The following is a 55,796-nucleotide window of genomic DNA, read 5'->3' on the forward strand; positions in this document are numbered from 1 at the left end:
TGAGTCAAGATATCTGCTCTCAACATCCTATTCGACATTATACTGGAGGTCCTAGTCAGTATGAAAAGATAAAAAAAAAAAAAAGTAAGGATTGGAACAAGGGAAATAAAACTTCCAAACTACTTAGATGATACGAGTATATACATAGGAAATTAAAAGAATCAACAAATGAATTATTAGAATTAATGCGTGGTTAGCAACACGAGTAGCATGTACCCTCCATTCTTTTATCCCCTTTTGCTTGGCAAAATCACTCTTAAAAACAATTTTTTTTTTTAACATGTATTCATTTCTGAGAGACAGAGAGGGACAGAGCACAAGCGGGGGAGGGGCAGAGAGAGAGGGAGACGCAGAATCCGAAGCAGGCTCCAGGCCGTCAGCACAGAGCCCGAGGTGGTCTTCAAACCCACAAACTGCGAGATCATGACCTGAGCTGAGGCCGGAAGCTTAACCGACTGAGCCACCCAGGCGCCCCCAAATCACAACTTTTGAAATGATATACTAGAAATTTCTGTATTCAAATCTTAAAATTCTAAAGTTAGTCAACATCTTTATCTTCCTCCCAAATTACATAAAGACACTGTAACTCTTATGACTCCATTCTTTATATGTTATTATTAACCAGTATTTTTGTTTTATCTTTTTAAAAGAACTATAAATTAGATCTTAGTATTGTTTTAAAATTTTTTTTAATGTTTATTTATTTTTGAGACAAAGAGAGACAGAGCATGAATGGGGGAGGGGCAGAGAGAGAGGGAGACACAGAATCCGAAGCGGGCTCCAAGCCATCAGCCCAGAGCCCTACGCGGGGCTCAAACTCACAGACCACGAGATCGTGAGATCCTGACCTGAGTTGAAGTCGGACGCTTAACCGACTGAGCCTCCCAGGCGCCCCTGATCTTAGTATTGCTTTAAATGGTCAATGATTTTTAGATTTATTTACATACCTTATCATTTCTTTGTTTAACATTCCTTCTTATATCTTAGACCTCCCATTCTGGGATCATTTTTCTTTTCTCTAAAGTAGATATTTAAAATTTGCCTTAGCGAGGGTCTGTTGGCAGGAAACTCTCTCAGCTTTTGTATGTTCTTGAAGAATAGTTTGGCTGGGAATAGAATTCAAAGCTGACTGTGATTCCCTCTCAACATACGGAACGTGTTATTGTGCTGTCTTCTGGCTTCCTCTGCAACTGCTGAGAAATCACACAACAGTCAAAATATTGTCCTTTTAGGGGTGATCTCACATTTCCCTCTGGCTACCTGCAAAGGGCAGAGTCCTCGCCCTCAGCCAGGAGACCAAGTGCACCCTGGAGAGTGCGGGGACCAGCCGAGGGGCGTGTGGGAAGATGGGAGGAGGGGACAAACACATCACCTGAGCAGAACTACGCGCTTGGGTGTGTGTGATCTCTGCTTCTGCACCCTTTGCAGGAAAACTCAGAAACCAGATTCGGCAAGAGGAGAGGAAATTGGAACTTCTTTACCACCCCTGGTGACCAAAACGCTAGGGGGCACCCAGATTTGAACTGGGGACCTCTTGATCTGCAGTCAAATGCTCTACCCCTGAGCTATACCCCCCACTATACCAGTGAGGCCCAATTAACACCCTTTGCCTCCACAGCCACACCCAGGGCTTAGGCTCCGGGTGCCTCTTCAGCACGGTTGGCTGAGTGGCCAGACCTGCTTTACCGCTCACTCCTCTCCCTGCCTGCGAAGCAGCAGCTTTCACTCACAACTCCGTCCCGGGCGAGGGCAGCAACTTGGGCAGCATTCCCCGACAGCCGACAGCCGGGAGGATCTCTCGGAACATCCGTCTTGTGGGTTTTGTGCTGAGCACCTGCAAACCGAGAATCAAAATGCCCAGTGGCTGGCCAAGCACGAACACCCTGAAAAAGGGAGAAGACACGCTGACTGGAGAAGGGGTCAGAGCTCTACCCTCGGACGCAGGCTCAGGCCCCTCTGCTGGCCTCGGATCTCCACGTATTCAACCCTTTTAACCGCCTGAAGAAATGATTGGGGAAATGATGGCCCCTCAGTTCCAAGTCCCCCTTTCTGCGCCCCGCTCTGCGATGCTGGCTCCGGGACTCTGTAAACCACGCTTATCCTTTGCCAGGGGGCTTCCTGATTGTTCCCCTGAAGGGCTCTTCGGGGGAGCCCGGAGGGTGGGAGAAGGAAGAAGCCCGTGTTCTGCCCGCTGGGGCTCCTGTCGGTGTCACCGGGCAGCGACAGTCCGTCCCAGGAGCGTCCGGGATTGCCACCTGCGGTTTGGCGTTCACGGGACCAGCCTTGCCCCGACTCTTCAGGGCCACCAGTGCCTCCTTAGAGATCTGAGTCGGGGGCCCACCGAGATCCTCCCCAAGCCTGTGAGATTTAACAAGTTCCTCCTTTTCTGTTTGCTCCCCCAGCCCTAGAGTGATAGCGGCCTCTTGTCTTCGAGTTCTCGGAGTTCTGGTGGTTGTGGGTTGAATTGTGTCCTCCCGAGGAGACATGTCACCGCGGCGGTGTGTCCCCAAGCCAAGGAACTCGAAGAACTGCCACCGGACACGGAAAGCTAGAAGACACGAGGGAGGACCGTCCTCTTCAGAGAGGACACAGCCCTGCCCACACCTTGATTTCAGACTCCGGGCCCCCAGGGCTGTGAGACAATACATTTCTGTTGTTCTAAGCTTCCCAGCTCGTGGTCTTTGGCTGCAGCAGCTTTTGGACTCTGATGCACTGGTTAACGATTATTATTTTTTTTTTAATTTTTAAAATTTTATTTATTTATTTATTTATTTATTTTTAAATTTACATCCAAATTAGTTAGCATCTAGTGCAACAATGATTTCAGCAGTAGATTCCTTAATGCCCCTTACCCACTTAGCCCATTGCCCCTTCTAGTAAACCCTCTGTTTGTTCTTCATATTTAAGAGTCTCTTATGTTTTGTCCCCCTCCCTGTTTTTGTATTATTTTGGTTTCTCTTCCCTTAAATTGATCTGTTTTGTCTCTTAAAGTCCTCATATGAGTGAAGTCGTACGATATCTGTCTTTCTCTGAGTGACTAATTTCACTTAGCATCATCCCCTCCAGTTCCATCCTCGTAGTTGCAAATGGCAAGATTTCATTCTTTTTGACTGCCGAGTAATACTCCATCGTATGTATAGACCACACCTCCTTTATCCATCCATCCATCAGTGGACATTTGGCCTCTTTCCATACTTTGGCTCTTGTCGATAGTGCTGCTAGAAACATGGGGGTGCATGTGTCCCTTCGAAACAGCACACCTGTATCCCGTGGATAAATGCCTAGTAGTGCAATTGCTGGGTCGTAGGTAGTTCTATGTTTAGTTTTTTGAGGAACCTCCATACTGTTTTCTAGAGTGGCCGCACCAGCTTACATTCCTATGATTATTTCTATTAAATACTCTGCTCAAATAATGGAGGCAGCTTTTGTTTCTGGACTGGACCCTGGATGCTACTGAAATTGGTACCATTGTGGTCCTGGGGGAAACAGACCCTCAGAGAGGGCACTGGGGATAGATTCGGTCTTGTCCTTGGTCTTCAAGGTGGTGCTGAGAGGCTGACTGGCCCCTGCATCTATGACGTGGCCATAAATGTGCTGGCTCGTAGACTCTACCAGCCTCGTCCTGTGAAGGGAACTAGAGTTTGGTGTCCATACAACTTGGTTTCGTCCTTTCAGTTCAAGGAGGAAAAAAGCATGCTCTCAAAGGGGGCACCTGGATTTGAACCAGGGACCTCTTGATCTGCAGTCAAATGCTCTACCACTGAGCTATACCCCCACCTGCTAGAGGAGCTGTGTAATTAATAAACTTCTTACGCTTCCACACGCAAGCTGCTCATTCAGACTCAGAGAATTGCTAGTTCTGTGCAACGATAAATGCACTGTCTGGTGCCATAACTGTCCTCCTTTTCACGAAAGACACCATCCCTTCTTGGCATCAGCTTGGAAGATCACTGAAGGTTCCATCTGAGACAACGGAGTCTGTGCCTGGCTTGGTATTTGGGCAGAAGGTGAAGCCCAGAGGTAAGCTGCTGTTTATTGAACAGTGACTAGAATGTTCATTGCCAGCTTTTCAATTTTTGTCATATGAAGGTTTAAATTTCGATATGGTCAAGTTGATCCTTTATAGTTTTTCATTTGGGGGCTGCATTTGAGTGCCCAGATGGCTCAGTTGTTTGAGCGTCTGACTTTGGCCCAGATCATGGTCTCATGGTCCGTGGGTTTGAGCCCCACGTTGGGCTCTATGCTGACAGCTCGGGGCCTGGAGCCTGCTTCGGATTCTGTGTCCCCCTTCTCTGTCTGCCCCTCCCCTGCTGGTGCTCTGTCTCTCAGAAAGAAATATTGACTTTTTTAAAAAAAAGAAAATATCCTTCCTTGGGTCAGGATGGCATCCCTGTCCTCCTTTCGGGCTTGCGTGTTCAATACAGCTGTGACGCACCTGCTGATTTCTGGTGGAAACAGAGGCTGACGCCCACTGCTGGCTCGTGCCAGTGGGTGTGACGGTTTCTTCCTCATGCTGGTTCTGCAGCTTGCTTTGGGGCACTGCTCCTAGAAGTTTAACTTGGAGACTCAGTTTCTACCACTCTTCCCTAGTGAGATATATATTCATAATGAACTTTAAAGACCCAACCTAGCTTCTGTTGCCGGTACCTGAGGGCCCTGACTGCCGCGGCGAGCCAAATCCCCAAGTGCCTTCTGTTCCACACGGCCAACAAACGCGTCTCCAAGGGGGAGGAAGTGAAGCAAAGCCTTCCCAACTTTCTGCAGTGAAGGCTCAGCTTTATTTTTATTTTCTTAAAATCTGTCATGGCTCAATACCAGTGCAACAGACTTGGCTTTGAGACCCTCCCTCCAGCCCCACACGACGCCAGAGCTGGCTGCCATCGGATCATTGTAGAATTTATAAGCATTGACACCGAGTTCACGGACAACACGTTGAGTGGCACCAGTCCCAAGGACATGTTGACCGTGAACTTCTCCGGAACAGAGGGATGGCTTCACTGCTCTGTTAGGATAGTTATGGGACCCCTCTGTAGAACCACCTTTTCCAACGGGTCGAAGATTCACACTCCACCGGTTAGGAACTGTGTTCAGCTGCTGGTAACTGACTAGAAATGAGAGTGCTGTTGTGCTAAGGGGTGCACACTCACTATGGTACCGTGCATTCCTAGCACGAAAGAAAGGAAGTTCCTGGGGGGGACTTATAGGCAAGGAAGCTGCCAAATGCACATGGCCCCTGAGCTCTCTTTATTCCACAGAGGGGTGGGTGTGGACCAGGTAGAGTTGGGTGCATCCGGGAACGTGCACGCGTAGAAGGACCTTTCCTTGGGCTGCTCTATATTGTCATGGGGGAGCTAGGAAGGCCTCGGGAACACCTGCTTGCCCATAACGATGGGAGTTTCCTGGTCAAGAAAGTGACCGTGTTAGAAAAGCCTCCTTCTCATGACTAATTCGGACCAACTGAGCTAGGGACTTGATATGTTGTTGATGGGGAAAGGGCACGAGCCTTCAGAGTCATCTTGATTTGTGGTGTAAACAAGCTAGACATATACACCTTTCTTTTGGAAACCCGACGGGTGTGGGGTGGGCAGACCAGGACTGGCATGGCCACTCTGGGGTGTCTTTAGGGACACAGGCTCCTTTTAGCTCTCTGGGCAGCCTTTCTTGAAATGTGGATCCCATCCTCAAGGTTGACCCATGGTGCAAGTTGGCAGCTGGTGCTCCAGCCGTCACATCTATGCTCCAAGTGGGAAGCAGGAGTAAAGGCCAAAAAAAGGGACATGTTGTGTTTGTCTATCTCTTAAGCTTTCCCAGAAGTCTTGTCCAATGATTGCTTCTTCTCCCTTATTTCCTCCCGTAGCCAAAGAGAGGCCAGGAAATGTGGTCTTGTAGGAGGGACATAACTGCTGGGTAAAAAAATCAGGGGTCTGTTACTAAGGAAGAGGGGAGAATGTATATTAGGTAGTTAACTGACGAGCTTTGCCCCTTCCACACACACATGTATCTGTGTGCACACACATGCACGTGCGTGTAGCACAGTTTCTACTTTTTTTTTTTTTTTTTTTTTTGGCAAAGGGGGTAAAATGTAGCCAGTATCTAGGGTCACCCCGTTGCATGACCGCAGGGTGCTATGTAATTGGTGGAATCTTATAATGCACACCCTGTGTATCTCTACGTGGCTGCCCTATCTGTAACCAGTTCGGAGCCCGGAGCCCGCTTCGGATTCTGTGTCTCCCTCTCTCTCTGCCCCTCCCCTGCTCACACTCTGTCTCTCTCTCTCTTACAAATAAATAAACGTTACATTTTTTTTTTTTAGTTGTGGTAAAAGACCCCGGACATAAAACGAGTTACTGTAACCACGCTTAAGCGCACGGTTCAGGGGCATTAAGTACACGCACACTGTCGTGTACACAGCACCCCAAACATTTCCTGAACTTCTCCATCTTCCCCAACTGAAAGCCTGTCCCCATTCAGCAATAACTCCCCGCCCCTCGCCCCCAGTCCCCGACAGCTACCCTTCCACTTTGTCGCCATGATTTTCACCGCCTCGTGTAAGTCAGCCCTTTTCATACTCGTTTGAGTGGCTGGATTTTTCTCATATCTTTTATTGCAAGCTGCCTCGGATTCGATTTTTTTTTTTTTTTTTTGAAGCAAGCTTGGGCTAAACAAATAAAATCTGGATGGTAATAATTAGGCACGAGGGAAACACCCAGAAAGCCTGGGGCAGACTTCCTCTATCCCTTTGGGAAATGAGCGTGGCTGAGGATGTAAACATGAAACACAAGAGAAATGCCACAGGGGGAACATTCGAGTCTTTTACTACGTGTTGGAAATCTAGGTTCCAGGAGGCTGGGCCTACCGGGGAGCAAGGAGCTGCCCTTCCCCTGGAGTGAAAGGCCCGTGATACAGAGTCACTTGGATTTGAACCAAGCACCTGTTGGTCTGCAGCAAGGAAAAGCCCAGGGGTGGGCGCAGTGGGAGGGCCCGGGACTGGGCACGGGATGCTTGCTCTCAGCCCCAGCTGGACGGCAATATATTTTTCTAGTACTGAGCCATCATCGTGTTTCTGTTTGACTCTTTCCTGGTTATGTTGTCCTATACTATTGGACAGGATTTTCTATTATTTTTTCTAAGTGTATTTATTTACTTTGAGAGAAAGAGAGAGAGCACGGGGGGGCAGAGAGAGGGGGAGAAAGAGAGAATCCCAAGCAGGCTCTGCACCGTCAGCACAGAACCCGACATGGGGCTTGAACTCACGAACCATGAAATCATGACCTGAGCCAAAACCAGGAGTCAGGTGCTCAATCGACTGAGCCACCCGGGCACCCCGGGATTTTTCTGTTATTGTATTTGAATGTCTCTGAAGTGAGATTGGCCTTCCCCGGTCCAGAAGGACAGTTCGTTGCTCAACAGCGTCCGAGTAGCTGCGGTCCATACTAGAACCTCCCCACAAGCTCTCAAGGTCCCCGTGTAGGAGGATGGAGGCTAGTCAAGCTCCCAAGACGCCAGACATATCCAAATGAGGTGTATATGTGGCACTTTCCCTTTATTCAAAAAAAAAAAAAAGAAGAGTCAAGAGTGTTGGTAAGTGGGTGACTTCTTTCCCACGGTTATCAACAAGGCTTCGATGAACGTGAACATAACCCGTTGCCCGCTTCTCGAGGTTTCCCGAGGACTGGTTCCTAAAAGGGGCACGTCAGGCTCCAAGGACGTGGCTCACGGCGGCGCTTCTCAGCAAGCGCGGCCGGTGGCTGTCCTGTGCTCTCCGCTTCTCGTCCCTCCCCTGTGGTCCTGCCGGGTTTCCACGCCGACTCTGCCCCTTCCAGAGGGTCCGCCGTCGGCCCCGAAACAGGTGTCCAGAAATCCTGAACTGGCAGAACTTCAGTGTGGTATGGCGCTTGGCTCCCAGACGTGCATACCAGACCCCTGAATTTATAGATGAGACCTGATTTGACCTGGCCCTCAAGACCCCCCTAATTAGACTCTCCAAGACAGACACCGGATGAGCCAGAATGCCCTCCAGGTTACCCGGGAAACCAGATTAGCTCTCAGAAGGTTGCTCAGTGAAGATATGCAGTCAGAGCAAGTGGAATCGAATGTTCCTGAGGGTTTTTTTCCCTCAGGCCATGGAACATTTTCACGACTTATTTCACGGTTCCAAAGTACTGTCCCTTCTCTAGACGCCACATCCTCCAAAGTGGGAATCTCGGTGCGTCCTCAGTGACTTGTACTAGGTCGCTGCGTCCTGTCACCCCCTCTCCTGACCACACACACCCCCCCCCCTTCTCCGTCTAGTCTCTCAACTCTGTGACCTGCTTCTGAATCAATCTTGTGATCTCTGTGTATCAACCTGGGTCCACAAATCGAGGGCTAGAGGATCCATGACTTCATTTTTCCGTGAAGCAACTCGATCTCTCTTTTGTGTCCCGTCCTGTTGAATGACAGAAATTTAGTCACCCAACACTGGGGCCCCGCACAACTTCCCCTGTGCTGCACTTAAGTGCCGCTGCCTGGAGAAGTCACTTTGAATGATCTTCCCATAAACACGACTCTCTGGGTCATTTCCGCTGATGGCCAGTCCTATCCATTTTTTTGCCGATTCTAGTTTTACTCCCACGGGCCAATATTATCTTCAAGTTTCAGGGGTATCACCATCCCAAATATAAACAAAAGTGGGAGGGGGTCCCGGGAGTTGGAGGGAAGCACTTTCCCCTAATCTCTGGGCGAGATGAGTCATTTACCCAATCCCCGAGGCGGGGCCCCAGCTGGGGCGGGGGGCACAGAGTAGCCAAGGCTCATGAACGTGCCCTGTACACTTGTCACCTCGCCCTCTGTCGCTAGCGATGCTCCTGATGTTAAAGGAGCCCAAAACCATAGCGACTGGTTCTATGAGCGGGCGTCTTTTTTTCTCCCTGCTTGTCAGCGAAGTTCCTTTTGAGAAGTCGGCCTATCTCCCTGGCGCTAAGAGGAATAAAGAACATTGTCCCCCTCACACGCCAACGCACGGCTTATTAATGTCAGATACAAACCCTAACCGGAACCAGAAAATGAAAAATTGTATTGTTTTTTTCATTGGGGGGGGGCATCATTTCCTTCTGTTATATTCAAAAACGCTTATCCATGGGCAAGGAATTTTTAAATTTTTATTCTGGAACATCTCAAGTATATACAAACGTAGTGGCATCCATCATCCCGTGTCTGGGCCAGGGTTCTCCACAGAGACAGAAACAGAAACGAGAATGAATGGATTCTTAAATGCACATTTTATGTGTTTCAATCAGTTATGCTCGTTTTTCTTTTGGGTCCTCCAATTGTCCCACCTTTGGCTCTGTCCACGTGACACGCTTCTATCGGTCTTGGGGAATTTCCTTGTTTCCCGTGGGGGTGAGTGTGAGGGTGTGTGTTTGCGTGCGTCTGCGCGAGCAAACCGAGACTGCCAGGCTGGGCGGGCCGCCTTTAAGGAGGCATCGAGCCCCATCACAGAGGCTGACTTGTGTTTGCAAGGTGGAGGGGGGTGGCCCCCACTGGACAAGCGTCGGCTGGAACTTGCCAGGCTGGGAAGGACAGGTTCGGGTTGTGGAGGAGCTTGACTCCCAAGAGAACACGGAGTCTTTGGAGAGGACTCCTGGAGACCCTCGAAGGACCAGGGCTCAGGCCCGATGGAGGGGAGTCCCACAGAAGCTTCTTGCCTGGAAATGGCTGGGGCCGACCTGGCTGAGGAGTGGGCCTCAGTACAGACTTTCCACGCTGGAGATTCTGGCAAAACACGGAACAGAGCAGGACATTCAAACGGACCTATGCTGGGTTCCCCTCCAATCTTGGTGGGTGAGACCTCATTTGTTTGAAAACTGTAAATTATAGTGGGGGCACCTGTGTGGCTCAGGTGGCTAAGCGGCCGAATCTTGATTTCAGCTCAGGTCATGATGTCGCAGCTCGTGAGATGGAGCCCCGCGTCAGGCTCTGCGCTGCCGGCGGAGGGCCTGTTCGGGATTCTCCCTCCCTCCCTTTCTCTCTGCCCCTCACCCGCTAGCTCTCTCTCTCAAAATAAACAGTAAAAAAATAAAACTGTAAATTGTATTTTTGATAATTTTTGATAATACAATTTTTGATAAAGGTAAATACTGAAGTCACAGGATTCACATGACACGATGTACAAAAGGCACAAAAAAGTATGCGTGGAAAGGCACTGTCCCACGTGCCCAGGTCACGAAATGTCAGTGCCGAGACGAAATGAGCTAACAAGCCACGGAAAGATGTGGAGAAAGCTTCGACGCCTAGTACTAACCGAAGAAGCCAATCTGGAAAGGGTACATCCCGTACGGCTTTCCAGAAAAGGCAAAGCTATGGAGATGGTAAAAAGTTCAGCGGTTGCCAGGGGGGTCAGGGATGAGGAGAGAGATTAATCAGGCAGAGCACAGAGGATTTTTTCCAGGGGTGGGCGGGGGTGTGTGTGAAAGTACTCCGTGTGATCTTGTAGTAATGGATACATGTCGTGGTACATTTGTCCAAACCCGTGGACGACAGCCAGACTGAACCCTCGGGTCCACCGTGCCCTTGGGTGATTGTGTTGTGTCCCTGTGTGCTCATCCCGGTACCAGATGCCCCACTCCGGTGCGGGATGTTGACAGTGGGGAGGCTGTGTGCTGGTGGGGGGTGGGGAGGCGGGGGTATATGGGAAATTTCTGCCCCTTCCTCTCAATTTTGCTGTGATCCTGAAACTAAAAAAAAAAAATAAGATCTTAAAAATAAATAGATTTAAAGAATAAAATGAGAAAAAAGGCACGCGGTGAAAATTCTCCCTCGTACTCATCTGACAAGCCTCCCGCTCCTGGTGCTTGGAGGAAAGCCATGCTAGCAGTTTCTTTTACAGTCTTCCCCGGTCTGTACATGTAATTAGCCCATAGGCTCTCTCGGATTTTTTTGATAAACACAAATGGTGGTGTGACCGACGCACTGTATCGCCCTTACTTTTCTCACGTAATTTAGTTTTATATAAATAATGGCATTCCTTGCCGGCAACCATTCCTCTCCACAGGGGGTGGACTCGTCCCCCCAGATGGGACAGAGCCTCAAAGCTCTCAGGAATGTCATGGTGTGACAGCAGTGATAATTGGGATAATTGTAAAGGACCAGGGACACCTGGACTTGAACCAGGGACCTTACAATCTGCAGTCAGGCAACTTGCCCCTGAGCTATACTCCCTGCTAGAATAAGCTACCTTGCTCAGGACTTCTCACTTGGGTACCACACCCAAGACCCCTGTGGAACTGGACCTAATGTTTACTGAACACTTCTAGTGTGCCAGATAAACTATTCTAAGAGCTTTATATACAGAGAGGTAGATAGGGATCTAGATAGGTCTATACCATTTAAAAACCGTTTGTGCCCGTGCTGTTGCCCCCCCACCATCAGCATCCTCGTCGCGGATGACGATGACACAGGAGATCAAAGCAACTTGCCCCACCTGACAGAGTAAATGACACAACGAGTTAACCCCCACTTTACTCAGACCGCTACCTCACACTCATCTGAAGAGCTTTGTCTTCTAAATATTTTTGTGGCAATATCTGTCTTCTAAATGCTGTGTGGAAGAAACATACCTTGAATGGACGCAAAAAGACAGGCACTTTGAAAATTTTGTGACTAAAACATTTACATATGGCAATACACACACACACACACACACACACACACAAAGAAATTAGCACCAAGAATACTCTAATTAGCGTATTTTGCCCCGAGCTGCCCAGTTGCCTTAGCACCCTTATTAAAGCATTTTCATTAAATGTACGAGGGTCTGCAGAGAAAATTGAAGGTGGCTGTCCAGGGACCTGGAAATCCGTGGGTTTCCTCCACCTTCCCAGAGCCGCCTGCCTACTACCAGGGTCTCTTCTCTGTAATTGGGGGAGCAGCCCACCGCACTGTGGGGAGCAGAGGAGCCTCTCTGTACCCTGACCAGCACACCCACCTATCCCCTCCAAACTGCTAGAAGCAGCTGGAGGCTTCCCCCGCTCAGGAGCTGCCCACCATCTACATACAGGTGGCTGGTTCTGATCAAAGGGTGCCTTGGAGGAAACTGCACACCAGATTTCAAAGAGTCCCCAAATCCCACAAAACATGAAGTATCTCATTTATAATTTAAAAAAAATTTTTTTTAACGTTTATTCATTTTTGAGAGAACAGAGCATGAGAGGGGGAGAGGCAGAGAGAGAGAGAAAGAGAGAGAATCGGAAGCAGGCTCCAGGCTCTGAACCGTCAGCACAGAGCCCGACGCGGGGCTCGAACTCATGGGCTGAGAGATCATGACCTGAAGTCCCACGCTCCACTGCCTGAGCCACCCAGGCACCCCTATACATTGATTACATGTTGAAATGATAACGTTTTGGATATATTGCATTAAACATATGGCACTTAGTGTCGCTGATTTTCACTTTATATTTTTAAAAAGTTCTCACTTTTGTTGAGATATAATTGACACACCACATTATATGTTGGAATTGAGAAATGACCACCCTCGTAAGTCTAGTTCACATCCATCAGTTATATATATTTTTCCTTGTGATGGCAACTTTTAAGATCTACTCTCTTAGCAACTCCCAAATATACAACACAGTACAGTTATCTACAACCACCTGGCGACCCCGGGACTTCCTTGTGACCCCCTTCCCCCCATCGGGCCCTTTTTTGCTTTATTTAAAGTGCCTACTAGAAAACATAAACTTAGAAACATAGTTTGCGTTCTACTTCCGGGCTGGGGTAGACCTTGGCCTCCGCAAGGCCGACCTCGCTGGTGGGCGTTGCCTGTGACCCCAGAGCCCGGCCCCCTCCCCCAAAGGATCGGCTCCGTGTTTCTCTCTGGTCCGGAGCTCTGGGAGCTGGGCAAGAAAGGACGCCGGTGGTTGCTTTCAGCTCCACGTTGCAGCCAGGACGCGGGATAAAACACACGGCACACACAGGGGGCACCCGGATTTGAACCGGGGACCTCTTGATCTGCAGTCAAATGCTCTACCCCTGAGCTATACCCCCGGGCCTGCGTGCTGCGTCTCACGCACGCTCTTCTGCGCACGCAGCCACACCCGGCCCCGCCGGCCTCGGCGCCCTCCGCGCCTCCCGCTTCGCGCCCAACTGGCCTTTCTTCCCCGAACCCCCGCTCGCTCTCTTGCCCGAGTTAGGTGGCTCCCCTGATCTTGCGCCACAGCCGGAGGCAGCAGAGGTTCGGGACCCTCTCCTTACCTAGACCCCGAAACCCAGGCCTCCTGGAGCCCCTCGCCACGCCCAGCGCCGGGTCTGAGAGCGCGGGTCACCTGGGTTTTCGCCTAGCAGCTTCTCTCGCCTGCCCCTTTCCGCCCTTTCTCCCCTTTGCCCTGCTTCTCTCCTCTTCGCCGCCTGTCCCTCCTCTTCCCACTGCTCTCTGATGTCACTCACGGCCCTGCGCACCACTCTCCTCTCCTAGTCACCGAGACCTCGTGAGCCCCTTACCAAATCAGGTATTGCCTTCCCCAAACTAACGCCTTACCTGGGCTGTACGTAAATGGCAGACCAGGCCCAGTAAATACAACGGGAACAGGTTGGAAGCTACGAGAACTGTGAAAGTAACAGATGCACCACGGGAGGACTTGTCCTGGTAAATACTAGAACATCTACTGAAACACACCACTGAAAACAGCCTAAGGACAGAAACACCTGAAACCCGGACCTGGGAATCCACATGGTATAGACACGAATGTCACAAAATCACTGCAGATGTTTACCGAGCAGCCATTATGTTCACGACAGCCCCGTAAGGTTAGGGCCTATGATTCTTATCCCCATTTTACAGATGAGGAAACCAGGCACCCAGATGTTACATAAATAGCCCAACGTGAAATGACTAGTAAGTAGGGCTGCAAACTTAAGCAGTCTGGCTTGCCCACACGCTTCGCCACAGTGTTTTACTTGCGTGATAGCTATGGCAGTCATAAACGCATAGGGGAAAGGAAAGGTCATTTGTGTAAATTATACTAGGAGAATTCAGTTGGCCATTTGGGAAAAATAATTAAAGTAGCAACTAAACTTCTCTTTGTATAACAAAATAAAGTCCAAGTGGATTAAGCATTATGTATAAATAAATGAAAGGACAGGGTATAAATGGATATTTATACTATGAATATGAAACTGATTTCTGAACAGCAAGGAAAGCATTTCACTGGGTAAGTCCCAACAGAAAATGCCGATAGATTTGGCGATATAAGCATTAAAAGTTTAGGTATATGAACAAAATCAAAAGGTTAATAGCAAGTTGGGAAAATATTCTCATCATTTACGATAGGCAAAATATTACAAATTAATATCCTTCACATGTAAAGAGCCCACATATAATGAAAAGGCCATCAAGGATGTGTTCAATCTCAGTAAATCAGAATACATCTTAGTAAAAGCAAAGAAATGCAAATTAAAACAGCATGATAATATTTTTCATCCATCAAATTAGAAAAATATTTTTCTGCAATAAAATGTGTTGCTTTCAAAATCAGAAAAACCAAGAAACATTACAAACTTAAGACTATTCCCTTCTAGTAACTGTAAGCAACACCGTCTCTGATTGCCATAACTAATAAGTAATTGCTTTAAGATGAAAAGCATCAGTGGAATGCTAATTTGGGAAATCTGCCTTACAGTTCACATATAGCTCATTTCAGCTTTCGTAGGAATCGTTATCTCCATCCTGAAGATGACACAGCCTCAGAAAGTTGCCAAAAGACTCAGTTTCAAGACCTTCTGGTCCAAGTCCATGGCTGTTCCCACCGTACCACACTTCTCCCGTCCTTCTGTGGGGAGCGGTGGGTAACTGGAAGAACAGGAAGGCGGAATCGCAGGAGGGTGGAATGAGTTACCGCCTCATCTGCCGTCTTGCCCCCATCCGTGTTAGGATGTGTGCCAATCCAAAATACTAACAATGGCGCCGATATGTTGAGTGTTGGCTACGTTGGAGGCACTCACGTACCTCTTCTCATTTAATTCTCCCAAGGACTCTTTGAGGTAGGTACACTTACCATCTCCTGTGAAGCAGCCAGGATTGCCCCCATTTTGCAGATGAAGAAACACGAAACCAGAGGGCTTAGATACTTTCATTCATCTAATGAATACTTAGTAAGTACCCACTCTGTTCCAGGTTCTAGTCTAGCACGGGCTCAGCAGTGAACGAGGTAAACTAACAAGGTCTCTGCCCTCCGGGCCCCTGTAATTTCCGAGAGGTGTGGGGGGAACAGACAAGAAAACAAATAAAGGAACCAGATCGTTGCAGATACTGACATTACAATAGGAACACAAAGCAGGGTGACGTGATGGAAGATGATGGGGGGTGGGAGGGAGGGGTCAGGGAAGTGACCGTTTGAGTGGAAGTCTGAATGATCAGCCAGCGGGTCAAATGCGGATGCAGAGCATTCCAGGCTGTGGTACGGTGGCTGCCAGGGCGTGAAGGCAGAAACTAGCTTGGCAGGATGGAGGGGTGTGAACAGTGCCAGTGTGGCTGCGGCAAAGGGACAGAGCAGGACAGGGGTTCAAGTAGAGGTCAGCGAGGTGGGGGAGAGTCAGATGGTGGGCGTTATTTCATGTGCCACCAAGGGAAGGGTGGAGCCTGGACTGAATACAGATTGTCTCCTCCCGGGGACCGGGGACCGGGGACGGGGCCACTCAGAACTTCCTAAAGGGCCCCCCCAGGTGGTCTCAACACGGGACCTGTCGTCTCTGGCACGATTGCAACGGGCTTCCCGTGTCAATCTGTCAGTCCCTTTGGCTACAAATTTAGGTTTGTTATTGTTCATTCAGTCCACCTGGTCCCTGTCCTCATGGAGACAACTTTCTTTTTTAAAGACATTTTTTAAAAAATGCTTATTTTTGAGAGAGAGAGAGAGAGAGAGCACAAGCGGGGGGAGGGCAGAGAGAGAGAAAGGGAGACACAGAATCCGAAGCAGGCTCCAGGCTCTGAGTTGTCAGCACAGAGCCCGATACGGGGCTTGAACCCAGGAGCCATGAGGTCATGACCTGAGATGAAGTTGGGCGGTCAACTGACTGAGCCACCCAGGCGCCCCAGGAGACAACTTTCTAATGGAGGACACACACATGTGATCAGGGACGTCTCCAGCGGTAATCGTGATGACTGCCATGGACCCATGTGGGGCGGGATGACCCTAGTCTGTGGGACTCCAGAAGGTTTCTCTGAGGCAGTGACATTTCCGTAACACCTTGCAGGAAAAAGGGAAGTGAGGCGGAGATGAGCCGTCCAGGAGGACTGTGCAGTTCAGCTGGAGGCCTGGGCCAGAAGAGTGAGTGAAGGCCAGGGTGCCTGAGACAGCTTTTTGTGGGTTGAATAGTGTCCCCCCAAATTCATGTTCGTCCAGGAACCTCAGCATGTTGCATTATTCAGAAATACGGTCATTGCAGGGGCACCTGGGTGGCTCAGTTGGTTGAGTGACTGACTTCGGCTCAGATCACAATCTCGCGGTCCGTGAGTTCGAGCCCCTTGTCGGGCTCTGTGCTGACAGCTCACAGCCTGGAGCCTGCTTCAGATTCTGTGTCTCCCTCTCTCTCTGCCCCTCCCCTGTTCATGCTCCGTCTCTCTCTGTCTCAAAAATAAATAAATATTAAAAAAAAAAAAAAAGAAATACGGTCATTGTAGATTTAATTAGTTAAACTAAGATGAGGTCATACCGGATTAGGGTGGGTCTTTAATCTAATTGGACTCTTGTCTGTATTTTTTTGTTTGTTTATGTTTAGTTTTGAGAGAGAGAGCCTGCATGAGCAGGGGAAGAGCAGAGAAAGTGGGGGAACAGAGAAAGAGGGTCCCAAGCGGGCTCTGTGTTAACAGTAGAGAGCTGGATGCTGGGCTCGAACTCACAAACCGTGAGATCGTGACCCGAGCCAGAGTCGGACGTGTAACGGACTGAGCCACCCAGGTGCCCCAGGACTCTTGTCTTTATAAAAGGAGAGACACATGAGGAGAACACCATGTGAAGACACACACATGCACGGAAAATGCCACGTAATGACAGAGGCAGACATTGGAGTGATGTGTTTCTAAGCCAAGGCATGCCAAGGATTTCTGGCAACCGCCAGAAGCTAGAAGCGAGGAACAGATTTCCCCCTCAGTTTCTGTTGGGCAAAGCCACCGGTTTGTGGAACTTTGCGGTGGAAGCCCTAGCAAACGGATACGTGGCCTCAGTTCGGGCTGGAGAGCTGGGCGGAGCCTAGTGGGCCCTGATGGGATTCTGGATTTTTACCCTAAGAGCAATGGGGGAACCGCTGCTCTTAGGGTGACCCACAAAAGAAGGCAGTGATCAAATCTGCATTTTCAGAGGATCCCTCTGGCGGCTCAATGTCTCAAAAGCATTCAGTCCATCGAGGGTGGGGCCCCACAGTATGACCCAGTCCCGGCTCCAGTGCCTTGCCTGGTCACACGGACCCACACACCGTTGGTAGTTCCTCAAATGCCAGGTGATTGTTAACCTCCCTCCCCTCCCCGGCAAGAGCCGACCTTCCCCGTCTGAGCCGGGCCCGCAGGTACCCTATCTACTTCCTGCAGATAACGAACGAGGTGGACATTCTGGGAAAAGGTTTGACAAGATGCATCAAAAGCCTTAAAAAAAAAAAAAAAAAGTCCATACCCTTTGACAGGGCAAATCCACCTCTTGGAAATAACCAAATATTTGAAAATGTATAAAGAACAGAGAAAGTCCAGCCGCTCGTCCCGGTGCTTCTCAAGGTCCACCTCCGCGTGGTGCAGATCCATCGGCCTCCAGCTTAACCGACTGGAGCTTGAGGCGAGTGGCCAAAAGGCAACGCTGCCCGCGAAAGGGCTGGTGCGGCCCGCGGCTCCCGGGGTCCCGGGCGCCCGGGCTTCGCTCCCCGCTCTCCCCGGCGGCGGCGGCGGGCCTCCGGGGTGGCGCCCGTCCCCGCGCTCCACCGCGCGGCGAACCCGGGGCCTGCCCTTTGTGTTCGCACCCGGATCTGCACAAAGCACGGGCCCCGCGAAGCTCGGGAACGGGGCCGGGCAGGCGGGGCGCGCGAAGCAACGAGAACACCGGGAAGGGCTGGTCCCGGGCGGGGCGGCCTCGGAGGGAGAGCCCCCCCTCCCCCCACGCACCCCGGGACCCCGGGGACGGCCCCCCGGTAGGCGCGCGGCGGCCGCCCGCGCCACCACCGAGAGGCCGGCGTTCCTAGAGCGGCCGCGGGCGGCCAGGTGCGCGCGGCGGCCTCCGGGCTCCGGCCGGCAGGGGGCAGCACGGCGGCGGCCGCCCCACGTGGCGGGGGAGCGGGCGGCGAGGCCGAGGGCCGCGGCCGGCCTGGGGGCGCCGGACGCCTTCCGCGGCCGGGCGGGCGGCGGCTCGGTTCAAGTCATTAGGGATTACATTGACAAAACGCACGCGCACTCATTTAAAACAAGCCCAGAGAAGTAAAGTTTTGAAAGGAAACGCTGCAGAGTGGCTCCCCTCCGGCCCTGGCTTCATCAGCTCCGCCGCACCGCTTTCAGCGCCTGTCCCCGTTTCCCAGGGGCGCGCCCGGGGCCGGGACTGCCGCGGGGTCGCGGAGGACTCGGGCGGGAAGGGAGGGAGCGGGGGCCGCGGCGGGGCGGTCCTCGGGGGGGGGGGGGCGGGGCTGCACGGCGCGGGGGACGCGTCCCGGGGCCGCCGCCGCCGCCGCCGCCGGGTCCTAGGCGGAGCGGAGAGCAGGAGGACGCGGAGCCGGGCCGCTGGAAGCCGGGGAGCCTCGGCGTCGCCGCCGGCCTGTGCAAACAGACGGACGACGGTGACAGCGCGCAGCCGGCAGGGGAAGGGTGGGAGGGGCCCCCGGGTGCCGGGAGAATCCCAACGGCTCCATCTCCCCTCGGTGCAGCTCTGCTGCCCGCGGACCCTTGGACTCAGGAGGCGGCTGGGTGACCCTCCTTCAAAGGCAGGGCAGCCCAGAGGATTCCTGCCGTCGCCCGTAGGCACCCTGTGACCGTGGTAAGAGGATTTGGCAGTGACTAGGGGGCTCTACCTAATATTGGGGCTGAAATATCGGAGGGAAAGATAAAATGTGATTTTTAATGATATCTTTTAAAGAATTTGGATTAGCTTGACTGGAGAATATCGTCGGCAGCCCCACCAACGGGGCAGAGATTTGGGGGTGTCACCTGTGCCTCTTCCTGCACAGGGTCACCTGTGGCCTACTCACCCAATCATTTTCACATTTACCGCGCCCCTCGCGTGGGTCAGCCCCGGGGGGCCAGATGCGGGAGCAAACAACCCGCCCCTGGGAAGACTGAGGACAACTTCCCCCCCCCCCCCCCCCCCGCCCCGCCCCGCGCCCTCAGTGCCAGCCCTGCACACAGAGCCCAGGGAAGCCCGGAGCGGCGTTGTGTGGCCCAGTGTCCTGCAGGCGTAACGTGCACCTGGATCTTCCCTTGCCTTCACCGTGTACGCATTTGCTGTAAAAATTTCTTTGGGGATCCTTGTAGCTTCTGATGGGGCTTTTCTGGGACATCTGTGCTGCTATTTCCCCCTGCCTTCCAGGGATTCTTGGAGAGTGTCACCTCTGCTAGATTTCACTGGGACTCGCCACTGTCTGATGAGAACATCTGCCCAGTATTGTAGAGGTTATAGAGAATGGAAATGTTTATAGCCCGAAAGGAAGAAATAAGAAACCGTGTGTCCTATCAGAGAATGAAGTAAGCATGGAATGGGTCTCTGGATAAATCAAACACACAGAGTTTGGATTGAACTGGGAAAGGTGAAGTGAGAAGGGTCATCAGAGACCCGGAGGGCATCCCGAGGGCCAGGGGAGAGCTGATCAGGTGGGCTTAGTACCTCCCTGGCACCCTGCCCCCAGTTATTTTACTTGTTTACTTTCTGAAAATGGCTTTATTTAAACAGGATCCTGGGCTAAAAACAAAAGCCTGAAAACACTGACAGATGAAGCCCAGAACATTTGGCTGATCGTTGTATACTTGATGAAGATTTTGTGTCCTTAGTCTGAAAGACATTCTAAAATATTATAGATTTAGTTTCTGCCGATTCAGTTTCTTCCAAGTAATCCGCTTAATTTCACAGGTGTGGAGGTGGTTAGAAGTCCTCATACTGGGTGGTAAATAAAATGATTTCTTCTGTTACATTTACTGAGGAGACTTGATGCCTTCTTCTGAAGAAATAAAGGGCTCATTCAATTTTGAGATAAACTTTTATTGTTTGGAACTCAAAAATTCCTTTCACAGGAAAAATAACAATGCTATTTTCAGTTGGGGGGGAAAGGGTTTTAAATTAAATTCTAAAATCCTATTATGTGCTGATTACATACTAATGTGAGTTCATCTTTTTGGTAAAATGAACACCCAAGCATGTTTGTATGCAGTTTATGCCCGTTCCAAGACTCTAAAAAGCTGGCACAGATTCGGGCAAGAAAAATGTGTCTATTTCCTCTCAATATGTCTACTGTTTGAATTAAATATACTGGAGACTGGTGTAATTTGGTCTGGATATTGACTTGTTTTTTTAAGCAGTGCTCTGAAATGTTTGAGGTTTTTTTTTTTTCAAACTTATTTCAAAATGTATTACAAACCTTTGACTTGGTAAATCAGCTAATTCAAGATAAGCTAAGGAAACCACTGCCTTAAAGTGGGAAGGGAATAATAGTAATTTTAGTTGGATACGTTATTAAATTGTGCAGAGGGTAACTATGCAAAATCAATGTAGTACTTTTACTTTAGGACAAAATTAATGTGACTTTCAACGATGATGATTAAGTTGCCAAGTAGGCAACACAAACTGGGTGGCTCCGTTGGTTAAGCATCTGACTCTTGGTTTCAGCTCAGATCATGATCTCATCGTTTGTGAGTTTGAGCCCCGGGTCAGGCTCTGCGCTGACAGCACGGAGCCTGCTTGGGATTCTCTCTCTCCCCCTCCCCCTCTGCCCTTCCCCCATGCTCTCTCTCTCTCAAAAATAAATTAACATTTAAAAAAACACTTAAAAAAGGACAATACATACATAAACATTTTATCTTACATTTTAGAATTTACATCAATAATTTGCCTGCAGAAAATTCGATCATGGAGCCATGTGGCTCTTGGATCATCCCCTCAGTGGAAGAATGGCAAAAGTCAGGTTTCATAACCTGTTTAACTTTCTGCTGAATTTAGGTTAAATCCAATCAATCTCAATCCTTTGAGGGCACCACCTTAGTGTTTCTGTATCCTGTAGATAAAGAACTGATGGAATACCCTGCTTAAAAAGGTATAGACTCTTCTGATTCTAAAAGGAAACAGTTTGTTATCCTGATATTCATTATTTAAGTGATACAAGTTTTCACCGGTATATTTCGTCATTAAAATTCAACTTTCCCTTTCTCTGGTTGATAGACAGTAGTTGGCTCCTTCCTATCTTACACTCGAGTTAATTGGGAACCGGGGTATTATTTACAAAGAGAAGCCGTGAGTTTCATTCCTGCGGCTGGCAGGAATGGCGAGAAGGAACAGTGACGACCACAGGCCGTGTCGCCTGGAAGAGGAGAGTGGTATTTTATTAGGGAGCAGGTGCATTTTCTTTGTCATCTCCCTCGCCCAGCTCCTCTGTTAAACAAATGGCTTGTTAGGTCCTGACTTCAACAAACAGAAGGGGAGCCCCTGGCCTTAACACACAGTTGTCTTCCCAAACGCCTTAAGCAAGAGAGAGACTCAGTTTTAAACGGGTGGGGGCGGAGGGATTCCTAGCTGGGCAGTTCAGCCACTGAGGCGTCTGCAGGTGAGCTGGGCCTCCCAGGGGGGCCGGGTCCCAGGGTGGCCGGGTCCCAGGGTTGCAGGCCAGGCCAGGCCTGGCTGAGCTAAGCTGGTGGGCCACTGAGCCCTCTGCCTTCAGCCAGATGCAGAGCTTAGGTGCAGTGTCCACAGGACGGTCAGGGCTGCGAATCAGAGAGAAATAGTGCTCTTTGCCTTTTTTATTAAGGATCCACTCTGAAGAAATTGGGAGGCAGTATGGAACAGCAGTTAACAGCACACGCTTTGGGTCCCACACGCTTAAGGTTCCATTCTGGTCACGTGACCTTGGACTAACTGCTTGACCTCTCTGGATTTTATCTGGAAAAGGCAGGGACGAATACCGATTTCACAGGTGGGCACAAGAGAAAATGAAATGAAAGCATTTCGTTAGCACAGTGCCTGGAACATAGGAAGATCCGCTGAATCGTGGTGATGATTGTTACCGTCCCTAAAACTCAAGGCTGGGCTGAGCGCTGACCGGAAGTCAGTCCTCCGGTAAGGCCAGCGTCCGCAGTACCCGATTTCATTTTTCCTTTTCTCGTTCTTTCTTTCCTCTTCCTTCCCTCCTTTCTTCCTCTCTCTCCCTTTCTTTCTTTTTTAAAAAGGGTGTTAGCCTGGAGTTACCTCTTGTAGAAAATAGAAATAAAAGGGTTAGATTCTATTGTATTTTAATAAAAATACTCGTTTTAAGGAACCCAACTAGAGGAGGTCCATGAAGATTTTTTTTTTTTTTTTTTTTTTTTTTTAATTTAAATCTAGAAGTTCCCGCTATGCCTGGGAAGCAGTGAGAGGCTTCAGTAGCCAAACAGCTTTCCAGAGCTGGAGGAGAGGCCTTGGCCTGACTCACCGTTGCCCTGGCAACAGGAGGGCCTGGAGGCCTCCGGCCCTGATCCCTTAATCTGAGGAGCCTCCACCACTGTGCCTCGGGAAAGGTCTCCCCCGACACCTGGCTGGTTAAAGCACCGAGAGGAGATGGAGGCGGGGCTCTTTCCTGGAACACAGCTGCCTAAATGTGTCCGTGAGGGTCTCAGTTTTCCAGACCCCCGAAGGCTTGGTCTAGAGGACTAGACCTCCGAGTCTCCGGCATGTCGAGGAAGCAGATGGCTTCCCATCCTTCTGTGTTTCTCCATGGGGCCCAACACAACCGCTTTGCCCACGAGTGGTGCCTAATAAGTACCTGGGGCGGTCCCCAAGGGACCAGACTCAGGTCCTGCTCCGCTGGCTGCCCCCCACCCCCAACCTGAGGAGGTTGCATTAATTTCTCCAGCTGCAATGGCATAGAGTCCACACAGAGACCTTTTTTGCCTCTGCAACAGTCTTCTCTTCTCTGACGACGTTCATAATTTTGGCAAACATATGGCTTAGGGCACGTTCTTACTATATTCTGTTTCCTCAAATTTTGTCTTACATCTGAGGATACAATGGAATAATTTGAAAGAGGGGCTGGCTTTCCTTTTCCAACAACCATTCAGATCCCAGGGAAAGGACTCTGTGGTCAAGCACATGGGTTTGGGAGTCAAAAAGGCTTGAGGTCAGGCGCGCTTGGGTGGCTCAGTCGGTCGAGTGTCCGACTCGGTCATGATCTCGCGATTAGTGAGTTCAAGCCCCGCGTCGGGCTCGGTGCTAACAGCTCGGAGCCTGGAGCCTGATTCCAGATTCTGTGTCTCCCTCTCTCTCTGCCCCTTCCCTGCTCATGCTCTGTCTCTCTCTCTCTCTCAAAAATAAATAAATGTTAAAAAAAAAAAAAAAGACTTGAGTTCAAATTTTGACTGTACCATTAGGTTGCTGGGTGACTTTGGGCCTAGTTAACCTCTCTGAGCCTCAACCTCTTCATCTATAAAAAAGAGTATAACTAAGGTCTTCAACAGTAATTAGCATTCAATTAATGGCAATTGCTCTTCCTGGTACACAACTCCATGGGGCCCATGGCAACTGGTTTCCAAGTCTGCCCTTCTAATTAAATTAAGGGCTCCCGGGGAGAGCACTGTGGATGACGACCAGATACCCAGAAAGGTGGGGTACAGCCCACTGCAAATTCTGGCTTGCGGCAGACAGGCGTGTTTCAATCCCTGTCCACTCGGACATCGAGACCAAGAGTTGCTTGTGTGCTTTTGAACTTCTTCACACCAAAATAACTTTCTGCTTCTGCCTGTGGGGGAAAATCTCCTTCTCGGAGATTCATTCTTTCAGAATACAACACGAGCCGGCTACCTACCTGAACTTCTGTTTTTATGTAAATTAAGCCGTCTTTAATTATGAGCTAATAATGAAAAAAGCAAACTTTTACCGAGACCTTAGTATGTGCCAGCCTCTTTGCTACTTATTTATTCTTTACGTGATTTAAGCCTCCGAACAGTGGAGCCTTATTTATCCCCATTGAACGGGCAAGGAAGTTGATGTTCTGCTAATTAGCTGGTTCAAGGCCATACCGCTGTCAAGTTTAAAGCCACATCTGGTCCACTCCAGAGTCTGTCTGCACTTCCGTGACCATCCTCGAGAGCTGTTGACCTCTGACGCCATGGAGATCGTGGTGGATGGAAAGTGAGAGTCACCATGGTGTGAGCGAAGAGATACCGTGGAGCACAGCCTCCCCCCCGCCACCCCCCAAGACGCTTGGAGAGGGGGTTAGAGCCAAGGAAGGGAAGGTAGAGGCACAGAGAACCCCCGAAAGCCCAGCCGAGCCCCACGCAAGAAGTACGGGTCCCTGGCTATATTTAATCCGTTATAGCCAGATTTCCTAGGAAAAGAAAGGCTCACCATCGCCACGTGGCCCCCAATGCCCCGAGGATGCCCTGGTAACTGTGTATAGCAAATGAAGTCACTCTGAGCCTCCCCAAACCACCGTGGTCTCCTTCTCAAGTCTGAACATCTCCGGCACTCTTGGTCCTCCAGTTCCGGGACCGGTAAATTGGGCACCAATGGCCCTCCACCAAGTATCTCCACAACGCCTCTAACATCCCTTCCAGGCCTCAAATATCCTGGTGTTCCAGAGCACCGGGTCCTCCGGCATTCCTTCAGCTGCTAGCCACCAGACCCATCATCCGTGGCCCGTCTGCTGCACACGGCTGCTTCCCCCAGATGTCTGACCACGGCACGTTTCCCTCCCGGTCCGCTTCGGTCTCCTGCTATCTGTCCGTATCAAGCCTGTCCTGCTTGGCAAGGGTTTCCCACACGAGAGCAAATCAAACCCCACCGTCACAAAGTCTTAGGTCCAAAACCCCCTCTGCACGCAGAATCTGCTTCAAGCCAACCTTTTTGACCTTGGTTTCCTACCCAAGCCCTTTCTCCAGCTCAGTGGGTTTCATCAGTCACTGCTTCTTAACATTGGAGCTCATTTGCCATACCTCCCCCTTTAAGGATCCCCCTGCCGAGAAGGCCTGGCCCATTTCTCTCCTCCGTGGAATCCTCTGCAGCCCGGGATGGGCTCCGTCACCACCCTCGTGGAGAAGCTCTTCTGACTCCTCCAGGCTCCTCCCCCTGTGGTCTGCCTCACTGCCTGCTCCTGAATCTGACTGCTCTTCAGCTGGTTCTGCAGCCCAGGACCAAGGCTGGCCTTGCAAGCCCCTTGCACTAGCCCCGGCCTCCTCCCGGCCTCCAGCTGCTTGTTCTAATGTCCTACCAGCCTTGCAGAAACTTTCCAGAAAAGTCAGATCCTTTCAAATGTGAGACCTTGAGCAACGCCTCCCCTCTCTGTGCCTCAGTTTATGCATCCTGATAAAGGAGGCAGTTGACGACCTCTGGGTCTCTGCAGAGTCAATGACAAGGCACCTTCTCCCTCAGATTCCCTTTTCCGATCCTCTTGTCCGCCATCCGCTCCTCTCTACCCTGACTCACGGCTTAACCTGCCTCCCCTGAGCACTTCTTGTCTCGTGGGCTGTTCTCCCCGTTTTTCAGCAGAAGCCTGGCCTCCCGGGTTTACCAGGCTGAGCTCGGCCCTCTGCTAGCCTCCATGAATTGTCCCTTCAAATTGTCCGAATTCTCTCTGGGTCACTGCCAAGCCCAGGAGCAGTTGAGAATAAGCCGCTCCGGTGGGCAAAGTAATGCACCTGCAGTTTCTCTCTGGGCGCCTCACTGGGGGGTCATCAGAGATGAACCAACACCTACAACCAGGGTGCGTTCGTGCATTTCACAAACCCAGAGAGTAGCTTTGGCGCAACATACACATAAAAAAGGTCTGACCGGAGCCTTTTGTGGTTCCTCTAACCACGGGCACCAGGAGCCTCTGCACCCCTTCCCTACCCCCTCCCTGCACCCCTGGCCCGCTACCCCCCACCAGCTGCATTTCAAGCTGGGCGGGAGATCTGGACCGGTCCCGAGGGAAGCGCCCAGCTTGTGCCGCAGAACTGTCTCTCCAGCCCATTCCAAACCTGTTACCCTCCCTGACCATTCTGGTCAACCGGGCCCTACCGCTCCCTCGGCTCCCACTGTCCTCCCCACACCACGGCGCGCGCCAGGGTCCGCAGCCAGGAGCGTCTGCCCTGCCATCCAGGGATTCACTACAAGCTCGCCTCCTTTTCCATGTTCTAATCCACGGGCTCCGCGCCCCCTCCACCACCCAACACAGGGAGTGGGCACAGAAGAGGGGCTCCAGAGAACCTGTCAACTGACGCTAGGCACACGCCCCTCGGCCACCTTCTCAACCCTCCCCTTCAAAACCAAACAAAAACGGCAAACAGGAAACGCTCGTCTTTTAAAAATTACTCTATTATTATCAAATAGAACCACAGTATCCAAAAGGTAATTATAAAGTTCTATTCCCCAACTAAGTGGCCCTACACCGTCCCTCCGAGTGGCCGGCGGCCAAATCACTCCCCCCGTGCTGATTGGTTTCATCCATTTTATTGTCAAGGAAATTAACAGCCCGAAGGGGGTTCCCCAGGTCCCCGCACTCCCCACCCGCCCCCCCGGGGCCCCCGGTAAACACGGTAAACACGGCAGCAAGCGACCTGGTCTCACTACCCCCGTGTCCTTGGGAGGAGGGACGAAGGGAGGGAGGGGGGCTCACGGCAAGGGGGCTGGGGGCGCCCCGCCCCCGCCCGCCCGGCTCGGGCCTCGCGGCGGCGGCGGCGGCGGCCGGGCAGGTGTCCGCGGCGGGCCGGGCCGCGCAGCTGGCGGCGCACCTGGCCGGGCGGCGCGGCGGCGGGCGCGCTCACTCGCCCGTGTGGGTCCGCAGGTGGTACTTGAGCGACTGCTTGTAGCGGAAGCACTTGGCGCAGTGCGTGCAGGGGTAGGGCCGCTCGCCCGTGTGCGCGCGCTGGTGCTCCAGCAGGTGGTGCTTCTGCGTGAAGCGCTTGCCGCACTCGGCGCAGTGGTAGGGCCGCTCGCCCGTGTGGATGCGCCGGTGCTCGAGCAGGTGGTGCTTGCGGATGAAGCTCTTGCCGCACTCGGGGCAGGCGTGCGGGCGCTCGCGCGAGTGCACGCGGCAGTGGTTGGTGAGCTTGGACTTCTCGCTGAAGCTCTTCTCGCACTCGGGGCACTTGAAGGGCCGCTCGCCCGTGTGAGTCCGCTGGTGGCGCAGCAGGTGCGACGGGCGGCTGAAGCTCTTGCCGCACAGGCTGCAGATGAAGGAGACCTCGTGCTTGCCCGCGTGCACGCGCTGGTGGATCACCAGGCTGATGTGCAGGCGGAAGCTCTTCTTGCACTCGGGGCACGTGTAGGGCCGCTCGCCCGTGTGCGTGATCTGGTGCTTGGTCAGGCTCGACTTGTGGCTGAAGCTGCTGTCGCACTCGGGGCACTTGTAGGGCTTGGGGCCGCCGCCGCCGCTGCCCGAGCTGGGCGACTTGGGGCGCGGCTTGAGCGTGTGCTTGGGGGCGAAGCCGGGCCCGCGCTCGGGGGACGCGTAGCCGCCGCGGACGCGGTGGATGCGCTGGTGCAGCGTGAGCTGCTGCTTGTGGCGGAAGCTGATCTCGCACTCGGCGCACTCGTACGGCCCCTCCTTGATGTGGTTGCGCTGGTGGATGATGAGGTTGATCTTCAGCCGGAAGCTCTTGCCGCACTCCATGCAGGTGAAGGGCCGCTCGCCGCGCCGGTTCCGCTGCTGCTGGCTCGAGGAGCCGCGGCTGTCGCCCGGGTGCCGCTCCCCGTGCGTCGGCGGCGCCAGCCTCTTCACGGCCGGCTTGCCCAGCTGCAGCGGCGGGGGGCTCTCCTCGCCCTCGGGGGACAGCTCCCCGGGCAGCGGGGTCTGGTACATGCCGGCCTCGTAGCGCCCCGACAGCTGCCCGAGAGCCTGCAGGTGCTGCGGCAGCTCGTCCTCCTCCTCCTCTTCCTCCTCCTCCTCCTGCTCCTCGGTTTTGATCACGATCCCCTCTGCTCCAGGGACAGGGAGAGAGACGGAGAGAGGTCAGCTGTCGCCCGGGGCCTCCGCCCTGGGCGCCGGCGGGTGAGGTGGCTTCACCCTCGCCCACACACACTGCCTGTGTCTCACCGGCCCCGGTGCCTTCTTTGGGGAAAACGCTCCTTTCCACTCCCTGCCGCCCCGCGGCCCCCACCTCCACGGGGTTGGGTGTCTGACCCAGGCGGGCCTCGGGGTTGGGTCAGGAAGGAGCCCAGGCCCCCAGTGGCCCGTGGGAGCCCTCTCTGGGAATTCTATGCAGAGGGAGCAGGAAAGGGGCGGCCCGGCTCCCATCTCCCCAAGCTGCTAGCCGGCAGTACTCAGCAGGAACGAAGGAACCCGGCATGCGGAGCCCCCCGGGGAACCACTAGGGTCCAGGGTGCCTGAAGCTGGCATGGCTGGTGGACCTATGGATTCCTATCGTGGGCCAATAAGCACGCCTTCCGGTTTTCACTTAGGCTGCTTGGGGAGGTGGGTTTCTACCATCTGTATGGAAAGGGCCCTGACTCATCAGGCTGTCACTGTTTTCTGGCTCCCAGGTCTCCCAGGTCTCCTCCTTTCGTGAGCGCACCTCTGGGCCTCCCTCAAGCGCCTTTACTCGCCTTCCTCCAGCAACTGCTCCCTCCTCTCCATGCCTCCAAATCACCCGGGTCACACAACACCCACCTCCAATCCTGTCTTTGCCCTAAAACCTTCCTCGACCTGCCCAAGCTGCAGCCCTCAAGCGCCCCTGAGCGCACAGCACAAGCTGGTGCGCCTCCCCAGGACTTGGGGACCTCAGGCTCCTCACGTGGCACCACGCACGCACAGGTGGGGGACTCACCTGCGGTGGCTCTACCGACCCTGAAGCTGGGGTCGGGGGGGGGGGGGTCTCCTCTGCCTCTCCCCCACGCTCTGCCACGGGGGGTGTTCTGCGAACTCCCGGACTGGACGATGTGCTCCTCCACCCCGCCCTCCACCCTCTAGGCTGGCCCTTTAGGGCCCAACTTGTCAGCTGTTCTGCGTGGTGTTCTATAGTGTTCCCCGAGCACCTAAGTCCTAGAGGAAAGGAGTGGCCTCTGACTCCTGTTTGCATTTTCTCAGATGCCTAGTACTTACTTGGCAACCCCCTCAACACTGATAATTGGTGTCACACACTGTGTGACATGAGAAAGGCACTCACCTTTCTAGGCCCACCTGTGAGGCGGACGCGGCAATAGTTGGCATTTGCAGAATTCTTAAAAGCAAACAAACGAGAACTTTTTCAAGTTCTCGCCTGACAACTGCTGTCTTTTTATTCACTATCTCTTAGAGGGTAAGTCGAGCAACACAGACGTGGGGCATCCACCCCAGAGATACCAAGTGACAGTTCCAAATAAAGTAAATGAAGTCAGACCTTTTCAGAGCTTGCAACTTAGGGACCACCTAGTCTGTCTCCTCAGCTGACGGGGAAACGAGCTGGCAGCGTGCGCGAGCTGGCCAAGGTCTTGGCCACAAATTCGTTAGTGACTGCCGGGCCACGGCCCGTTCTACTCCTCTGAACCCAGGACATGGCAGGACATAAGCGTGCCAGTCCCCGCTCAGGCCGGACAACAGATTCTCAGTAGCAAGGGACCCAGAACATCCTTGGAACAGGATGCTTCAAAGATCAGGAAGGAGGAGGCAGCTTCAGAGGTTGGTAATTAGCTGTCTCTGTGCTTATCCTGAAAATGAGGGTTGTTTCTGAAAGACCCAGGGGAACTATGGGCCTTGGGACATTTAAGCTCTCCTTGAGGGGCCCCTGGGTGGCTCAGTCGGTTAAGCGTCTGACTTCGGCTCAGGTCATGATCTCACGGTTTGTGGGTTCGAGCCCCACCTCGGGCTCTGTGGTGACAGCTCAGGGCCTGGAGCCTGCTTCGGATTCTGTGTCTCCCTCTCTCTCTGTGCCCCTCCCCTGCTTGTGCTCTGTCTCTCTCTCAACAATGAATAAACGTTAAAGAAAAAAAAAAAAACTCTCCTTGAGCATCAAAGTTTTTGTTTTTTTCAGTGAAATGAGAGTGAAACAGGTAGCCCTAAAACCCAGGACTCCAAATCCCACCAAGTGCCATTCAGTAATTTCCTAAGATTCCCAGTAGAATTAACGGGAGTGCCCAGAGGGGACTCTGGCCTTTCTATTGTGAGGCTTTGCTGTGGCACATCCTCAGAGGTTGCCCTGTGTCTTTCACTGTTTTCCAGAGACAGCATATGGTATATTAGAAGGATTTCTGGAATATCATGCAGTTCTTTAAAAGCAAGGAGTTAGATCCACATCTTTTGCCTAAGAAAGATGTCCGTGCTATTTTATGACGTGCAAAAAAGGCAAACTGCAAAGGAATCATCTACAAAAGTGAACAATTTTTTTTAAAGCATCAGCATAATACTTTAAAAAAACCTATTAAATAAAAAATGGATGTGGACACATTTCTCAGTACAAACAGCATATAAACTGATAGGATAGTTAATGACTCTTTTGCACGTAAACAAAACTTCTAAACAAAAACCAGAACCTAAGTGTATTCCTTAAAAATTTGGTAGAACTCACTTAATTCCTACCTCCCACAGTAGATGCAGAATGTGGGAAAAAAGAGCAGAAGCTTCCCAGCTCAGTTGGTAAGTAGAAGATCATTTTATTTCCCAAACTAGATGAGGGTGGCTGAAGAAAGGTTCAGGCTGATTTGCTTTATGAATAGAGCTGAGAACTCCTGAACAAAACAGTAGCTAACTAAGCCTAATGGTGCATTTTAGAAATACACCATGATGACAAGATGGGGATTTTCTCAGGACTGCCCGGACCGATCAGCATCAATCAGCCACAAAAGATGTCCTGAGCTCAGGCTGCTGAGGGCGACACTTCCTCACTGTTCTTGAACTCCTGAGGAGCAAGAACTCCCAAGTGTGCAGAAGGGTGACCCAGAGGTTTCACGATCAAACACAAGTGATGGCTCGATTCTACCGGGAAGGGACCGTACAGTCCGGTATTTTAAAAAGCATGCGTTGTGGGGGTTGAGATCTCCGGGTCACTGAGGCTTCCAGAGTGACCTAAGAACCATCAAGGACACACCGGGAGACAGAAATTCTAGCTTGGCCCCAATGTCGTGACCTTGGGCAATTGATCTGACCTTCTCTGCCTGTAGAAGGAGGGGAGCTGGAGAGAGATAATCTCTGAGGTCCCTTTGGGTCCTCATCTGACCTAGTCTTTGGCTGTTAATACCTTCTGCCCAGGCCAGAGACCGATTCTTACAAATCCTGAGGCAGGACACCAGCACCTGAGACCACGCCGGGGAACGTCACACCTATCCACTGATCACTGCCACATGACCGTTCGGAGAGAAACTCCAACTTTCCCACGAGGCAGGGGCCTGCCCGCGGGCCTGATGGCAGCAGCTCCCCACGCCTGGACCCTCTCCAACTGACCTGCGCAGTTTCTCTGCTGCACCAGCATCTGTTTGAGCTCGCTGAACTCGCTGGAGCCTTCGGTGGACTCTTCCAGCGTATTGTCCTGTTCTTGCATGTCCAAATCTGGCTGCTCCGCACACGGGTCGCCCAGCTCGGAGTCCTGAAAGCCATGCTCCTCCACCTGTCCCATCAGGGGCTCCGGCGTCTCCAAACTTTCTGAGCCCTCGTCGTTGGTCTGCACCTCGATCTTAATCACGATCCCGTCGTGTGCTGGGAGGGCAGGGAGGGGTAGGGGGTGGGGGTGGGGGAGGGAAACAAAAGAACCCAGAACATGGTCATTGCACGGCCAAGGTTTCTGCAGCCTAGATTTTACATTTCAAGAATTCTGATTCTAGAGACCGTGAGGAAATACAATGTTGAGTGAGTAGACAGAATTTTCTGGACATTTTGTACGAACTGGAGTAAAGTTAAATAGATGCAGAGTTTGTGTTCCACAACCCCTACAGTTTTTAAAATAGTATTGCCAGGGTTTAAAAAGAGATCTTAATTCCCTTTCCTGGGTCAGGCCAGCCAAAGTCGACAGTTTCTCTCCCTTACAGTCAAGTTGAATAACGAAAAGGCCAACCATCTCACCCTGCACACCCTTCCAGCCCATGCCCCAGGGGTCCGGCACGGACAGACCAGAGCCCCCCGAGTCCCCCCACCACCCCGGCCCACAGTTAACAAGCATGAGCACACGTACACTCGGAGCTCTTGGGTTTGTTTTTAGTTAAACAGCATCTGATTACACACATTGCCCTTTTTTTCAACTTGCCGGTAGGCCTGCAGGTGATTTCAAACGTCAACACACACACACACACACACACACACACACACACACACACACACACACGGCCATCATGTTGCATAAGTGGGATCTCGCACATACTCTTTTAGCGCACAGATTTTTCTCTTTTGATTTGCCCTTCCCTTTCCCTCAATTCCCCTGTCGCCGCTTATGGCCTCCCCGGCAACTCCTGTAGTTAACCTAGTATTTTTCTCTATGCTTCTGTGGTTATTTATTGCAACAAGTTGATGCGTATCTGTTTTTATTTTCTGGCCATTATTGGTTTAAAAAAAAAAAAAGAAAATTGCCATATACCTCCTCTTCCCTCTCAGGTATCCTGTAGAAATTCCTGCGCGGCAATTTCTGCACAGCTAATGCACTGCTCCTAAGTGCTGCGTGTGTGTCCAACCACTCCCTTCCCGCAGGAACATTCACTTTTTTGTTTCTGGTCTTTTTGCGCGATCAACTGTGCTGCAATCACATGTTGATTTCCATGGCCGCCTATCAAATAGGGATATTATTTCCGTGAGAGCCCCGGGAGCGGGGGCCGCGGAGTCAAAGGTGTCGTTATTTTTAATCTGGTAGAAGTCATCAGGCTCCTTTTGAGCCAGGCTGTGACAATTCATATTTCTACCTGCATGAGAACATCCTCTTCCCCACACCCCTGCCAGTGACAGACACCTAAAATTTTCCTCACTCAGATGGGGGTAAATTGACAATTTACTGATACTTTCCTGACTCGGGTGATCTGAGTATTTCTTTTACTTATTGGCCTTTTCTAGTTGATTCTGCATGAACCGTGTTCTGTTTTTGTCGATCGGTAAGGGTCCTTTGGTTCCTGTGCTAAAGATAACCCGTCTTCCCTTAGCAGCATTTCAGACACTCCCAAATCTAACGTTTGTCTGTTGACTCTGTGCCACCTCTTATCAGACTGCTTTCTTCACGTTTTCACGTGGTCACCCATGTCCCTCTTTCTTTCATGGCTTCTGGGTTTTCTGTCTTAGTTAAGAGGGTCTCCTCCGCCCCTGGATGGTTCATCTGGTCTCCTGGATTTTATCTCAAGGTTTTTATGGTTTTATTGTTTACATTTAGGTCTTTGCTCCATCTGAAATTTATTTTGTGTAGAGTGTGAGGTAGGGATTCAGTCTTACTTTCTTCCATATGGAGAGAGCTGTGCCGGCATCAACGCCCTCACGGTTGAAAATCATTTTGTTAACTAAGGAACTTATAAATGTATAATGCCTAAACATATTCATTCATTCATTCATTCATTCATTCAGTGCATATTTACTGAGCATCAACTATGGGCGATGGGGTGTTCGAATGGCTTGGGACACATCAGTGAGCATAGCAGAGCTTCTCCCCTCCCTCACACATCTCACCTCAGGCAATAAACATAATTAATAAATTATATGGTATGCTAGAGGGTGATAAGTGTTGTGGGAAGAGAAAAGAAACCAGGAAACTCGTAAACAAAGCCAACAGTCCCTGCCCCTGTGAAGCCTCCTGGCTGTTGACCGTGGGCACTGGTGATCCCCAAGCTCAAAGCCGAGAAAGCAGAGCCACCAAGTGCACTTACTAGCAGCTGATGCCACGGGACCCAAAGCTGCGTTCTTCCCGATGCCCGGCAACCCTTTAATCCTCTTCCACGCAGCCAACCTGTCTCCTGCCAGCCGTGGGGAGTAGCGGCAATATAAGGCAGCTCTGATGGTCCCCGACGCCCTGTCCGCAGCCTTAAACACGGACGTGCCTACCTCCCCCCCAACAACCAAGTCTCCAGAACACTTTCATCCCATTCTCTGTCTCACAAAGAAGATGGAGTCACACACGCTCACGTCGGTGCCTTGCTCCTGCTCTAGCTCAGTCATCCTGCTTCCTCCCCTTTCCTCTCCCACTGGGGGGGGGGGGGGACAGTGGCCCCTCTGCTCTTTCCCTTAACACTGCCAGTTTCCAGTGTTCACGGGGCCATTGGCCACCGCGCTCCACCAGCAGGGCCTGCTTCTCTCTGCAATCCTGGTCTCTGTGCTAGGGTCACAGGCACGACCGTGACTCTGGCACCAGGAGAAGATCTTCCCTGACTTCACAAACACCTGAAAACATTTTGCTTGCCTCCTCCCTAAAGTAGTCTTTAAAAAAAATTTTTTTTAATGTTTATTTATTTTTGAGAGAGAGAGAGAGACACACACACACACAGAGTGCGGGCGGGGGAGAGGCAGAGAGAGAGGGAGACCCAGAATCCAAAGCGGGCTCCAGGCTCCGAGCTGTCAGCACAGAGCCCGACACGGGGCTCGAACTCACAAACCGCGAGATCATGACCTGAGCAGAAGTCACACACCTAGACGACTGAGCCACCCAGGCGCCCCCTTAAAGTAGTCTTTAAAAACTAGGTACCCCTTTGCACTTTTTTTTGAATAAACATATCAAATGCTTCAATAACTGCAAAAGATGTCATTTCTGGAGTACTGTAAATATTGATGTTTTAAAATAAACTTTTCTATCACTTTTTAATGTCACCAGTGGCATCTAAGGACCGCAACAATTTTAAACCCGCTATTATTCACTTAAAAAATACACAAACAAGTTCTTCTTCGATACTTGCAATTTTTGTATCATCCCTTTGCACCCTGAACTTCTATTTCCATTCCCACTTTACCCACAGAATTTTATCCTCATAGAATATATTTTTATGCTTAGAAGACTTTCACGGGTCTCCTCGTCTACCATTCTGCCACAGAAATGTGTATGTAAATTGAAAGATTAATCTTGCTTTCATTTCTACTAACCACAGGGCTCTCTACTTGTTGTCTTCCTGGCTTAAGTTATCCTTAGTTATTATTACTATAGAATGATACACAGTGGTTATTCAAGACAGAAAACAAAAAATGTATTAGAAATGTCTCTTAGAAGGATGGGAGGAATTTTTTATTAGTTTGCTTATCTGAGAATGAATATTCTTTTTTTTTTATAATTTTTTTAAACATTTATTTATTATTGAGAGACAGAGAGACACAGAGTGTGAGCAGGGGAGGGGTAGAGAGAGGGGGAGACAGAATCTGAAGTAGGCTCCAGGCTCCGAGATGTCAGCACAGAGCCCGATGCGGGGCTCGAACCCACAAACTGCGAGATCATGACCTGAGCCGAAGTCGGTCACTTAACCAACTGAGCCACCCAGGTGCCCCCTGAGAATGAATATTCTTATTGCTTGATTGAGACACAGTTCAGAATCAAATATATTACTAATTTTCATTTTCATAAATACAAGCATTGGGAAAGCTCATTTACAAAGATACATGGATGGGCTGGCGGGAGCTTTGTTACGGAATCATCACTTGATTCTTTGAATTTGTCTGAATTATAATGCTATGAAAGCACACATGGTTAACATACCATCAAAAACTGTTTCTAATGACCTATTAGCTGACAACTTAATTAGGTTCTCTTTCAATTTTGTTGAAAGCAAAGTATTGCAAATGATCTAACTTGCGAAAGAATTTGCCATATGGGTCCCGACGCGATGCACTTGCAGCCATGTATCCTTGCGTTCTGGATTGTCTCTGTGACCCACAGGGCTTTTTATACCTCAGAGAAATGCTCCCTCCTAAGATGGGGATGGGGGGGCGGTTTGTGGGATTTGAGACCTCACTCTGCCAAGCCTCCTACCATGCTCTCAGCTGAATGTAACTGTACTCCTCTCTATGGCGTTTCTTTCTTTTTCCCTCAAAATGTGCCATGTTTATACATTTTCATGCTTCCCTTCCATTTGTTAGACAGTAGGGAAGCCAGCTGTCTCCCATCAAAAAGACTTCCCCACCCCAAACAACTTTTGAAACAGTATTGACAACCAAATTGCATTTATAAGAAGTAATTTGTGGGGTGCCTGGGTGGCTCAGTAGGTTAAGCATCCGACTTCGGCTCAGGTCATGATCTCGCGGTTCGTGAGTTCAAGTGCCGCGTCGGGCTCTGTGCTGACAGCTCAGAGCCTGGAGCCTGCTTCGGATTCTGCGTCTCCCTTTCTCTCTGCCCGTCCCTCACTCGCACTCTGTCTCTCTCAAAAACAAATATACATTATAGGCAGTAATTTGTTCTCCCATTAAAAAAAATAAATAAAGACACATCCCTTGTAGGACTATAGTTTATGACCAATGGCAGAACAGTAAGGAAAAGTTTTAAATAAATGGAGTGGGAACAAATGAATGAATGAATGAATGAATGAATGGAGTGCAGACAACTGGCTTCCCAACAAGACAAGCACCTCGACATCAAAATAAATCACTGATGAAACAAGACTTTAGACACAATGAAATCACACTAGTATTAGAAGAAGAAAGCACAGCTTCTTCCCTTTCCTTTTTTCTTTCTTTATACAAGTGTGAGGTGCGGAAGAGGCTCTACCCCACGCCCTCTGGGACTTCAGATACTCCTTCTGGAGGCCGTCTGGCCAGCCACACCAAACGTGAAATGTGCCCAACACATACGCACTCTCATTTTTAGCTGTAACTTGTTTTGGAAAGAATTTCTCTAGTTTTGCCTGGACATTGTTTGGTGATGAGGGACTTCTTTAATTTGTGCTTGGTTTGTGATCTCTGTAAGTACAATTCTTCCTAAGAACCCCTGCAAGATGGGAAAAAAAATACTATCCTACAAATGGTTTCCAAATGTATGGTGGGTCTGTGAGCACCACATTTAATAGTTAGTGAAGCTGAAATAATGTTATATTTGCAGACACTTAGTTAAAATGTGTCATGTATATTCTGCGATTTTTTGTTTTCTGGAGCAAAAAAATATAGTTTATTTCAGATTTCAAATAGTTTTAGAGGCTTTTGAAAGCTCACAGGCCCAAGACCTGTGATCATGTTTACTAAATAAAAGGGGCTGAGTAAGTATTTCTACACATAATGTGAAACCCAGTCACCATAAAGAAAATAATGGGTAAATCTGAATACGCAGAAACTTAAAACTGATAAATTTGGGGGCGCCTGGGTGGCTCGGTCGGTTAAGCGCCCGACTTCGGCTCAGGTCATGATCTCACGGTCCGTGGGTTCGAGCCCCGCGTCAGGCTCTGTGCCGACAGCTCAGAGCCTGGAGCCTGTTTCAGATTCTGTGTCTCCCTCTCTCTGTGACCCTCCCCCATTCATGCTCTGTCTCTCTCTGTCTCAAAAATAAATAAACATTTAAAAAAATGATAAATTTGAACACACAACAATTTAAAACAGCCATACCCACCCCCACACAAATACTATATACAAAGGTAAACCATATATTTATATACATAATAAGACCTAATACCCTTAACATTTAAAAAGCTTTCACAAATCAATAAAAAGATGAATAATCCCAAAGGACAATAAGCAGAAGATAATTCATAAGACAAGACATCCTGGTGATCAATAAAGGTACGAAAATAGGCTCAACATTGCTCTTACAGAAGTCAAATGAAAGCACCAAAATATTGTCTTTTCTAGCCATCACTTTGGGCAAATAATAAAAAGATAAATAATACCTAATATCGGCTTCAGTGTGGGGAAAACAGGTAGTCACATGGTTGTGTATAAAACCGAAGGTGGGGGCGCCTGGGTGGCTTGGTCGGTTGAGTGTCTGACTTCGGCTCAGGTCATGATCTCACAGTCCGTGAGTTCGAGCCCCGCGTCAGGCTCTGTGCTGACAGCTCAGAGCCTGGAGCCTGCTTCCGATTCTGTGTCTCCCTCTCTCTGTGACCCTCCCCCGTTCATGATCTGTCTCTCTCTGTCTCAAAAATAAATAAAAACGTTTAAAAAAAAAAAAATTAAAACCGAAGGTGTATAAATTGGCACAATTGTTTTGAGGAACTTTTTTTTTTTTTTAATATTTATTTTTGAGAGCGCGTGCACAAGAGACAGAGTGCGAGTGGGGAAGGGGCAGAGAGAGAGGGAGACACAGAATCCAAAGCAGGCTCCAGGCTCCGAGCTGTCAGCACAGAGCCAGATGCGGGGCTTGAACCCCCAAACTGTGAGATCATGACCTGAGCTGAAGTTGGACGCTCAACTGACGGGGCCACACAGGCACCCCAGTTTTAAGGGACATTTTTAAAGTATGTATCAATTTTTTTAAATTTATTTTTTTTAATGTTTTTATTTATTTTTGAGACAGAGACAGAGCTCCGAGCTGTCAGCACAGAGCCCGATGCGGGGCTCAAACTCACAGACTCTGAGATCATGACCTGAGCTGAAGTCAGATGCTCAACCGACTGAGCCACCCAGGCGCCCCGGTGTGTATCAAATTTTTTAATGGGTCTACCCTTCTATCCACAAAGTCTACTTCTAAACAACTTTCTGACAAGTGCATAAGATTTACTTACAAAGGATCTTTAGTGAAGCACTGAAACTTGTAAACACTCTAAATGTACATCAGTGGGAGTTCATTTAAATAAGTTATGAGATCAATACATAGAATACTATAGTCTGCTACTAAAAAAAAGATTTGTACGTTCTTACATGCAAAGAAGTCAAAGAGATGCAATTGAAAAAAGCGAGTTCCCAATGTACGTACTGCTATATATACATATTTTTTTACAATGAGAAGGTATTTATGTCTTATATAGTTAAAGTTGTGTGTGTGTTATGTGCACATAAATTAGAAGGAATAAACTGTTGTCTTGCGAGAGAGAACTGCGTGGGACTTTCGCTTTCTCTGCATTCGTTTTTTGAATTGTGCTGATGAAACTTCAGAGTTTTACTGGAAAGTAAAAACGAGTGTTGCCACGTTAACCTTCCCTATCAGCTCAAAGCAAAGCAATGATGGTCAACACTAGCTTTCCAACCTTCTTAAGGCTGCACTTTCTGTTAGACTTTAAAAGTTTTTGGCATATTAATTTTTAAAATCTTAGGGGCGCCTCAGTGGCTCAGTCAGTTGAGCGTCTGACTTTGGCTCAGTTCATGATCTCACACTTCGTGGGTTCAAGCCCCATGTCCGGCTCTGTGCTGACAGCTTGGAACCTGGAGCTGCTTCGGATACTGTGTCTCCCTCTCTCTCTGCCCCTCCTTTGCTAGTGCGCTCTCTCTCTAAGATAAATAAAAGGTTAAAAAAAAAATTAAAAAAAAAAATTTATATATGTACCCAGGCCAAGGGTTAGTTTTTCAAAATGTGTTTTTAAAGAGCTCTCCCCCACTCCCAACCACTATTTCCTGTTCCCCAGAGGCAACTCCAACTGATTCCTTTGTCATTCTCCTTCCTAACTCTAAGGAACAGACTTCTATTGATACTCCTTGAGTTTTCAATTTAAACATCACCTATTGACTTCCAAGAGCTGAACATGAAGACCATCCCTCCGCATCCAGGCAAATCTTTTCCAAATCCCTCATCCTTCCAATTTAGGTTGCAACTCTGGCTGGATTAATTTCAGGTGTTCACATGACTAGACGACATAAATGTTACGTAAAATCGAATGTGTAGTATATACCACAGTTACTTGTCTGCGAACGTTTTTGCTTTCCCTGGAGTTGATCATTTTTTTTCCCTTGGCTTAGCTTACTGTTTTCATGAAGTGGGCTCTAAACTCCCCAACCTCCTCTGTAACGGTCTCTTCAAAACATTCAGATATAATGGGCATTTCTTACTTTCATCTACTTGAAGAAAAATTTTCTAGAACCTTCTGATGTGCTCCAGTCTGGACTGGTTGCCTCCAGGTGCACAGCTGTCTTCTTGGGATCCCCCTTCGGCAGCACCCCAGGGATTTGCCTCGCCTCGCTCATGTTGGAGCTCCTAACACCTCTTGCTCGGCTTATGTCCTCATTTCAGCAAAGCGCCTCCCCCACTTTGAGAGAGGGTGCGCACAGGAGACCTTGAAAACGTCTCGATTTCATTTCTCACATTAATTAGAAGGGTCTGGCTGATATAAAACCCTAGAATCGTTGGAAAATATTTTCCAGTTTTAAAAAAAATGTTTATTTATTTTTGAGAGAGAGACAGAATGTGAGCAGGGGAGGAGCAGAGAGAGAGGGAGACACAGAATCTGAAGCAGGCTCCAGGCTCTGGGCTGTCAGCACAGAGCCCGACGCGGGGCTTGAACTCAAACCGCGAGATCATGACCTGAGCCAAAGCCGGACGCTCAACCGACTGAGCCACCCAGGTGCCCCAAAACATAGTTTTTTAAATTTCTCTGCATGGTCCATGTTTCTTTGGAATCTATTTTTTCTGCTTTCTTTTCCTTTGGCCTCTGTATATTAGAGGCTTTCCCCAAATGTCTGTGGTTCTTGGTTTTCTATTTATAAGTAGAATACTCAAAAGAGATTTAAAGTTTGGTGTATTTAGGTAGGGCTTGCTAGTGATGGGTTTCCCAACAGGATGACTTCACGGAGTCATTTCACTGGGAAATACCTTGGGCTGGTCCCAAAAGTCTCCGGACAAGACTCTTCGAATACACTGTCCTGAGGTCTCATCCTGGATGTCAGCATCATTTTGGAGTCCGGTTAGGGAGGAAGGCTGGAGATCTCAACATCTGCAGGTCAAGTTTCAGTGATTCCCTTGTTTTCAGCATGGTGCCCACCCTCCATTGTGCCTGGCGTCCACGTTCAGACATCCTCGTGTTCATCTTCTCCAGGGAGTAAGCCTTGGTTGTCCACCAGGGTTGGCAGAGGCAGATGCCAGTCGTAGGGATTGAAGGGGGCAGCAGAGGGGATATGGTAGTGTTTAAATGCCTCTTTAAAAGATCTCTGACTTTGGGGCGCCTGGGTGGCTCAGTTGGTTGAGCATCCGACTTCAATTCAGGTCATGATCTCATGATTCGTGAGTTTGGACCCGAATCAGGATATCAGTGGGAGCCTGCTTCAGATTCTCTGCCCACCCCCATCTCTGCCCCTTCCTCATTCGTGCTCTCTCTCTCAAAAATAAATATTAAAAAAAAAAAAAGATGTTTGACCAATCTTCTGTTTTTAACACCACTTTTGCCCCCATTTCCAAAGATACCTAGAGTCTCTGGTACTGCTGATTCCCAAGTCTTGAGTAGGGATGGGGGGTGGAGTGCAAATCGAGTTTCTTTTCTGCTTTCCCCAATACCAATTTTGGATTTAGCTTTCTAAATCAGTAATCACCCAGCCATCTGCTTTCAGACTTCCAAGATTTGGTTGCTGTTGTCTCCTTGTCCATTCCTTTTAAAAGTCCCTTCGCTCTTGCTTTAGAAGGATTCTGGGAGGTAGGAGTAAACACATGTTCAACCTGCCATCTTTAACTCGAAGTCTTTCTTCATGCATTGTTTTTGTCAAAAATTATTTTTACTGAATAAGAAGTAATGTGTACTTACTTCAGAACATTCTACAAAGCATACAGAAAATAGGAAAAAAAGTCAAGTGGAAACATAATGAAATCGCATTTCTTCATTGAATTTTTTTTCCTATCCTTTGTTTACATCATGGACTTCGTGTTACATTTACATTTTCCACTTCTGCATCATTAACTTCCCCTATCAACTGGATCACTGCCATCAGTATCCCTCATCGGCGTTAGCGATCTCCATCTTAAGTAGACAGGGTCTGTTCCCCCAGCCACTGCCCCCTTATTTCCACTCCCCACTCACTGATGGTGGGCGCTGCCCCCCCCCCCCCCCCATTCTCCCCTCCATCCACTCCATCACACCGCCAACGCTCCTCCTGCCGAGGTCACTGGTGGACACGGCAGTTTCTGCCTCACTAAGCTGCACGGCAGGATCCAACACGGTTGACCACGCTCCCTGCTTCTGGAAGCGCCCTCCTCTTGAAATACCCCACGATGCGCTATCCGAATTTTGCATCCTCTACCGACTGAGCCAGCCGCCTGCTGGGCCCCAACTATCCTAATTTTTTGCTACCTTTCTGACCACTCCTTCCGTTTCCTTCGGTTCCTCTGCTTCATCCTTCCTTTTTCAAATCCTGGCTGTGCATGAGAATCATCTTGGAAGCCTTTTAAAGAATATTAACGCCTAGGCCCCACCCAGACTGATATATTCCAAATCGCCAAATTTACTCTAAAATCCAGGGCTCCCAAGGGCATGGCCTCTGCTCTTTCTCCTCTCCCTCTCCAGACTGGGCCTATGCTACCAATGCCCAGATGTCTGTCTCTAGCTCACATTTCTGTTTTTAACCCTTTATTCAGCTGCTTTCTCAACACCAACACTCTCTCCTGGAACCCCTGCAGGGATCTCAAACCTGACATGTTCTTGTCGTATGTCTAGGTCTGCACCTCCTATTGTCCTCCATCTAGTGTCCTACTGCAGTCACAGGCCGGGGGGGGGGGGGGCGGGGGGGACAATCTCCCTCGGTCAACACCCGCCAACTGCAGGTTGTCTCGAAGTCTCTACTGCCAAAACAGATCTCGGAAATACCCGCTTCTCTCCTGGGCTACGCCACGGTCGCCTGCTTGGGACTACGAAAAGTCTCCACCTGGTCTCCTAGCTTCCAGACTTCCTTCCAGTAAGTTCTCCCTGGGGCAAGTGGAACTCCTACTTGCTCTTTAAGTTCCCACTAGACATTCCACTTGCCAAAAAGGCCTTTTCTGCTCTCCTATCTCAGCAGAGTCGATTGGGCTTGGATGCTTGCCTCCACAGCTCTCCCACCGTTCCTTACTGTAATTTTATATGCGGGGGGTAGAGGGGGGCTGGTTATTACTATAAGCCTCTTGACATATGCAAATTGGTGAACTAAGTAATAAACATACAAATGAAACATATGGTATACAAACTTCACTTATGATTTTAGTGGCTAAGAGACTATTGTCATGCAACAAAACATTTGTACGTCTTAATCCATCGTTTGGATTCTCTTCCGTGCTATAGACTCTCAGAAAGGGAAGGAAATTATTAGGTCAAGTATATGAACACTTGAAATATTTAAAACGTATTTACAGACTAAAAAAATATCAAATTGCTTTTTAAAAAGCCTGAGACCTTGGATTTCAGCCATGCCTTCTGGTCTGTTTTACTCTCTGCTCATCTGTTAGGTGAAAACGGCACCTGGCTTCGCCGGGCCTCTATTGCCCCCTCATAGGGCCGCGAATGGGAGCCCGGGCTCTGAGTATTTGGAGAGCAGAGTCGATATCTGAATCATTTTTGGATCTCCTTGCCCTCAGGGATCCAAACCATAAATAACAGTTTACTGAATAAATTTTCCTTAGCCAGTTCATAAAATTGTCATGTTCAATGCATTTGGAACTGTGAAAGTTCTCAACGTTCTAGGCTTTTCCTCACCGGTATCACACCAGAGCTGGTTTTGCAGCCACCCTTCTCAGGGAGAAGACACAAGAACAGGCAGGTTACCACTAGCACATCTGGGGCTCAGATAACCGCAGATTCACAGAACAATCCCACTGCCCAGAGGCCAGGGCCTCTGGTTTCGCACCGGGGTGCGAGTTCACAGCCAGCCCTGTGTGACGTTGGTTCCCACGTCCTCCCCTGTCCTCCCTCCAGTCCAGGCTCTGAGACGCCAGAGATGGTGAGTGGAACAAATGGCACATTCCAGCCACACAAGGCAGCCTCTGTGAGGCGGCCGCTTCCCACGGAAGCTCGGGCCACAGATGTGCGTGTGCCAGAACAAACCCAGCCTGAGGCAGAGTGGGTTGAGGTGATTTGCTTTCAATTCTGGCCCTCCCCTGTGGGAGGCCCATCTGTGATGAGGGTGTGAACACATCGACGGGGTTCAGGGATCGATGCTGTCATCCCAGCGCTTCTAAGAAGATGCTAGAGAAGCAGTGCGTGGACCACAAAATCCTCCTGGGACGTCAGACCGGACCTTAGCGTATTTACCATAAACTGCTCTCCCGTCTTCTCATTCTCAGCCTCCGAGGCCTTCTTTCTCATTTCTTCTGCTTCAGATATGTTTCTTCTTCTCACCTGACCTTCGTTTTTGGCTGTGGCCACGCGAGCCTTTTGCATACGCTTATTTTCTTCCAAACCAAAGGACCCTCTGCCAGATACTATACTTTGTCCCCAAGCCCCCGTTCTCGCCTACTTTTAAATCGTCTTTTTTGTCTGCCAGAATGAATTCAGAGGAGCCTCTACTCTCAGTGTGAGTCTCTAGGAAGTAAGGCCACTGGCTTTCTCTGAAGGATGCCAGCACCCATTTTCCACAGGCTTCTGTCTCTTCTGTCAGTTGCCGTTGGCTTTCGGTCCACAGGGTTGATGTTGCTCGGTATCTCTGGGCCTCCTGCCGGAAGCCGGCTGACAGGTCCCGGTATCGGCGACATTACTTCATAACAAGACCTGGCTGTAGGCTCCAATGAGTTCTCCCGCGAGACTGTCATCCTTTTTCAAAAGATATGATCACCAATGATGTCTGGCTGCGAAGGACAAGCATCAGCTTCGCTGCAGACCTTCAAGGTAGATGATACAAGCCCAAAGGCGATTCCAGAGCGGGAACTCCAAAAACAGACTGTGCACCACGAAAGCACCCGCAGGGCAAGCATGTGGGCCACGGATAGGGCGGCTGGGGAGGGACAAGACCCCACGCAGAATGAGAACAGCTGGTGTTTACTGGGCCACTGGTACACGCCAGTCACCCCATCAGGCCCTAGGTATTATTCCCAGTCCTATTTTGTAGATGGCGAAAACAAGTTTCCAAAAAGGCTGAGTAACTAACATCAAACCACGAGTGAGCAGAGAAGCTGGGATTCTAGGGCAGGCACCTGACACTGGAGTCTGTGCTTGAGAATATGGCCAGTCGTGCTTGGCACCTTTCTGCTGCCTCCATCAAACCGTCCCATCTAAGAAATTTTTTTTAATCTTTATTTACTTTTGAGAGAGAGAGAGAGAGCAGAAGAGAGACAGGGAGACACCGAATCCGAGCAGGCTTCAGGCTCTGAGCTGTCAGCACGGAGCCCGACGCGGGGCTCAAACTCACAAACTGCGAGATAGTAACCTGAGCCGAAGCTGGACACTCAACCGACCGAGCCACCTGGGTGCCCCTCAAACTGTCCCACCTAGACATTGTCCTGCATGTTGCACAACATTCCCGGTCAAGTCTGCCTGTCCCTATCCTTCCACTGACCGGCTGTAGGACCCAGGGTGTGGCCCTTCTCTGGGGGGCTCCAGAATGCATGATCACTAGCATCCCGCCAAGTGACCACTTTTCTTTCGGTTCTGGTTTTGTTTCCTGCAAGAGTGAGACAAGGGCAGAACACTCCCTAAGACGATGAACCCAGTGGCATTTTTATTTGTTGGCCACTTGGGCCACTGGGGATTGAGGAGGCCTCCAGCAGGCCCCAGTACCTGCAGGCCTCCTTCCCGCACACAACTTGCTGAAACATCCTTCCGGGGTCTACCGTGGATTGCAACGCTCCATGCTGGGCCCCCTGAGTGCTGAAAGATCTAGAAGGCAGAGCTCCGAGCCACCCAGTAGCCACTCACCAGCACTGGGATCCGCGGGCGTCTCGCCTTCCTCGGAGTCCTCTTGTTCCTGCATGGTCGGCCTCTCCCCACGCTCCATCTGCGACATGAGGTCTGGTTTGGAAATTGCATAGTCTGGGCAGAAGGAAGGAAAGAAGGCATCCTGTGTGGTGAGGTGTCACCTGGGTGACCGGGACCCTAGGAGCAGCCACCCTACCAGGGGCCGTGTCGGAAGAGAAACGGGCCAACTTCCCAGCCCTTCTCCTTAGGGGCCCTGGTGTGTGTGGGCCTGCACGCGTGTGCGTGCATATGTGCGTGTGGGCCTGCACGCGTGTGCGTTAACCAGGGCCTCCCACGAGGGAGCCGCAGCAGGCACCGCCTTCCACCGGTGGAAACTGGCCCTCTGTCGTCTGTGGCTCCCGTTGCCGCCAATGCCTGCTCAGGTTTTCATGACAAAGACCCAAGAGATTTGAAATCTCCTAGAGTGAAAAACTAATCCTGATGAAACCTAGAAGCCATCAAACTAGATAGTAATAGTGTGCCTCACATTAAAAAAAGTTTAAAGCTCTTTGGAGACAGAGTTATGAGATAAACCTGGAGGAAATACATGTGCACGTATTTGTCATAGGTGAGGCTTCTATACTAAATAGTTAACGTCCATCATTATATATAAAGAGCCTCTACAATAAGTGAAAAATAAAAAGGGAAATTTAAGTACGTAATTCACAGAGGAAATGCAAGTGGCCAGCACACGCAGGAAAAGATACACCAGTTCACCAGTCATCAAAGACAGACATACTTAAATAATGAAGTAAATAAAGTAATATGTATATTTTAATACATATAGTAAATAAATAATAAATATAAATATATATTTTTTATATTTAATATATATAATATATTTTAATACATATAGTAAATAAATAATAAATATAAATATATAAATATAAATATAAAAAATAAATAAAGTAAATAATGAAGTAAATAAAGAAAATAATTATTTTCCACCTGACAGAAAAGACAAGTATTTAAAATAGAAGGACATCGGTTCGGGCCAGGGCACGGTGAGACGACATTGTCACACTCTGTGGTGTAAACACAGAGTTTACACCTGGAGGCAGGTGGCCATGGTATTGTAAACCTGCACTCTCCTTACTCGGCAAACCTCCTCCTTGGAATGTGTCCCATGGAAATACTCACGGAAGCACACATAAATACACAGAGATGTTGATTACGTTTGGTGGCAGCGAGAAGACGCAATCGGCCTGCCGCTCGCCGACAGCAGAAAGGTCAAATGCCCAGAGGTTCACCTGGAATGCTGCCCCGTCTTTCTGAGCTGACATGGAAAGCTGTCTACGGCCTACTGGTCGGTAAAATAGGTGAACAATCCCATTCGTGCACACCACAGACTGCATATGCACGAGTACCTGCCTCGTGTGTGTGTGTGTGTGTGTGTGTGTGTGTGTGTGTGTGTGTGTGTGTGTGTATTAATACCTGCCAAAGGGTCTGTGGTGGTTTCCTCTGGGGAGAAGTACTGGGGGGAGGGCAGGGATTGCTCCTTACTATATAAATCTAGATTGCTGAATTTTCACAATTATGTATATACTTTCAAAAGAAAAGAAAAAAATGAAAAAGAAAAAAGTCCTATCGGGGAGGTATGTGTGCAGAAAATTAACGGTTCTGACAAGAATCAAAGTTTCTATGCAACAGCATATATAATGTTTTTCTAACTTTTTGTGTGTGTCCAAAGAGTTTCCCATCACAGAGAAAAGGATACCTATAAAACTAAAGTATATTTTCCCAGGTTTGCCTCCTTAAATACCCTTATTAAAATGAAAACAGCAAGAATCCACAAACTTTGGGGTATTAGAGTTCTCAGTGAAATTGTGACTTTTTGGTAGGGATCTAGCATGAGTATTAAACTCCTGGGTCACAGCCTTCTCTATGCACAGTGGAGACCAGAACCCGGGGGACATATGCCCTCCATCAGGGACAATGTTCAGTCAGCTGGATGGTCCAACGGGAGCACTAACACCTGTCCTGTCTCCCTCACGGGAGAGTCGGGGGATTAAGTAATGTGCTTCTCAGTGAAGCACCTCGCACTCTTTTTAATAATAATTTGCTGGACAAATTCATTACACACACACACCATGGGGAAACTCATATAAAGGTGAGACCCTGATGTCTGTCTTCCCCCTCCTTGCCCCAGTGCCCCTTGTTTTTGACTATGGGGAGCATTGGAGCACAGAACTCCCAACCCTAGGAGTTTCCAAACCCCAGGCCGGTGTTGAGGAAGCCCCCCATAAGCGAACCTTCTCCTTACCCATAGAAACCAGAGACTCATAGTTGCCCCTCATCACGTTCTTGTAGAGCTCCTTCTGCCACTCCGACAGGTTCCCCCACTCCTGCTCTGAGAAATGGACGGCGACATCATCGAAGGTGACAGGGACCTGAAACCACACAAGCTCAGCTTGGACCGACCGGAAGGCAGTCACAGGCCCTCAGCTGCCAAATCACAAGGCGGTGAAAGGCTCCACCTTTCCCCCCTCCACCTCCCCTCCCACTGCCCTGGCTCAAACACCTCTTCTTAGGACTGGAGTGGGCTAGGCCCAAAGGCACAGCTGTAGGTATTCACCACGGATCTCTCTAGAAACCTGGCCTGACTTTAGCCACTGTCCTGGCCCCACAGAGTAAGGGCCTCATTTTATCTGGTCCGTTTTCTGTCTAGGATAATCCTTGCGGCTCTAAAAGCATGGTCTGCAGACCAGCACCATGGTACCAGGGAACCTGCTAGAAATGCAGCCCCTCAGGCCCGCTGTAGGCCCACTAAATCGGATTCTGCGTTTAGTAAGGTCCCCAGGGGATTCAAGTACACAAGAACATCTGAGAAGCGCTGGCCTACAGAATGTTGTCCAAGTCTCTTCCCTACGTAAGGCTGTGAACAGGGACAACACACAAAAGAACAGGAAGAAAACCAGTCCACGTTCAAGTTCTATCAGGATCTTCTGGGACATAATATTAAAACCCAACCACTCCCTAGCCTTTTAGGATACCTCTTGAAATCACATTTTTTTACTGGCATCGACATGATTTATAAGCCAACTGATAAAAACGTCGGGCCCGACAGAGCCCTGGAACATTTCACCAAGTTCTCCGTCCACCTCAACAGTGAACCACGGGTTCACACCTGTTGTGAATTGAACACCCTTCCAAATCGACGGTCCCTGGTCACTAGGATGTCGTCGGACATTCTCTTCTATTCACGTAGGGTTTTATTAACGGGACAAATCATCTGAATTTGGGCCATCTTGGGTTTAGTGCAGCAATGTTGGCAACTAGGTATCATTGTATTTGTTTCCTTTTTTTAATTTTTTTTAATGTTTATTTATTTTTTGAGAGAGAGAGAGAGAGAGAGTGTGAGCCAAGAAGGGGCAGAGAGAGAGAAGGAGACACAGAATCTGAAGCAGGCTCCAGGCTCTAGCTGTCAGCACAGAGCCTGATGCGGGGCTCGAACCCACAAACCGTGAGGTCATGCCTTAAGCTGAAGTCTGGTGCTTAACCAACTGAGCCACCCAGACGCCCCCAGTATTTGTTTCCTTCTTAAACATCTCTTTTCCCTTCTTTTATATGAAATTCCTAGAACACGTCCCAGTTCAGATCGCTCCTTGGGAAGCCCCAGTTGGGATAGCTCTTACCTTGGGAACTTCTCCGTTGCTGCCTGGTGGCAGCCGCAGGATCCAGAAATTTCGGTTTTTCAGCAGGTTCTCCATGTTCTCCAGCCGCCTCTGCAGCAGCCCGTACTCCTGCAGCAGGGTCCCCAGCACGACCCACTTGCTCTCCAGATGGTTCGCAAACTCCACGGCCGTCTTCTCACAGTCCGCCAGCTTCTTCTCGGCCGTCCCCGTCCGCCCCTCCAGGGTCAGGAGCCGCATGGCCTGGGCCTCCAGTTTCCTCTCCACGGCCTGGACGGCAGCCCACACGGCCAAGCGGGTGATCTCCGCTGTCGGGAGCGGTGTGTCCTTCTGGGCTGCCGAAGAGATCTGGAAGGGGGTGTCTTTTTGGGAAACTGGGCTCTGAAGCAGGGGGTCCATGTCGGTCTCGGGAACTGTGGGGGACAGGGTCAGGGGGTCTTTCTCAGGAACTTCAGGCGAGTGGAGGAGGCCTTCTTGGTGGGGGGTGGAGTGGGACAGAAGTGATATTTCTTGTTCAGCAGCAGCTGGGGGCGGATACTGGGTCTCTTCTTGAGAAGCCGGGCGACCCTGGAGACGAGTCTCTTGCTCAGAAGCGGCAGGATACAGGAGTGAGGGTCCCTTCTGGAGAACATGTGGCATTCGGCCAGAGGTCTCTAGCTTGGGAGTTTGGGGCAGGGAGGCTTGTCGGGGAATGGGGGGAGACGAAGAAGGAATTTCTTTGGGGGGAAGAACACGCGATTGGAACAGAGTTTCTCGGGGGGGTCCAGCAGGGGCCTGACGTGGGGTCTCTTCTTGCAGAACACTGGGGAAGGACAGAGGTGAGGAGCGTTGGGTCTCCATGTCCAGCTGCTGGACCTGTGGTCAAGGAAAGAAAGGGCAGGATTGAAGGCCACAGTCTCCAGCTGGCAAAATAAACGCCAAAGTTAGGCACCCACATAAAAAAGGGTTTCCGGTTTATTGGCAATCAAGATCTGTTCCACGGACACGACTCTCTTCTTGAGAACCTCGCGCTGATTCAGAGATCAGTTACAAAAGCACAACTAACAACCAAGAAAGGGCGGCCATGCCACCTTCTGCTTTGATGGAGGCGTCTCTTTCTTCACAACAGACGCCTCACAGGATCACCCATGACCAGCAGCGTATGAGACGGACGCTGGCCTTGGCTTTCGGTCCTGTCCACACGGACCGCTGCCCGGTTACTCGACCTGTTCGCAGTGTCCTCACACGTGAAACAAAGACCACCTCGCTGAGTTTGAGCACTGAACATTAAATGAAATAAAACTTGGTAAAATGACAGAGCAGAGTTTTATCAGTGCCGGGCACTGTTACTACCCCAAGACTCCCAGCAAGGTGGGAGGAGACAGCGGTGGGGCCAGTGCTGTTCGAGGACTTACCTGGAAGATGAACGTGCCATCTGGCCCCAATGCTTCTTACGTGAATGGTCAGGTAGTCCCAGCCCTCTTAATTCTTTCCCTCACTTACTCTAGTAGTGAGGACACACAATTACCTTGTTTCCCAGGCTCTTTGAAAAAAGCTTACTGACTTAGCAATAGCATTTTTCAAAGGATTTATATGGTATAGGTTTGACTTTGAGACATGTTATATGGACCCAGCCCCTCCTGGAGAGGCTGAGTGGGCTTCTGGGCAGTCCAGGCTATAAGCAAAGAGAGAAGAGAGACCCTCAGCCAGGCCAGGGATATGGCAATTCAGCCACTTGTACGGGAGGCAAAGTCCCCGGGACAGATGGTCCACTGAGGCAGGTGCACTCCTGCTGGTCTGGGTTCCTCCCTGTGGTTTGTGAGATGGGAACTGGGGAGCGAAGGCCTGGACAGACTGGAAACAGAGCCGAAGTCAGCCAGTTCTGTGACTCACCTCAAGGCTGGTGGGGACTAGAACCAAAAGAAAGATCGATTCCTTTGAGACTTTCTTTATTCCTCTCTTCCTGTTACCCACCTTGCTACATTCACATTGAGAGAATTCTTGTGTCACCGGGGAGGTGAAGCCAAGGTCTTCTGAATGACTAGCTCTGTATTTACTTATCCAGACAATCAATAGCTTTATTGGAGCTGAACAGAATTCCTTCCATAACATGTTTGTCCATTTCCTCATAATCTTCCTTCAGAGAATCTGCTGAATGGCCTGTCACTGTGCCACACACAAGCGATCTTTAATACAACTGAAACGCCCCTTCTCTTTGTTTGAAAAGGGGTATATCCCTGGTGTCCAGTCTGACATGTAGTACGTGCTCAATAAATGTCTGCTGGACATTTATTGGGTATACGTGATTGGGTCACAACAAAAACAAAAATGACGCTCCTTCGGTCACCTGTCAGAGCCTAAACCTATTTACGTTTCCTCCCGCTCTCTTTCCTTTATTTGCTCATTCATTCACTCACGAGAGCCTTAGCTGAGACAGCACCACACTCTCAAGCCAAGAACTGAAAACGTAAGGCCTGTTCAGGCAGAATGTTTTCCGAGGTAAGTACGATCCGAGAGCTCTGCAGCTAGCCAGATGTGAGAGCCTATTAGTCAGATAACAGCTAACAATTACTCAGCACTTGCTGTGTGCCATGAACGGTGTTAAGCATGTTAAAGGGTTATCTCATTTAATCCCCAGGAAACCCTATGAAATAGGGACTCTGAGAACCATTCCCCACATTTAGCATATGAAGACGCTGAGGCGTGGAGAGGCCAACTCACTCGGCCAAGGTCACACAGCGGGCTGGCCGCAGAACCTGGGCCTCCGGGCAGCTGGTCGGTAAGTGTTCTGAATCCTCTCCACCTCTAACATCCAGAGGCATGGAGACTTCCCAAAGACCTGAGGGTAGGTTCTATGTTAGGGAAGGCCCTGCCCATAAAGACAGAGCCGCTGAAAGCCAGGGGTCAGGGACGCCTTTGAAACCCTAATGAAAGTTATGGATGCTCCACCCCCCCCCCCGAAAAAACACACACCGGCCCCCACACAAAAGTCCGCAAACGCTTTCAAGGGCTTTGCAGACCCCTAGACCTGAAGATTCACCAACAAGTAAGCCACCTCTCAGCTCCTCATCGGTGAAGGCAGACAGAGGCCAGGCCTGTGGGACGGGAGCCTCAGACACAGGGCAAGTGACTAGCATAATGCAACACAATAAGCCCATCAGGGCCCTGTGCTGGGAGGGGGATTAGGGTATTTGTCTACAACTACTAGGAAGAAGGGAAAATCCCCAGGGGCCAAGTTAGTATCCCTGAGTGATACAGGGGTTTAACTAAAACCATGACAAAAAGCCCCATCCAGTACAGTACAGAGAGCCAGCAGGCTAAGATATCTTTCCCAACCAGTCTCATCAGAGCTCAAGGAAACTACCATTTCTTTGCTCTCTATTATTAGCCTGGCTCTTCCCATTTCCAGATTTGGAGGACTGCTGAGGGATGAGGGGGCCACAGGAGCACACCCCCTCCTCTACCCCCAAATTAAAGCCCCTTGCTATAATGTCGTCAGTACCAATAAACCTGTGGCTTGATTTTACCCTAAGCATAAAGAAATGGCCAAGGAGAGGGATGGAGCTGTAAATATAATATCTAAGATGAACAAGCTTGCATTCTCAAACCATGGGGGGTGGGGGGGGGCAGAGAGGATTCTGGACCTTTATCACAGGATTTAACCGACTCTCCCTGCCTCCTGTATCCCAAGTGGATGGGGGTCTCCGGGCTTCATTTATCTTAGCAGAATAATACAGAACCATTCCTATCAATTTATAAAGAAAAGAAAAGAAAAGAAAAGAAAAGAAAAGAAAAGAAAAGAAAAGAGAAAAAGAAAGCTGTGCCAGTTTCTTGTATGACCCGGTGTGGTTCACTCAGAATTATATACCATTCAAGGGCCCTGGAGACCTCAACCCAGAGGTGGGCATTTTGAAATCTCCACTGTATTTTGTTTTTCCAAGAGATGATGATGAGTTGTATTGAACCGGGAGGCTCTTTAGGAAGCGTTTATCCCGACCCCTTCCTGTACACACCAGTAAACTGAGGCTCAGAGGCACTGACCCTCATGCAGCAATCCTGCTCCCAGGCACAGCCACCGCATCTCAAAGAGCAGGTCTGCGGGGAGATTTGGGGACCGATTTTTGAGAATGGCCCATTAAAGAGGAACATCAGCCACCAAACCCCTAGGAGCTCGCTCCCCCGACCCCATCCGTCTGGACACCCAGAATTTGGCAGGGGGCCCTCCGGAGGCAGGGGCTGGAGGCCCAGGCGCCGGAGCCCGAGGGCCACCTGCTCCCCACCACGCAACCGCTCGGCCGGGCGCTGCCCGGCCTCTCACCCTGCCGTCACCTCCCCCCCGACGGGCCGCGTCCACCGCGAGCCGGGCCAGGCCCCTAATCCAGGGCAGGCCGCCGCCAGAGCCGCCCCCCTCCCCGTCCAGGCCCGCCGCCCGGGAGGCTGGCATTTCTGGGGACGCGGGCAGCGGGCCACGGATGACTCGCTACGTGACCTTGGGGCAGGCCGGCCGGGTCGCCGCCAGGTGTCTGTGCCTCAGTGTCTCCGCTCTGCGAAATGGGGAGAGCCGCGTCAGCGCCGCGCTCCGGCCGCGGGAGGCTCGGCGGGGGCGAGCTCTGCGGAAAACGTGCGGCGGCAACCCCGACGGACGCAGCGCCGGCTCCGCAGGGAGCGAGGCGCGCCGCCCGGGGCGCCCACCTCCGGGCCCGCGAGCGGGCCAGGCCCCGGCGTCCCCGCAGCCTCGCCCGGACGGCGGCCGGCTCCTCGGCCCCGCTGCCATCCCGCAGCCCTCCCCCCCCCCACCCCCACTCCCGTTAAGGGGCGCGCGAGCCCTCCGGCCCCCCCACCCCCCGCCCCCCACGTCGCGGCGTTTGTGTCCCTTACCGAGACCCCAGGCCGGGCCGCCGAGCCGGGGACGCGCAGGCCGTCCCCCGGGCCCCGAGTCCGCGCGTCCGTGCGCGCGCGGGCCGCCCTCACCGGAGCCGGGGCCGCCTCGGCCATGGCCCTGCGCTGTCCGGCCCGGGCCGGAGTCGCCGCCGCCGCCGCCGCGCGGCCCCACGCAGGCCGCCCCCCCTCCCGGCCTCTCCGCAGGCGGCGCCCGCCCGGCCCTGCCTTCCCCGCCCGGGCTCGCGCGGCCGTCGGGCCCGGCCTGCTCAGGGCGGGCGGGGACGGAGCGGCCGAGCCGGGCGGCGGCGTCGGAGCGGGGCGCGCGGCGGTGCGGGCGGCCGGGCGGGCTGCGCCCCGGCCGCGAGCTGGGCCCCGGCCCTCAGCACCGGCCCCCGGCCCGCGCGCGGCCCCTCTGCGGCCGCGGCTGCGACCCCGGCTCCGGCCCCGGCCCCGGCTGCGAGCTGCGCTGCCGTCCCGGCGCCTCTTCAGCAGGGGAGCTGCACAGCAGCTGCCATGTTGATACAAACTGCATCCTGGGAGGCATGTCCCTCTCAGGCCGTTTAAAGAGAAACACTCCGAGGCTCGTCGGAGGCTGCAGGAACCCAGACAGCTCCATCTACAGCCGGTAGGAGCGAACAGTGTCGAGCGAGCAGCCAGGCGGCGACGGACACGCCCTGAGCCCCGGGCCAGCCCGTCGTGGAGCCCGGGCCGAACCGCTCGGCCTCCCCCCCGGGGTCCCCCCCTCCCTGGCCTCTCACCTGGGGTCCTCGCCTCCCCGGGCAGCCTGGGGCGAGACCCGGAGGCGGGAGAGCCGAGCACAAACAGCCGCGCGCAGCCAAGGCGACGTGCTGGGGTCTGGAGGCGGCTTGATTGGCTCCGACAGCCTTCCTCCCGCCGGATCCCCCTGCTCCTCTCAAACCCAGAACCCGGGTCGTTCCCTTTCAAAACCTGCGCTCACAAAGGGATCTAAGAAACCCGGCACGGCAAAGAAAGCCCGAGTTCATGTGACCGGCTCTGTGCAGCCCGGGTTCCAGGGAAGCGGGCTGCGTGGTTCCAAGGGTAACAAGGGGGCTGGGTGCTTTTGTGAAATGCCCGAGTGTTGTTTTCGACATGAAAGGACACAATTCCGAGAATCATAGAGTGCTGGGGCTGGAAGGGGCCGGACCCGTCGTTTGGGAGGAAACTGAGGCCGAGCGGGAAGGGACTTGTTTACCCTAAGTTGCTGTGCCAGCCCCTTGTCGGAATGCTCTTTCTTAACCTTCAGGGCTCCCCCAAAAGAAATGGTAGAGCTGCGAGTTGGCGGCTCCCTTTGCTGGACAGGTTCACTTATACGCATATTTATGGAATACCTACCAGGTGGCAAGAACTGGGGGTGGGGGGTGGGGGGGGGGAGAAAGCAAGAAAGTATAGGCCTCCTGGTTACAAGTGACGAAAACCCAACTGGAACTTAAGCGGGGAAGAAAAGTAGAATATCTTTGTTCACCTAATGGGATCCCTGGGAGGCCAAGGGGTGGAGCTGCCTTGGAAGGCGACAGGATCAGGACTCAGTGCGCTGTCCGCTCCTATGTCTCTGTAAAAATGGAAAGTTATGGATGTGGACGAGGCCAGT

The 55,796-nt window shown here is 50.8% G+C and overlaps 1 protein-coding gene, 1 long non-coding RNA gene and 3 other non-coding genes across 7 annotated transcripts; 1 reads left to right on the forward strand and 4 right to left on the reverse strand.

Annotated features, from left to right (window-relative positions):
• Window positions 1-1,503: 1,503 nt before the first annotated feature.
• Window positions 1,504-1,575, reverse strand: TRNAC-GCA (transfer RNA cysteine (anticodon GCA)). Its single transcript has one exon. It is a non-coding gene; the product is annotated as a tRNA-Cys (tRNA).
• A 2,128-nt stretch (window positions 1,576-3,703) lies between these two features.
• Window positions 3,704-3,775, reverse strand: TRNAC-GCA (transfer RNA cysteine (anticodon GCA)). Its single transcript has one exon. It is a non-coding gene; the product is annotated as a tRNA-Cys (tRNA).
• Window positions 3,776-12,951: 9,176 nt separating this feature from the next.
• TRNAC-GCA (transfer RNA cysteine (anticodon GCA)) lies at window positions 12,952-13,023 on the reverse strand. The gene has a single exon. It is a non-coding gene; the product is annotated as a tRNA-Cys (tRNA).
• Window positions 13,024-18,647: 5,624 nt separating this feature from the next.
• On the forward strand, window positions 18,648-20,475 carry LOC109269232 (uncharacterized). Its single transcript, XR_002080995.2, has 2 exons — window positions 18,648-18,977; window positions 19,527-20,475. It is a non-coding gene; the product is annotated as an uncharacterized LOC109269232 (long non-coding RNA).
• A 5,971-nt stretch (window positions 20,476-26,446) lies between these two features.
• On the reverse strand, window positions 26,447-55,134 carry ZNF777 (zinc finger protein 777). 3 transcript variants are annotated; one of them, XM_019453116.2, is made up of 6 exons: window positions 54,946-55,134; window positions 49,331-50,182; window positions 47,959-48,085; window positions 45,657-45,770; window positions 31,504-31,755; window positions 26,447-28,067 (listed from the first exon to the last, which is right to left on the reverse strand). In XM_019453116.2, exons 2-6 carry the CDS (start codon window positions 50,165-50,167, stop codon window positions 26,911-26,913), a joined length of 2,487 nt encoding a protein of 828 aa, XP_019308661.1. In that variant the 5' UTR covers window positions 50,168-50,182; window positions 54,946-55,134; the 3' UTR covers window positions 26,447-26,910. The 3 variants fall into 3 exon arrangements, with proteins under 3 accessions (XP_019308661.1, XP_053754606.1, XP_019308662.1); XM_053898631.1 differs by lacking the exon at window positions 54,946-55,134 and adding an exon at window positions 54,185-54,413; XM_019453117.2 differs by lacking the exon at window positions 54,946-55,134 and adding an exon at window positions 52,028-52,152.
• Window positions 55,135-55,796: the final 662 nt, after the last annotated feature.

Source organism: Panthera pardus, unplaced genomic scaffold (assembly GCF_024362965.1).
Source record: "Panthera pardus isolate Hobbes unplaced genomic scaffold, ASM2436296v1 HiC_scaffold_9, whole genome shotgun sequence".
Taxonomy (NCBI): Eukaryota; Metazoa; Chordata; class Mammalia; order Carnivora; family Felidae; genus Panthera; species Panthera pardus.

What these genes read in the sequence shown, in the direction of transcription:
- ZNF777 (XM_053898631.1), bottom strand. Translation starts at nt 54,301, where the DNA reads ATGGCCGAGGCGGCCCCGGCTCCGGTGAGGGCGGCCCGCGCGCGCACG. An exon ending in CGGCCCGGCCTGGGGTCTCG is followed by an intron (nt 50,183 to 54,184) that starts GTAAGGGACACA and finishes CCTTGACCACAG; the next exon opens with GTCCAGCAGCTGGACATGGA. An exon ending in TGAGTCTCTGGTTTCTATGG is followed by an intron (nt 45,771 to 47,958) that starts GTAAGGAGAAGG and finishes CCTTCTGCCCAG; the next exon opens with ACTATGCAATTTCCAAACCA.